The sequence below is a fragment of the Perca fluviatilis genome, chromosome 20 (genome assembly GCF_010015445.1).
Source record: "Perca fluviatilis chromosome 20, GENO_Pfluv_1.0, whole genome shotgun sequence".
Classification (NCBI taxonomy): Eukaryota; Metazoa; Chordata; class Actinopteri; order Perciformes; family Percidae; genus Perca; species Perca fluviatilis.
The window spans coordinates 682,818-754,906 of record NC_053131.1 but is presented as its reverse complement, the minus strand read 5'-3'; the positions used below and the strand labels follow the sequence as shown (position 1 = coordinate 754,906).

Genomic DNA, 72,089 nt, shown 5'->3' with positions numbered 1-72,089 from the left:
ATGAGGACCGAGAACAAAAGCACTCCTGGCCATGTCTAGGTACTGCCAGGAACAATGGGTGAGAAACATGGTAAAGCTGCACATGTCCAGAGCGAGTATGAAGGTGGCATTGCTGGCGGAGGCGCACGGCTGTGGCAAGTGCGTTATGCCATATCACTGCTCGTGAAGAAGCTCAGGAGCTTGAATATCAAGCGTGGCTGTGGCGCCATGACCAATAAGGCAGCAAGGCTCTGATAGAATCCGGGTCCTTGGACCGAGTCTACACGTTCCACAAGATGATGGGATTCAATAAGGAACTCTTGGACGACAAGCTTTCGCTCAAAGACTTTATGCAGAAGTACCACAAGGTTCACGGGAGAGTGGTGTATCGTTTCAATACACTGTACCGGTCCGAATTGCCACGGAAGCGGAACGATGCGATCCTCGGACACTCGTGTAGACACCTGAGGCCAGAGTCATGTGCCGTGTGCAGTAAAATGTTTGCGCAGCTGAGAGTGTCTGAGAACTTGGAGGACAGCGCTGCCATTCCTGAGGGTGAAGCGTGCTGATCCGTGGGCCGAGTACGGTCTGATGAGCGTGGAGCTGCTGGAAGGGATGTTGGGCTGCCTGGCTCTCTTCTATGGACCCGGCAAGGGTCCGCTAATGTCTTCGCGGGCAGCGTTTCACAATTGCAGCCCGTGGGTTCGACCACGCGCATCTGGGCCACCGATCGCTTCGAAGGGCTTCTCTCTTCTTCAACTCCGCTCTTGGTCAACAGGCGACAGTTCAAGGACCCGTGTTACGCGGAGGCTGTGACGTACCTTCAGTTCAACACGGTCACGGAAGAGTCTCGGCGCATTTTCGAGAGCCAGGTGTCAGTAAGTGAAGCGGCGTGATGGACCCAGGGTACAAACCTGAAGGGCTGCGGATCTTTCAACAGGGACGAGCAGCAAAGCAGATACACCACGGCCTACCTGAACACAGTGAGCTCAAAGGCGGGGAAAAGTTTCTGGCGTGGCTCGGGCCGTCGTCCTCAACCAAAGGACGGCGCCTGGTATGAGGTGCTGAAGCAGGCGGCTCAGGCGCTACCAAGCTGTTTTCAGTGCCCAAATACCGTGAAGGGATCCGCTCCACGGAGAGGGATTATCTGAAGGTGGACAAGCTCTGGGTAGGTTGCAAGGTGCACATGATCTGGCACATGGACTTGAACGGTATACAGGTTGCGAACAAGAAAGCATTGACTTCCTATGCCGGCTTGTTGGGTGGCCAAACCGCAACACAGAAGCAGCCCAAGTCCATGCTCGACTCGGAAGGTGTGGTGGAAAACATTCGCTTCAAGCGAGAGAAGTGCGTGAAAGCGGTTTTTCGTGAGGGGATACGCAGCGGGACCCTGTACAAAGGTTGCTCCTTCAGAATGGCAGTGCATGAACTGGACAGTAACCCGCACCCGCTGGCCTGCCTCTTGGCAATGAACACCTACGATTGTCAAAGGTTGCGGCCCGCTGCGGCAAAGTGCTCTACCACCCGCCCAGGTATTTCGCCATGTCACCGATAAAGCCCTCAGTGTACGTTGTGCGGACTAGGGTAGTTAAAAGAGGCAATCTCCAAATGACAAACTGTAACTTTGCGAGAATGTAGGCGTCGTGGCCTTTTACGACGACAGACTGGTGGCTTATCGCAAGAGGTTGGAGATGGGCTATTCGATCACGCGCAGCCTAGTATACACACCAACACCCGGAGTCATTGCCGTCGCGATCTGCCTCAGTGAACACCAGAACAAAAACACGAGGCGGTAAAGGCGAGGGAGATGAGCTGGGTCGCTACGTGGCACAAACTGGCCTCGAGGAGTTGCTATGTCTCACCTCGTCCAGGTCCCAAACAGAACTTCGCCAAAGTACGAGAATAAGCCCAACCGGGTGCAGCTGATGATCGGCAGCCAAAGGTCTAGCGAGCCAGATCTCAATCATGGCCACCCCAGGCCAGTGCACAAGACGATCTCAATTCGTACATCATGCTAAGGTGGTGCCCTTGGTTTTCGCGACCGTTCGATTGTGCTCTCCGAGGCAAATCTTAACATGCTCACACTGAGGTTGCTCAGGCTCAACAGCGAGGAAGCTCCCATCCTCCTGGAACTGGTGACAGCAGCGATGCTCCCCCGCAGCCCAACATACCACACTCTCCAATCTGTCAAAGAGCCCGCGTGGAGCAGAGAGGTTCCTGTTTTGCAGCTGACCAAGAATTTGCCATACTAGCGCGTCGTGCGAGACAATTAAGCAAACTTCAACTGCTGCATTGAGCATCAGCTATGTCGTCCACGAGACTATACCAACCGATCGAGCGTACACCCATACTCTGACCGAGCGTCGGACCAGGACTGTGGGCGTGCCTTACGAGTTTGCTACAAATACGAGTCGGGCAAGAACTACCTCCCCGCTGGCCTTTTCCACTTTGTCAAAGATGCGGATGTATGCGTGCCAACTCTACCGGGGCTGAGCACGGACCTGATCGGGGAACCTGAAAGAGGTTGCGGTCTGCGACAGGAGCAGCACTATTGCCCATAGACCTTTCCTGAACACCCGCACCTGTACGAAGTGGAGTTGATCAACACGGGGCCGTGACTCTTTGATGCGCGGAGATCGTTTCACAGTGCAGCTCCCCAACCAGCGATGTAAATGCTCAACTTCGAGGTGATCGGCGACAAAGGTTACAACATGTCTGTGAACAATGGCATCTGGGGAGGACTACTGGCTACTAGAAAAGTGGATTGTCGCGTATGGTGGCGACCCGTTGAAGAGGTGATACAGTCTATCAAGCACGAGGACGACTTTGACGTGTTTAACCTGATTTCACCTTACACACCCCAAAGTATACTGTCAATGATGGCCTTCGTAGCAGCGGTGCCGGTTATCACAAGCGTCAGTGATAATGTAAGACCGAGGCTGCTCGTGCTGTGAACGAGGACTTCAACCTAATGGCCATTGGCACCATAGTGGAGGAAGAGAGTGTCAAAAGCGTTTTTAAGGACCGTGGTCGGACATGCAATGAGTATTGTCGAAGTATTGTGCAAGCCGCCGCGGCAGGACAGGTGGTACGCAGCCTGCGAAGGTTATAATAACAGCACAATCAAGACCGGGGACAGATTCATGGCTCAGCTCAATATGAACAGATGGCTTTTGTGAACAGTTTGATCGGGGATCTGCGTTGGTTTGTGTACAACATGTGTGCTTTGTCATAAAATAAAAGGATATATAAATTCATCATGTGTCTTTGTACATTTTTTATTTCTGTAACAATGATATGGCTACACAAGCATTTCACACATATACACTCACACACATACATCAGGCTCAATGTAGTGACTGTAAGACATGCTCGGGTTGGTCAAAGGGGATCCTGGTAGTGTTTTTGGTCAATTTGATGTGGTCTTTGTCACTGTGGCCTGCGGACTTGACAGCAGACATCTTTACTTTGTAATGGATGTGGAACGGTGCTGCCTTGGTCTCAGTGTTTCTTGGTACGCTTACGCTTTGGCTGACCGTGCTTGAGGCGTTCACGCTTTGGCTGTTCACGTTTGGGTTATTATCCGGTGCCTTGCCAGTCACACTTTTCTCGTCTTGCCCTAAAGTCATCCACCATTTATCAAAATCCTGTTTGCTGATGATCTTTGGGCGATGAGCGTCTCCCATTTCGAGCCACCAGTCAGGTCGATGTCCGCACAGGCCTTGATGTTTTTGTTTATCTGCCTTCACGTTGAGAAGGTTCAACCACCAGTTATCTTCGAGATCATCCATCGCAGCCCAAATGTGCCGTAGCGTTTTCACACGTTCACTCAACTAAGGAGCTGGCATGGAAACACAGTCTAGCAAACCAGAGGCCGATGTTCAATAAGACCAGTATGCATAGGATCACAGTAATACCTTGCTCCAGACGGTTCGCCAGTGTAGTGAATTCACCTTGTCTTTGAGTCGGTTTTGGGCTGGCGTAGATGGATAGATTTCCTATGCCATGTAGCCGGCTTGCATCTTTCCTTAATACCATACAACGTAATACTTTTCATCGTAACATGATCCAGGTTGTTCTCATGGCTCCCCAGTACAGCACGTAAGCAGGTGTGCCGAGAATAATAGAGGGATGTGTAAGACAGGGGAACTAGAGCAAGATGTGCTGTGTTGTAGAGGACCATGACTGTCATGAGGCTGCACCAGAATACGGGGAGCTGGGTTGTACTGGTCATGAGGGTGAATTGCATCTGCTCATCATGTCCAAAAGCTGTCTTGCTATGGTGCTCCTCGACACTGTTAGAGGCAGACAGTTTTTCCTCCCTGTAAAGAGAGCACCTACGCCTTTGCGCGTAGTTGCCAAGGGGCCGAACACTGCAGCTGTCTGGTTCTTTCGACTAGTGTGTTCAGTTTCAGGCACACATATGACGTTAAGGATTTGACCGCGCAGCAAGAACATAACCTTATAGCCAGAGAGCCAGACAAAGTTTCCTTCTAGTACACCCCATAGTGCTAGCTTCGTAGGAGAGACGAGCGATGGAAAATAAGAGAAAGTGTAACCGAGCCCCTTGGCGTAGTGACATGCGTTCAATTGGCTCGAACCAGTGTGATGAAGCCGATGGTGTTAATCCAGACAAAGACAAACGTAGTCCATGTTAAAATTGGAAACAGACATGCACCTCGTCTGTCTGAACATTCAAGGCGTGAGACAACAAGCTCCATGCTGCCGCAGGATCTGTAGTATAGCCAGGTGTAAATATACGTGACTAAGAAGAAGATGAACATGATGAGTTTCTGGGATATGGACACGGTCGCCATGGGATCAGTTATCGCTCTGGTGTCACTGCGCGGCGCGTCTCACACGCACTCAGCATGCCCGCGATGGCACCTCCGATCAATGAGATGCACACCATAAGAGACCACAGGGCCCAGTAATCCCACCGCAAACAGGTTCCACAGTCTGAGTATGTGCACAAAGAGGGGTGACAGACACTAGTGCGATCGAGATAACCTTGACCAGGTTGAACAGTACACTCCTGACCGCCAGAACTTGCACATGGGTCCGATTGAGCCAACACACCACGGGTGGAAGGTACAGGGGTGAACGTTTGTGGTCATCATAGTCCTGTTCGGGAGGCTTGGTAGAGGATCAGGTCCCCATCGGGTTACACTTTCTGGGTAACATGTCCGTAACTGCTGGGTAACTGCGTACAGTGATATGTGGTATTTTATTTTTCTGGTGTATACAAAAGAACTCGGACCGCTAAGCTTGGTGTACCAGTCTAGCCGAGTCTCCCGTGTCACCGGCCAGACCCGAACTAGCATACTTTGACACGGTCTCATGTCCGATTCTAACCATCCTTTTGAACGCGGTGTGGTTGTAATAGCGCCACTCACAGAACCCGGCGCACCTGAAGGTGTTCCCGGACTCCGTGCCGATATGCACGTAGGAGCAGTTTTGGCTGTTTCTCAGGTGATCGAACAGTTCATCTTCGGTAGAAACCCATATCAGACCTAGTGTCACGCACCGTCTCCCAAGCACGGTGACATTGTTTCCCCTCGCGGGTACAGATTTTGCTATCAGGTACAATTTCACAGCGGCGTGTCAATGTTGCGTGGAATCCTCACGCTTTTCTACTTCACCTGTTGCGGTAGACCAGGCCCGGAAGTCGAGAGATATGCACCCACAAGTTGCAGGACCTGCTTGACCAGGCATGGCCGTGACACAATAGAGTGTAGCACAAACCACAAATGGTCACTGGCGATGGGCACTTTCTTGAGAGCGAGGCGCTTCTGTCACGCTTGGAAACCACGGTCAGAGCGCCGCCCGGCGGCTCCTGCGGTCATTCGGATTGTCCTACCCAATCATGTCGTGGAACTGTCGGGCGATTTGTTCCACTTCGTGGACAAACGTGTGGATAGGGATGCGGGTATGTACAGCTCCTTGGAGCCGGTGTAGCCGTCTATACACCTCCTGGCCATCTGCGGCGCTACCGGTGGCAATGTGCGTGTTGTACAAGTCCACTAGTGTTGAGTATTCTTCCGATTGAGTGAAGATGTCCATGAGTTTGACACACCGTCGCCAACTCGAGGACTGTGTTTGGTAGTCAAGGAGATCAGATCAGAGGATATGTAGCTGAAGTAAAGATTACCCAAGGCCAGGTTGTTCCATTGTCCCCTGTACCCGGTGGACCCGATGTTACTACGTCGTTATCGCGGTGCTCATCGGTCACCAGGTGTATCGCGGTAACAACATTCCCCTGTGATTGCACTCTCCGCGCATTCTGCATTGAGCATGAAGCAGATCGACTTGTGTGACATAGTGAGCGGCAGTGGAGTCTCGTCGGTCAGCGTAGTTTACATTGACATGTGTTTTCGTTAGTGGCTAAACGATATATACATAAACCTTTCGATAACGTGGTGCCTGCATAAGGATACCTTAAAGGAAACACGTTGACATTTAGGTGCATCTGTAAGACTTTATTTAATCCTGTACACACACATATATATATATATATATACACACATGTATATATCACCACATGCATTACACAAGGTCCACAACAATCACGCTCCTCACACCACCTTTGTGACAACCGCTGAGATGAACTCTTCCACAGCTGTAGAAGTTGTATGAGAGCTGCCTGTACCCGAGGGTACCAAGTATCCGGCCTGTTGTTTGTTCATCACGGCTGTGTTGGACTGCTGCTCGGTGGGCTGCTGGTTGTTGGAAGTTGACGGTGTGGGCCCCGGACTGTCTTCAGTGTCCATCGTGACCACTTCGCCACTATCCTCCTCGTCCGGGTGGCTGGTTCCGCGCTTTGAGATCTGCTTCGTGAGCTCACGTAGTTCGCTCATCAATTGCGAGATGCCCACGGGCTCCCGCTCGTCCTTGGCGCGCACACGCCTATATGGGGTGCCCTTGGCCAAACTCTGCAACGTGTCCATATTGGATAGATTAGACGAGGACTCTGTCAACAAGGACTCTGTCGACGTGGAGCTGCGCTGTTGTTCTAGTATCACGTCCCTTATGCTGGCCTTGATTGAATCGAGCATCCTCTCGTGCTCTTTCTGCTCTTTCTGCCTGTCGCTCAGATTCCTCCCTGTTATACTCCATGGCTATCGGGTGGAACGTGTGTACGTTCAGAAGTCACTGGTTAGTAAGATGGCGCCGCTGTGTGTGTCTCGCCGCTTACCTGTGCTGGAATTTTTATTGATTTGCCTGCTTTTACTAATTGTAACTGGAAATGTGTCACCGCTGCTGGTATATGACCGCCTGACTCTTTTAAGTATCCGCAATTCCGTGGAAAAAGTGCCGATCTACGGCTCAGATGGACAGTCAACCATGCCGCCGCCTTTCCTGGCGTCCATTCCGGCCTATCTATGGCGTCAGCCCGCGCCGGCTCCGCACAAAAAATCGCCGCAGGAGACGCGGAAAAAGCGAGTTGCGGAGTGTAAGGCTCAGAGCTTACCTGGCATCACCCTACACACGCGATCCGGGCCATCCGTGTCTCGGGTTCTCCGCGGAGTTCATAGCCTGCAATCGGCGGCGTTCTCTGGTACATAGTTACCGATGGCTCCAGTTGACGGTCCCGGATTCCGAATACAAATTTCCCCGCCGGTGGAGCAGGATGCGCTCCAGGCGAGGCTGCGTTCATGGGAATCTCCGCCCGCTCGATCGTGCTTCTCAACAGACTGAGCGGCGCTCAATTCGCATGGCGCTAATCAACACCAGATCACTCACAAACAAGACTTTTATCCTCAATGACTTTTTTAAGACCAATGCTCTGGACTTTCTTCTGTTGACGGAAACCTGGCTGAAACCAGGTGATGACAGCGCCTTCTCGGAGCTCCTCCCCCCCAGCTGTTCTTTCCTCAACTCTCCGCGAGCGTCAGGTCGAGGTGGGGGGCTGGCCACGCTCTTCAAGGATGAGTACAGATGCAGATTGTTACCTGCACTCTGTTACAATAGTTTCGAACTTCAGCTGTTTGTGGCTGACTTGGATTCTCCTGTGTTGTGTGCAGTTATTTATCGCCCACCAAAACACAACAAGGATTTTATATGTGAGTTTTCGGAGTTTTTAGCTGATGTTGTTCCAAAGTACGACAAGCTCCTGGTTTGTGGGGACTTCAATATTCATGTGTGTTGCCCCTCTAACCCACTTGCTAATGATTTTAAATCACTTTTAATCTCTTTTGGTCTTAATCAGTGTGTGAAAGGGCCGACACATCATCTTGGACACACCCTGGACCTCATTATTACTTATGGGCTTTCAGTTTCACTAAGTGAAATAAAAGAAACTGGCATCTCAGATCATTTCCCCATCAGGTTTGAGATCAGTATACCACCACCTGCTAGTAAGCCTGTCTCCTCAGCTTCTAGGCGCCGCTGCATCACCTCCTCTTCAGCTGGAGAGTTTGCTTTGGCATTCGGGGGCTCACAGTTCTGTGTTATGAATGGTCTGGTATCTCCCTCTTATCCAGATAACATTCTCTCTGTGTTCCACTCCACGTGCACTGAAATTTTAGACTCTATTGCCCCTGTCCGGACTAAATCTATTAAACCTAAGGCTGACCCTTGGCTAAGTAATGCCCACAAGGGCCCTGTAGGCACTACGCAGGCAAGCTGAACGAAGATGGAAGAAGGACAATTTGCAAGTATCACTGGGTTTATTAAGAGACAGTCTAGCCACATACCAGAAGGCTGTGAAGGTGGCAAAGATGCAACATCTCTCTTCCGTAATAGCTAGCAGTTGCCATGAACCCAGAGTGTTATTTAATACTATTAACTCTGTTGTAAATCCATGCACCTCTGATCCGACAGAGGTTTCAACTAGTACCTGTGAGAAGTTTCTCTTTTATTTTATTGACAAAGTTGCATCGGTCAGGCAAAATGCCAGTGTTAGTTTTAATGTGTTTGTACCTGCTGCTCCTATGCATTCTGCTGTGTTTGAGGAATTTCAGCCAGTTTCTCTGACATTGCTTTCTGAGATCGTGCAACACATGAAACCTACCCACTGTCCGTTAGACATTGTTCCCGCCAGGATAGTGAAGGAGGTTTTTAATGACACCATTGGGCCGAGTCTACTCACTTTTTTTAATTCTTGTCTTAGTTTAGGTTCTGTCCCGGCTGCCTTTAAACATGCTGTGGTCAGGCCCCTACTTAAGAAGCCGAATCTTGACCCTACAGTGTTGACCAATTTTAGACCAGTCTCCCATCTGCCTTTTATGTCAAAGGTTTTGGAAAAAGTTGTTTATATACAGTTACAAGCCTTTTTGCAACTGAACTGTGTGTTTGAAAAATTTCAATCTGGTTTTAGATCGACGTCACAGCACTGAGTCTGCACTGCTTAGAGTGCACAATGATATTGCCCTGTCTGTAGATGCTGGGAATCCGACTGTTTTAGTGCTATTGGACCTCAGCGAGCGTTTGTACGATGAGACCATGCAGTCCTCCTCTCTCGCCTTGATCAATGCGTTAGGCATCCGAGGCTCGGCACTTCAGTGGTTTAGCTCCTATTTGGCGAATAGGAGCTTTTCTGTTATGATTGGTGACTGTTCCTCGTCAACCACTCCTCTCTCTTGTGGGGTACCCCAGGGTTCAATTCTTGGCCCAATCCTGTTTTCTTTATATATATTGCCGTTAGGGGCTATAATAGGAAAGCACAACTTATCTTTTCACTGTTATGCAGATGATTTGCAAATTTATTTGCCTATCAAACCAAATGACCGTGTCGCATTAGACTCCCTGCTTAGTTGTATCAATGACATTAAGTTGTGGCTGTCACAAAACTTTCTAAACTTGAACGAAGATAAAACGGAGTGTATCATCTTCAGTACTTCAGGCACGACAAACCGTCCATCCTTGAGTTTTGGAGCACTGGCTTCATATTTTAAGCCAGCTGTCAGAAATTTGGGGGTGACTTTTGAATGCAACATGAAGTTTGACAAACAAATCAGCAATGTTGTTAGAATGAGCTTTTTCCAGCTCCGTCTCCTGGCTAAAGTTAAGCCATTCCTTAACAGGCATGATCTAGAAAAAGCAATCCATGCTTTTATTAGTTCAAGGTTGGATTACTGTAATGCTCTCTATGTTGGTTTGAATCAAACCTCCATCTCACGTCTTCAACTTGTGCAAAATGCTGCTGCTCGCTTTTTAACAAATACATCTAGACGTGCACACATCACTCCCGTTCTTTTCACCCTACATTGGCTCCCTGTGCGTTTTAGAATAGATTTTAAGATTTTATTTTTTGTTTTTAAGGCCCTTAATGGCCTAGCCCCGGAGTACCTATCCGAGATTTTAACCCTGCGTGAGCACAGCCGGTCTTTGCGGTCTTCTAACCAACTGGTTTTAGAAGTCCCAAGGTCAAGGTACAAACAATGGGGTGATCAGGCTTTTGCGGTTGCTGCCCCGAGACTCTGGAACAAGTTACCCCCTGATATTCGCACAATTACAGATGTTGCTCTTTTTAGGTCTAAACTCAAAACCTACCTGTTTAGAATGGCTTTTAATACGCAGTAGTGGTGTGACAATTTCCTCTTTCTGTTTCTATGTAACCTTTTTATGATTTTACTGTTTTCTACATTTCATTCTTCTAATTGCAACATATGTTGTCTATTCTTAGCTCAAGATGTGAAGCACTTTGGATACCTGTTGGTTGTTTTAAAGCGCTATACAAATAAATTTTGATTGATTGATTGATTATCATCCTTCTCTGTTCGTCGGTCAGAGTCCCGTGCTGAAACGGGTTCTCTGTGGGATTCTGGCGGCGGAATGTCTCCATTGCGATCTGCTGCTGCTGCTGCTGCTGCTGCTGACGATTCCACATGTTTTGGGCTTGCGGTTGGTTGAGCTGTTGGAGCAACGGGACCAAGTACATTAAACTCTGTAGGGGTTGTAGCTGTGTGTGCGACTCTTGATATGACTGAGGTTGCTGTTGGGGCTGCTGCTGTTGATGCTGCTGCTGTTGAGGCTGCTGCTGTTGAGGCTGCTGCAACAGCTTGATCAGCGTGTCAATTTGTGTCTGGGCAACTGCCATGGTCTCTTCCGTGTGTTCAGAGTTAGGTGCCAAAGTTTCTCCCGGTGGATTTGTCGCTCTAGTGTTAGTATCTTCGTCAGTAGGTCTAATACCAGCGCAGAGTTTAGTCTTCACCCCGGTACGTCTGGTGAAATCCTCTGCTCCTTGCACCGTGAACAGCGTGTCCGGATCATTGGGGAATTTCACTCTCTGAGTTAGTACGCTAGTCTGAACCTTCATTGCCTCTATCACATCCTTGAGCGCTCGCACCACCGCCGCCTGGTCTAGCACGGCTGTAGCCAGGGATTTGACAGTCTCCGTGAGCACATCGTCACTCTCCTTCGACCCATCGGAATTGGTTTCGGTCTGGGTGTCGACAACCCCTGCGCTGATTTCATCCACGTCAAGTCCTGCGTCGAGGACCGAGTCCTTGAGTGTGGAAAAGCCCATCCTGGTCATTAGCTGGGCTATGTCCTTGCCCGTCCCCGGTGTGCAATAGCAACCCGGTCTCATGGGCACCGTAACTAAACTGCACTCTTCGGTGATAGGGCCTCTCTTGTTGTCTCCCACTGTGCCTAGGCTGAAGCCCATGTTCATCTCTGACTCCAAGACGTTCTTGGTGTACTCGCTGCTATCGCACGCGACACAGCAGTACAGGAAGGTTTTCTCTGCCGACCTACTGTGAACGTGCCAGTAGCACTTGACTCGACCATGTTCCTCTTGACTTTGTGTAAGAATACAGCCTTGCCGGGCTGGGGGTGACACGCTCCGGAGAACGACATGTCGTTCCCCAAAATGAAATCCTTCCGTGACTCCGGATACACCTCTTGCCAGCACAGCCCAACCAGGAACATGGCACTGCCACACGAAACGATGTTGGCCAGGGCTTCTGCGTAGTCATCATCCCTGGTGCCGTAACACTCTTTGCAGAATGTCGGCACAAAGAGAGACTGATCCGAACGCAGAGGTCCTTCGGGGTAGTTGCACCTATCGGCATAGTCAACCAGAGTCATGCTGGTCGTGTTCACAACAGCTCTCTTGGCATCCTCCTTGGACACTTTCACAAATGCGCACTGCTGGTCATTTGTGCAGAACACGGGTCCCACTCTGGACGAGCAGCTCACCAATCGGGTTACACTGCTCGAAGTCATCGCAGCGGCAGCTGTGAGGAGCTAAGACTCTAATGACAACCGGCTTTGGAACGTGTGGTGTTGAACATGAGATTGTCACCCCAGACAAATTCCTTATAAAATTCGATCAGCTTCTGGAGCGCGAGGCCAGAGATGTGTGTCACGTTCTCCACTGTGCAATAGGGTGGGGTGGCGGTGAACGGTACGCGGTGGCTCGCACCTCTTCCTTGAGTGCGTGTGAGCTCGGCTATCAATTCGGTCAACTTGATAGTGTCCGAGGCGTTTACGCCGAATATCCCCTTTAAGTATGTTCTAGTCGTGAAGCCATCAAAGTCGCTCTCTTGCACACAGACAGAAGCGCATTTGCACCATTTACACTGTGCACTGTTTACTATGGCAACTAGATGCTCGGAACTCGTACGGAATACACAGTGGCGATCCCAATGTAAGCCGCGGCACCGAGGCCAGAAGTCCTCCGCTACGGCAAATTTACCACACTCGATAAACCCAGCCACAGTCTTGGAGAGGTCTTCACGTTGAGCCGCAGTAGCCGAGGATGACTGAACGCGGCTCGTGTTCCACGTCTTGTACTTTGTGTCCTTCTGGTTCGTCCTCACAGCAGCTCTCTTCATCATCACACGCAGCTGTTCGAGGGTAACCTCACAGAGAAACGACACGGGCACAAGAGGGTGAGAAGCGACCTGGATGACCGGAGTGATCAGCCTCCCAGTAAGACACCCACCGCTGTCAGTGGCGGTCGTGATGATCGGGTTTCACGCGGGAAATGTGCAACGAGCAGCCCTTTCTGTTAGTAATCCCAACAGGCCTGCGCAATGGGGCTCCCCGTCGTCGAACGATGGAACTGTGGCCTTGCGACGAGATGCGTCGCGAGAGGGCTATTGTCCGAACATGGCCTCAGACCCTATATTCCACATGTTCCCTGAGCCCGGGGAGCAACGGGACCAGGATGTGTACAAGATCGCGAAAGCACGATCGCTTCGCACAAAAACAGTACCCGATGCTGTACATGAACCTCAACGCGCCCACGAGCACCCCTCGATAGTCGACGTGCAGTACGAAGATGAGAGCACTGGCTGTCCCCTGTGTAAATTGGACAGGAACACCTTCGACTCCACGAAAGCGCTCGGCCCACGAGGTTAAAGCCTACCTCGAATCGACCACAGATTCACAGAGGAGCAAGTCAACGTACATCTGGCCAAACGCGTGAGGGATGAGAACGTTATTGGGGTGATACAAAACATGTCTGTGGACCTGATTAGCAAATCATACTTCGCTGGCGAACAAGGCTTCTCTTACATCATGAACCGCTTAACAACGCACATGGGTAGACCGCTTTTCGTACCGGACCAGGATGTGGCTAAGGTTCACAGCGATGCCGTTAAACAGTTCATAGGTCTCGCGTCAACATGTCAGACGTTGATGAAATACAAGCACAATGAGAACGAAAGGGTGCTTGCCACTAATCCTCTGTTGTAATTATGTCGGTGATAATGTTAGATCTAACACCCCTGCCATACTGGGTATCACGTCGGCCGTGCACAGGCTTAGAGACTGGAAGAAGCAACAGATAGCGGCAGGCATGTCCAGAGAGACACGCGGGGGTCAACGGAGAATGGTGGCGCCGTGCCGAACTGGACAACCCAGGTGTGGTAAAGCTTACTGACATTGTCACCCACGAAGCACAGTACAAAGACCCTGCCTCAGGATCCAAGACTTGTCTGGACCCACAGTACAACATAGGCGTGGGTTTCCGCGATCGTGTGTCCCAGGGCTCATAGCCACTCACGGGATTTCGGCGTGTTCAAGGAGCCCCATGTCGAGATGTACAGCACCAGCTACGACAAAATATACATAGTCAATTTACAGCCGCTCGAGTCGTGCCCCGGAGAACCTGGCAAGAGGGCCGAGATCATCCACGCGGCCGCCTCAGACCGCAGTCAACATCAACACCTTGAGCCCCACCACTGACCGCAACCACTACATGGTAGGCATCCCCGATTCCACGGCGCCAGTGGAGTACGGCATCTCCCATCAACAAAGTGTGTGCCGCACACAACACTGGGGAGACCTCACTCCACATGAGCGTGGTCCAGGTGGACAACAGTTATACGGTTGGACAAACCTGTGGTCGAGGCCGACCAGCGGGGTGATAGTGAAACCGGTCGAGCGCGCTGTATTTCGTGTCCAACTTCACCCGGGCATTGACTTCATCAACCTGAACGTGAGCTGCATCAATTACGGCGTGGCCTCCGTCCCTGTCTGATTGCAATATCGCGGAGGTGACAGTAGTTGCAGAAAGGACTACGGCAGGCTCTGCAATTCAGCATACGAGATCATCGACGGCGTATCGCCGGGCGGAGAGATGATGAAGGAAGGTCCGAGGACTTGGCTGTGCAGGAGACTAAGGCCATGATGTGAGAGCTGCCTGACGATGCGCCCTTCCCTGGCTGGACAAACCCAACGTGGCAACATCAGGCATAGCGGTTTCGGCGTGTTGACGAAGCGCGAAGCGGCCAGGGCTGGCGTGGCAGCGTATCCAGTAGGGTGGACAAGTTGGAGGCACAAACGGACTACGGCTTAAGAATACGCTTCGTCGATGTGTCGAGCCGACTGGTCGAAGTGAAGGCGGCAAACTCAACAAGAACATAGCCCTGGTCAGTGGCAGGATCGACGAGCAGGAGAAGAAGATTCAGAAGAATAACGAGATTGTCAACAGCAACTTTGTCATGATGAGGGGGCGCCATGATGAGGAACACCGGGGCGGCGTTACGCAACACCAGCGCGCAGTTCCGGTAATGGCAAGTTATCAAATGTGAGTACGGCTCAGATGCAGAGTGTCACCCATCAGATGGCGCGAGCTGCGATGTACACCAAGTTCATGGCCAGAGGGTGGAAAACTGTCTGAGGCAGATTGCGTCAAAGCGTTCGGGGAGCTGCCCCAGTGGCATGACTGTCATGCGGGGATCACCCGGGCTGTCGGTTTTCGACTGTGGGCACGGCCCTGTACAAAGACAGAAAGCTTTTCATAGTACACTCTATCCACGGGACCGTTGAGCAGAAAGTGGTCAGAGGGATCATACCCATGCCCAGGATGAGCACGGACGGAGTCGCGTGCTGGCCCGACTACAAGGTGTGGCTGATAGACGGTGAGTATTACGAACCGTCTGAATGTCACGGCAAGTATTGTCATAAGCCTGAGCGTCACCAAAGGTACCAGAGATGCGTGAAGAACCCCAGTGAGTGCAAGACAGTTTTGCGCACCTTGTCACCGCGGTATGTTTGCTACCAGGACAGGAAAGTCACTTGGATGGAGGGTTCTGCGCGGTTGAGTGCGTCTCCTCCGGCTCAAACCGTTCTCGAGACCACACATTTCGGACGGTCCGTGTCCTTCTCAGATCTACTGAAAAACAGCATCCCAGGAATACCAGAAATGGAGTTGCTCCAGGCCATAAACACAAGTGTAAAACTCATCAACGTGCAAGGAGACCTGGACAACGTTACAAGGACCATACAGGAGTTTGACAAGCGGTATGATGACATTACGGCAAGCAGAGTCACTTTTGGCGGATGGCTTTCGGGATTCGCCAGCGACATGGCCCTGTGGACCTCTGTGGCTATACTCATGGCTTGGTGCACCGCACTATCCGCTGGGATCGGCTACATGTATTTCTGTGGAGGTGGTGGTGGACTGGGAGGAGGGGGTTGTGTTCTCCAACTATAAGAAGCGGCCTAAGATGTTATAGACACTCCTGAAATGTACACACTGGTATAGTCCGGGCCTTTGGATGCTTGAATGTATTTGCTTTGTTATGCGTGTGTGTTGTGTTTGTAGTGATGTGGAGTCGTTGGGAGCCAAAGGGATTCCAATGTAAATTATACATGGACATTTATTGCACCCTAGCCCCGCTGAACCCAATGTACTCCTAGCCTAGGTAGCTGTAGTTGGGGATATGTGTAGTATGAATGAGAAGATTGCTGTTGCGCAGTTCATTGTGCCTTTCCAGTAGCTTGTAAAATAAATCCATACAAGAAAGTTTCTATTTGTCACTGTTTATTTCATTGTAACACACAGATGCACACATAAACATACAGACATGTCTCTCAGTAGAGGAACCATTACTATGCAAACACAAGCACGTCTTCCGTCGACATGTCAAGAATGCCGAACACATGCATGTTACACGATGCCGCTACCAATGAGATGAACCTCCGATTGCCTTCGGGGATGCTAGTCTGCCTGCACAGGTATTCCAGGTGCTTAATCATGACATTGCGATCATCACGGTTAATCATGAACTCCTCATGTTCTTCGGGGAAGCAGTTGCCCATGCGCGAATTTGTATCTAGTATGGGCCAGATGTTGGTGATATTCATGGTGTAACAAGGTAGTGTCATCATGTTCTGTAGGTCCTCGACCCTTTCACCCAGTGCGGCTTGGGCCTTGTTGGTGATTTCCACTGCCGGAGGCGCTGCCCTGACTGTGACACACACACACACAGACACACACACACACACACACACACACACAGACACACACACACACACACACACACAAAGGGAATATAGATCACGGTCCGTACCGAGTTCCAAGTCAAGGGTGCATTGTATTCATGTTTGTTTCCTTTTACTCACCGTACTTGCCCTGCGGTCCACACGTTGTCAGGTCAGCGTACAAAACAGGATTTGTCTCTCGCAAAACCTTGAGGAACCACTCTGCCTCTCGGCTATGTCGTGCTTGCACTTCTCGAGCTGCTGAACGTACATCTTCGAAACAGACGTCGTGAACCAGTGAACCCCGGCTGCTGTGAATGTATATCAACGAGTGCACACGTGACGCGTGTGGGTAGCTATTGAGCACCCGTAGGCTTAGCGTTTGTGTGAGTGCTATAGAGTGGTAGTAGAACCACAGGGTTATATGCATGTCAGATGCCGTTAGCATTAGCTGTTACTTCGGACAGCAGCCGCGAGGACACACAGCCGTGCAGGGATAAATAGCCTTTGCATCTTTGGGTAGGTACCCAATCAAGTTCTTATCAATCACGGAGCCTCTGCACACCAGAGAATCAACATACAAGATGGAATTGACGTTCAAGTACACATTGGCCAACTACCTGATGAAAAACTACCAGGTCTTTGACACTGTGGTCGCGGATATGCGAGTCAACAACACTCCGCCACTGGCCAAAGAAAGGTCGCCAGTTTGCTTAAGAGGTACAATCCAGACAACCTGCTGATACACCCTGAGACCCTGCTCGATGGGATGTATCGCCACCTGGGTGATGATGTCACATGGAAGATTCTGGCTGGCATACTCCAAACACACATGCCTGATTTCACTATCACCGATCTCCATGCGCAACGACCTGCAATATCTTGAGGCGTTATGACCGGTGTAGCAATGGCAAGATAAAAAGGTCATCCTGCATGCGATTTCGAGCATGGGGGACTGGAACTGGAACGGGTAAAAATATTGCTCCGTGGGAGATCATCCAGACGATACGGTCACATTCCCTTCAGGCGTTATCAAGAATTCTAGCACCTACCACCTAACCGAGCAGATAATCTCCGAGCACTCTGACCAGCGCAGTGTATGTAATGATTCTGATATTCCACTCAAATCCGGCGTCTGGATCTGGTGGATAGACTGACTGCCGTGGCCTACACAGAACCTCTGCAGACAGGAAAACATACATGCAAGATGGAACTGCGGCGGAAGTTCAACTTAGCCAACTACCTGATGAGACCGACAAGGTCTTTGCGACTGTGGCCGCGGATATGCGAAAGCGCCAACACGACTCCGCCACTGGCTCAAGAAGGAGTTCGCCAGTGTGCTTAGGAAGGTATGGTGCGGACAGCCTGCTGAAACACCCGAGACTCTGGTCGGTTGGCATGAGTTGGTATCTGGGTGGCGATGTAGCGTGGAAGATTTTGCTCAAAACACTCAAAAGCACGTGCCTCATTTCAAAAGCATTGACATCCGTGCGCCCCGATCTGGAAAAGCGCGAAGTATGACCGGTGTATCAACAGCAAGATAAAAACGGTCATCATGGCATTACTTTTGGTTTTGCGTGAAGCCCGAACTGCAACGTGTGAAACTGCTGCTCGTGGGAGATCGTCAAGGATCACGGTCACATTCCCGTCGAAGAGTGGTGCAAAACTCAAGCCCCTGGCACCTAACCGAGACAAATATTCTCCACGTATTTTCATCACGTGGTGTTTGTAATGAGTCTGATATTCACTCAAATCCGGCGTCTGGATCTGATAGATGATCTAACGCCGCTCGCGTGTGCAAGAGCCTGTGCAGATCAGAGGACAAACATACAAGATGGAATTGACCGGAAGTTCGAAATGGCCAACTACCTGATGAGATACAAGCCGCGCCTTTGCCCGCGGTTGCTCGCGGACGTACGAGCCAACAAGACTTTGAACGAGCCGCAGCAGATTGCTCTTATGCTTGGCGCGCGCCAGTCAGACAAGCTGCTGAAACTACCCTGAGACACTGGTCGATCGCGATGACTTGGTATCTCGCGTGAAGCCCCGCGCATGGACTATCCTGGTTGGGATACTCCAAAAGCACTGGATCTATTTCAACGTTGTGGATCTCCATGCGCGCGGTCTGGAAAAGCTCGACAAGTACGACCCGATGTAACAACAGCGACATAAAAAGGTAATCCTGGATGCAATTTCGAGCATGGGGACTTCGGAACTGGAGCAAGTGAAACTGTTGCTCTCATGGGAGATTGTCAAGGGTTACGGTCATATTCCCCTGGGATGTCTCGAGAATTCCACCCGCCGCCCGCCTAACCAAGCAAATAATCATCCAGTACTCTGACCATGCAGGCGTTTGTAATGAGCTTGATATTCACCCAAATCCAGCGTCTGGATCTGGTAGGTAGACTGGATGCGCCGCCCGAGTACAATGTGACACCAAAGCAATCCGGATCGGGCTCAGCGGAAACGCTCCACGTTAGACCGGGGATGTACTGTTTGTTTGTATGTTTTTGTCTACTGTTATTCTCTTTTTCAAAATTTTTGTCTAATAAAGACCCATCCCTGTGAATGAATATTGTTGTCCAGTGTTCATTGGCTAGGTACACCACATGTCTTGGTAAGATTGAACTGTTCAATGGTAACAGAGATGTGATCAAGTAGAAAGGAACCATGTTAGTCTAAACTCTCGCAAGCAGCCGCGCAGGACAACATCCGTGAAGCCGGACAACAGCCGTGGAGGAATAGACAGCCTTGTGTTTCGTTGGGTATATATTCAATCGAATTATTGTCAACCACACATAGCTTCTGCACACCAGAGAACAAACACACAAGATGGAACTGACATTGAAGTTCAAATTGGCCAACTACCTGATGATGAAAGAGGAAGCCTTTGCCACTGTGCTCGCTTCTATACGACACACTGAGATTCTGCCACTGGCTGAAGACAAGATTGCCGGTCTGCTTAAGTACGGTCCGGACAACTTGCTAAAACACCCTGAGACTCTGATCAATGGGATGTATTGCTATCTGGGTGAGGATGTCACATGGAAAATTCTGCGTGGTGTATTCAAACTCGCGCCAAGCCCAATTACCCTCTCATGGCCACTATCGATCTCTATTACCGCGGTCTGAAAAAGCTTGAGAAGTATGGCGGGGTTATGCAGTGGGGAGATCAAAAAGGTATCGGGGATGCACTTTCGAACCTAAGGGAAGCCGAACTGGAACGGGTGAAACTGTTGCTCGTGGGAGATTGTCAAGGTTACGCTCACATTCCCTTTGGACGTATCGAGGGTTCAAGCCCTTGCCACCTAACCGACCAGATATACACCAGTTACTATGACCATGCAGTGTATGTAATGGCTCTGATATTCACTCAAATCCAACGTCTGGATCTGGTAGAGGAACTGACTGCAGCCGCCCGAACCGGTGTGACACAGAAGCGATCCGGATGAAGCGGGCTAGGAAGCCTCCACCTTAGATCGAGAATGTTCTGTCTGTGGCCGAGCTATTGTAAAAATTATACCCCATGTGTCTGTTATTTTTATTGGTTTATTTTGCTTTACTGTACCTATGAATGAATAGTTGAGTATGTTCACAAGGGAACACTGGACAACCACACAGACCGTCTGCAGACTGGATAACAAACACACAAGATGGGACTGGCGAATGTTCAAATTGGCCAACTACCTAATGAGGAAAAGGCCGCCTTTGCCACTGTGGTTGCGAATATAAGAGACCACAAGACTCTGCCACCGGACGACATAGACCGGATTGCCCTCATGTTTGAGGAGTGCGGTACGGACACCCTGCTGATACACCCTGAGACTCTGGTCATTGGGATGAATTGCTATCTGGGTGGCGATGTCACATGGAAGATTCTGGCTGGCATACTCCAAACACATGTCCTGATTTTAACTATCACCGATCTCCATGCGTACGGTCTGAAAAGCTTGGAAAGTATGACCGGTGTAACAACGGCAAAATAAAGGGGTCATCCTGGATGAGCTTTCGAGCCTAAGGGAAGCGATCTGGAACGGGTGAAACTGTTGCTCTTGTGGGGGATAGTAACGGATTACAATCACATCCCCTACGGCCGTGTGGTGAATTGAATTCCACCGCCTAACCGAGCAGATATTCGCCAAGTTACTCTGACCAGCGCGGTGTGTTAGTAATGAGTCTGATATTCACTCAAATCCAGCGTCTGGATCTGGTAGAGGAACTGACCGTCGCGGCGTACATGGACCCTCTGCAGACTAGAGAACAAACACATGCATCGGGACTGTCGCGGATGTTCAAAATGGTCAACTACCTACTGAGAAAACAGGCAGCTTTTGCCACTGTGGTCGCAAAATATCTGGCGCCCACAAAGAATCTGCCACCGGATCACACAAGTCGGCTCGCCCTCATGTTTGAGGAGTGCGACGCAAGCACCCTCCTCGAACACCCAGAGACTCTGGTCAGTGTGACAAGTTGCTATCTGGGTCAGCGATGTCACATGGAACATTCTGCTTGGCATACTGCATATGCACATGCCGGACTTCAGCATCCCGATCTCTATGCGCCGGTCTGGAGGAGCCGAGAAGTACGACTGGTGTAACAACGCAAGATAAAAAGGCCATCCTGGATGCCCTTTCGAGCCTAAGGGAAGGCGATCTGGAACGGGTGAAACTGTTGCTGTCGTGGGAAGATTGTAAAGGATTACGGTCACATCACCCTCATACGTACTCGAGAACTTCGAGTCCCGGCCTAACCGACCAAATAGTCTCCCGGTACTCTGACCCGCGGCGTATGTGGTTGCGCTGATATTCACTCAAATCCAGCATCGGGATCTGGTGGAGGATCTGACCGCCACGGCCGAAGTCACGGTGCCAGATGAGGCGCTGCGAGGAAACACTCCACCTTAAATCAAGGATATTCTGTCTGTGGTTGAGCCATGAAGAAAAATTTAAAACTGTGTCCCCATGTGTCTACTGTTATTTGTTTGTAAACTTTTGAATAATAAACACCCATCCCTGTGAATGAATATTGTTGCCGAGTGTTCATTGTATGTATGTATGGTATACCTGAGAACAACCATATGTCTTTGTATGATTGAACTGTTAAATGTCAGCTGAGATAGGCGGCGTGTACTAAATTAGTCTAAACATTTTAGTGCTGCAAGTCTTCATCATGTCAGTTCGCAAAGAGACACTTACTACCACAGTAATTACTGGTGGATTAATGTAAGGGACAATTGGCTTGAGATCACCTTGATAGCCACTCTGTTGATGATCATGTTCGCTTTGGTGCTGATCACCCACAGGATCTGTGGCAAACGCTCGTCATATATTTACAAACCATGTTCGAGGCCGCATTCATCCTTGTACACGCATGTATTCGTCCACACAACTTGCTCTTTGGAAGGAACGAGGTGTGATGTGAACAACCAGGGTGGCGAACATGTCATCATGGCGACAGACGCGTCAGTGATCGGAGATGCGAAAAGGGGTAACTGTAACATACACAGATTCCCCCATACTACTAAGATGTCATACTGTGGTTTTTATTTGTGTAACTTCAGACATGTGTTTCAACAGAACCTGACATATTTATACAAACCGTTGGGTTTGTATAAATAAACCGTATGAGCAAGATGACCACATACCTGTAATTTGCCTACAAAGTCCTCTGACCTTGGCTCGGCTCCGCTCGGTGTCTGAGAATCACTTGTGGAGATCTCAGGGCTACGACGTGCACGGATATACTGCAGCAATTCACGCGTCTCATTGGTGATCGGGGCTCCAGGAAAAAGTACCTTCTGACATAGGATACAAAACATTCGATGTGTCAAGTATACCCATTGGGTTTATATAAAATAAACAGTATGCACAAGACAACCGCTTACCCTAAATGTGCCAAATTGTGCCATCCATGATTGTGCAGCCTTAGCTTTGGCTTCTTTCTTCGTCTTGCCAGTGCCCATAGCTACGGCCTGCTCTTCAGGTCGATCGTTACAGTTGAGCTTGACTTTGAAGTTGAACGTGAGATCATGCTGCGGTCCCATTTGACTCAGGTCGTGGTATTCCACGGTGCACTTCTTGAAATCAGCATGTCTCTGTAACATTCCACACCAGTTCACATCCATGACTCTGTCCAGGAGCCCCGGTTGTAGGCAGTCGTTATCGAGACACTCTGACTACAGCTGAACGGATGCAGGGTGAACAAAAACACACAGGGCTATCTCACAGCGGAACACACATCCGCATCCACATATATGCACCAGGTACAAGTGTTGATGCGTTGCTGATCAGGGTGAGGCTTCCAGCTCCTTATAACTCCGCTCAGACAGCTCCACATATGCTCGGAGAAACGAATCCTGTATAGGAGCCGGTATGTACGGATGGCCAGTCATGGTCGGACAATGAGCCGTACTCGGACAATGAGCACTAGTCGGACAATGAGCCGTACTCGGATAATGCGCACTAGTCGGACACAGAGCCTTGGTCGGACAATGAGCCGTACTCGGAGAATGAGCACTAGTCGGACAATGAGCCGTACCCGGACATGTAGCCTTAGTTGGACATGGAGCCTTAGTTGGACATGGAGCCTTAGTCCATGTCTGTGACTGTTGAATCACCGTGTGTGTATCTCAATAAATGGAAACCGTAGTGTATCCCAAGAGTATTTTATTTACACATCATCATTCAAGACAAGATCATTCGTTGTGACAGTTATCACATTATGTGTTGAACCCGGGCCTTGACATGTACCATCAGCTATATGAACAAACTTATTGCTTGGTACGTTATATTGTCCTTTGAATGGCACCTTTCCAAAGTTGTACATGTATAACGCCTCTCCTTTTGGTTTGACAACTAGCAAATAATATCTTCTCACGTCTTTTCGTTTGTGTACAATGATAGTATAGACTGCCCCTGTTCGGTCATCATCGCCGTACACTTCATGATCCCCACTCGGTGTCCAACAAATGAACAAGGTGCATTTTAGTCTGTTCGAGAACTGTTCCTTTTGGCTGGAATTTAGGCATTTGTTTTGTGTTCGATTTCAGCAAAAGCCTCAACCTCGCTGTGTAACACCTTCAATAGAGTGACCAGAGGCTCCAGATGTCCTAACTCGAGTATCTTGAGATCGCCGCGTGCACCGAGTGATTTTGCGATATAATTGGGAATTGGTGTCCTGACATGTGTGGCATTAGCACGAAGTTCTATGTCAAAGCTGTCCACGTTATTGTGGTCCATGTGACTTTTGATGTCAAGGGACCACATGTCCTGTTCACACTTTCCCTCTGTACTCTGTAGCTTAGTTTCGTCAGGTCCAACGTCCTCTGGACTCGCATATTCCCTCTTTATTGTCAATCCCTGGGACCCAAAACTCTGTCTTCGTTTCTGTGCCACTTTCTTTGGCCTAGGCTCCGCGTTGTCAAGAGATTGTATTATGCCAGTTATCACAACCTCGTAGGTTGTAAACATATCACCTGTGTGTGTCACAAAGTCCATCTTATCAGGATCATTGGTAGCTTGGATATCTTGGGTATCGCGCTTAACACGTTCGTTTAAGCACTTCCCCAATCCTGTCAACCGACGCATCCCTCTCAGCCAAGATTGTAGGTAACAAGGATTCCCACCTGTCAACCGTTTGAACACCCAAGAAGTCACACAGGGAAGACAGTACACGCTTACATGTCCCCAATCTGTGTATCTCATCGGTAAGTTTGTCAGTTTCCTCTTTATAGAATACCAACTCCACCTGGCCAGCTTTTGCATTTTCCTCGCCCTTGGTTATTCGACACTGAAGCTCGTCAATGATACCACGAAAGTCAGATAGCTGCACCTCTTGTTCACCCTGTTGACGTTGAGCAACTGTTTGCAATTTATTGTAGCTCTGCACTGCCTCTAGCCTAGCATGCTCTAGTGCTGCTATATCCATTGTCAGTTTCCCATTACGCTCTGTAAGACTAGCGATCTGTCGGTTGAGACCTTCTTGCTCCTTCACGTGGTCCTCTTTCACACGAGACAATGTTATGTCTCTTTCCCTAAGCTGACTGCGTACTTCGTGGAGTGTCCAGTTCAATTGGTCTTTCTCACGCTCGTGAGCTAATACAATCTCGTCAGTGTTAAGTTTCAGTTCGTAACACTTTTCCTGAGAATGGCGCGTCGCGCTCAGTCAAGCGGTCAATGTGTGCCTGGGCTTTTTGTAACTCGGTCATAACTGCTTCAAGGTGCATCACTGTCCCACTCGCGGTCTGACTTTCAATCGACCGATTAAGTTTGAGCTCAGTCAAGAGTTTCCTGCCTTTCCCAAGCTCATGGTGCAACCGAGATATTTCGTCCCTGGAGGACGTCAACTCGCTCTGATGCGCTGTGCACTCGTTTGCCGACTCCACAAGCAGTTTGTTACCGTTCTCGACCATGAAAATAAGAGCACTGATTAACTCGAGTACACGTCTCCAATGCACATCAAGACACTCACGTATCGCAAGTGCCGATAACAAGTCTGTGTTGTGGTGTGACAACAATCCACCCCCCACAGTCGCGGTAGTAGTTCCACTGAACCAGGTCCGGGCCTCACTATTCACTAGACGCGCTATGTCACGAGAAGAGTCAAGTTCGAGGGTGCCGTTAAAATAGACTCTAGCGCGCAAGCAACACTTGCTCAGCGTCTTGGAGCTCCCGTGCACTTTGTATAAATTTACACCTGCCGAATATGTCCCGTATGCCCTTCCCCAACCTCCTGAGGACGAGCTCGTAACATCCACACAATTCCATAGCCAGGTCAAACCCTATTACGTCCCGAGCTCTCGTGCCCTCAAACGACTCAAACCACTTAGCCAGGTCTCCGAAATTGTCCTCAAGCGCCTCGATCACCACCAAGGTGTCATCCAGAGAGTCTGGGTCGTTGGTGGCCCGTGCCGCGGACACCGACTCGGCCGTGCTACATGCCGAGGAGTCCACCTTGGTAGCCAAAGGGAAAAGTCTTGATATGATATGCGAGTGGCAGCGAAATTGCTTCCAGTATCCGATAGAAGTAGAGGCTCTACTTCGCTCATCTCCCCTGAGGCCTGAGCCCGAGTGGAACAGCTCCCAGAATCTGTGTTTGCAGACCGTTGGGTTGTGCGTGGTGTACCCGAGTCTGAACCGACACTCTTTCTGCCATGACCACAAGCCGGGCTCGTGATCGGCCTGAGTCCCGCTGATCTTTTGCTTCTTGATCGAGCGCTCTTTTGCTCGCATACGTGATAAGCAGGCTTCAAAATTAACATTTTCGTCTACCAGCCAAATGGCTAATGAATGTTCAAATATTACCAGCCATTCAATAGATTACCATTGATTTTTTGGCTGGTGAGTGAAGCAAATCTACCAGCCACTTGCATATTTCACCAGCATTTGGCTGGTAAACGGTGCTAATTTAGAACCCTGGTGATAAGGCTTGGTCCCTTGTGCACCTTTGTCGTTCGTCTTCTTCCCCGTGGTCTTCACCCCAGTAGCATGGTGATCCGTGCTCCCACCACGAGGCGATCCGGTTCGTTCTCGCACTGTTGCGCTCTTGGACATTGTGTTCTGTGTCTTCGTCTTCTTCTTCTCCTCCTTCTCCTTCTCCTCCTCCTCCTTGGCCTCGTCCACTCGGTGTTCCCTTGTTGAGTTCGACGGTCTCCTCAAGACTGGCGCTGTAGTCTCTGCGGTGGTTGAGACAGTATTTGTGTGGTTGAGCGCGGTCTCCCTTTGGGTCGCTCTCGGCTCCATTGCCGATATCTCGGGAGACCGTAGCGCAAAGTGTGGTGCAGATGCTGCCCAGAAGCAATTTGTCTATCTGCAACACAGCTGACACCCTCTTGGGTTCGGGCTCGCACACCACGGGTGATACCCGATACGCGTACCCGCAGCGTTGACACAACTCATCCCTCTTCGGATCACTTGTTGAGTGTAGATGCGCGTCTATTCTCAACAAGGCAGAGAGCTCGTCTAGCTCGCGAGACCAATGGTCCAGTGCTCCGCAACACAGAGCAGTGAGTATAACTGCCCAGTATGGAGCCTTGATAATCTCTTTGGTGCACCTCCCTGGTGAGCTCCCGGTCAACTCCAAACCCATGTACGATAACCTCACGCCCAACCACTGAACTGTGCCCGAGACCGGCGATGTGTCCGTTTCTTGGTTAACAGTTGCACGTGAGAGACTTAGGTCAGAGTCCAGTTTCCACAATACACGCGGTCCCCAGAGAGCGTCTCGCGGATCAGGTATCGTGCAGATCTCCGGTCCTCGCTGCACCGCGACCTCTCCAGGGTTAGCCTGCTCTGCTCGTGTAACACCTTGAACGCAAAGCGGTGCCCGAGTATGGCTAAAGTCTTGCTTACTAGTTTGGTGGCCAAAGCTTCCCTCGCCCGGCTCGTAGGAGGGGAACACCAAGCCGCTGTACAACGAAAAGTCGCACTCTGGTGTATATATTTGAGACAATGGCCTCCGGTTGGTACCCGGAAACCGTGTCGCCGGTGTAAAGTTCGTTCCTATCAGCAGTTGTATTCATCTTCACCCAGGCCAAGGGCCCTCTGGCTACATAACTGATATGTTTCACCTGGTGACCCCTGTTGTCTGTGTACATGTCGGAAAAGTGTTTGGCTGTAATTAGACCGTAGCTCTCTCCGGAGTGCATGTATACGGCCCGTAGAACAAGATAATGTGTACCGGGACTCATGTCAGACTCCACAGGTATGCGAAAGACCCCGTCTAACCCGGGCTCCGTGAGGGTTACAGACATCGGTATCCGTTTCTCTATGTCAAACATTTGCACCCAAGTGTACGCTAGACGAGTTAGAGCACCCACGTCTTCAAACCGCACAGCCATGTGACGAGTAGAGCTCCAGTCGCCTTTCTGACAATGTTCCATGTTCAGCTCCGCTGAACTAGAAGGAACTCTGTGCAGGGAAATTTACACGCTCCTCAGTGAAAAAAAAAGAAACACAGAGACAGACTTGCGTTATGAAAAACATTTAGTTTTTATTTCCACTGACTTACAAGACAGAAAAGGAATAACAACGAGGCAACTCTGTCTATAGTACATACAAATCACAAACTGTACACAAAGAAATCAACAACACTCGTCGTAAAGTCTAACTCTACGCGGGCGAGCACAGACTCCTCTTCCGATATATCCTGAAACACTGGCTTATCTCCGTGTTGCATCGCGTCACCACCAACCGCAGTGGACACGGTGAACCGATCGTCCTGGTCCGAACACCACTCGTCTTTCTCACAGTCCTCGTCAGAATAATATCCGATGCCATACTCCCTGAATTCTTGGCAGCAGCTGCGAGTGGTATTGCAATTGAAAGCCTCCAGATAATCGCTCATAGACTGTGGAGCATTCCCAACCACGCTCTCCGCGGCCTCGATCACAGCGTTGCAGCTTGCAGTGGGATCACCTTGCTCCACAAGTGGTTGCGGTGTTATCGAGTCCAAGGTCTCAACTCTGCCTTTGTTCTCGGATTCCACAATTATGCTCTCAGAGTCCGTGACGCCTCGGTGGCCTCCCAATCACGTTGCGGTGCGTCCGGGCCCCCCCGGGCGGGCGTCACATCGGCTCCCCCAGTGGTGACTGTGTCGTTGAGGCCAAGGTCTCAACTCTGCCTTTGCTCCGCGTTCAGTTCCGAAAAAGCTCTCCACACACTCTCATAATGTGCGCGATAGCCTCAGTTCTTTGGCCGAACCTGTTCATGAGGGCCAAGTAGACGATGTAGTTCTTCTTACCACTGGCGGAGCATACATGTCGAGCTCTCTGCAATGCAGCGTCAAAGTGTCTAGCTCCGTAATGTGTACATAAGATATCTTTTAACCTGGACAGGGGCAAAAAGTTTATGGCTCTATTCAGCGCCAAGAACGCCTGGTACTGACCGTCTGTGAGAGGTTTGGACATCGTTTGTTTTCTGGTGATACAGAGAGTGGTGTCACGTGGACCTTATCGGAGACCGTTGGACGTGCACACTACACAGCGCCGGTAGAGCGTTTCCACATCAACTAGTACTTCGGAAAATATGGGCTGCTTGCATGTCATACAAGAGGTGTACATCTGTTTCATTTCAGTAAATGTGCACGTGTTGACAGCACTTGTGCTTAGGGGTACATTTATCACGGGCGCAGCACAGCATGAAGACCCGAATTCTCCCGTCTCCCGTGGTGCTGCATCTCCATTGTCCAGATCTCTTCCCCAACGAGGTGCTGAAAGTGCACGCGGAACACCTGGGGCACTTCTTGGCTTTGCAGAGCGTGCCTCGCATAAACCAAGAGGTCGAGCAGACGCTTTTCCTGGGCCTGTGCAAACTGTTCACTAGGGACAAGGTCCTCTCACTGTACAAGGAGACCCTGACCGACGAGGCTCTGCATCAACATGTCCTCGACACCTCCGACGATCAGGGTGGGAGTGACTCCTACACAAGTGTTTTTGTCACCTTCCACAAAGCCAAAGCAGGTCCGATCGTGTCTCTGCTGCGAAAGCTACTTGGGCTGTTTGACGTTGCCGACCTGGTCAACAACGATGTGATGTACAAACACGGAGAGGAGCCAGCACACATGCTGTTTCTGTACCTGATTCAGCTGCTGGCAATATTTGTGAGCAGCTGCATTGACGAGAAGGACCTTGCCACCATCATGAGTGTTGCCTAGGCCCCCTTCCTTGAGGCTAATTTCTGCGACCCCTTGTGTGCCGCAACTCTGCTGAAGCCCATGTTCATTCCCTTCTTCAATTGGCAAGGGGGTAGTAACCCCCGAAGGGGTGAGACCGGAGCGGCCGAGTGTCAGGACCCTGACGCGTTCTTGATCCACTATAGGCTGTTCACGGGATACGAACTGGACAAAGACGGGTCTGATGTGTCCTATGGGATGACTCTCGGCTGGACAGACACTCGCATACTGGAACGTATCCAGGCGTGTAGGATCGTGGAGGGAAAGCATAAAATGCTGTGGTTTGTTGCTCCCCAGATGGGTGACAGAATGGTCATGGTAAAGGAGGCTGGTCTGAGAATGATGGGTGGTCAGACGGACCACAAGGCCCTCAAGATCTGCTCCTACCTGATGTCCGACAACGTAATGGCTTACATGCTGCCCTGTGCTGCAAACAGCGACTTCACCGAGACCGTAATGACTGTCATTGAGAGGTCGATGGCCAGGTTTTCAGACGCCGTTCGTCACCAGAGCGCAAACCTAAGGGCAGCGGGGAGATAGTGAGCACTTGGCTTGACACAATAAAGGACTTGGAAAGGGATACTTTCATCCTCGGACCCGAGATGCATCAGGAGATATACAATCCTGCATTGACAGCCTTCATTAAACGTGTCAACCCAAACAGCTGGTGCAATTATACACCCAAACACATTGCTAGCACAGTTGGGGATCCTGTCGCAATCGAAGTTTTGGATTTGGCCATTAAATTCATGGACAGCAAGATCCCCAATGCGTTCGCAGTAGCGGGGCTGTTACATTGTCCCATGAAGAAAGTGCATGAATATCAGAGGTTTTGGAACTCTGACACACGTGTCAACACTGCTGTACAGAAGACGCACCACGATATGATTTTGGCACAGATGGCACTGGACTGGACCAAGTTGGGACACATTGCCTCGAGTTACGGTCAAGTGAGATACCAGGGCGATGACAAGATGGTGCTAGCATGCAAAGCGTTGTACAAAGCGTTGTACAAAGATTTTTCCGTGGACAACGCAGCCAAACTCCGCACCAAGTACAAAAAAGTGAAGAAAGGGCTCAAGTCAAGAGGAGAGCCCGCCGAAGAAGCAGATGGCACCGATAGGCCTTCTAAACCTGCAGTCGAGGGAAAGGATCGCAACAAGTTCAAGACCGGAGTCCAGAGCGCTCTGTACTCTATAGCCATACCAGAAGCTGTTCCCATTTGTACGTGGCTAAAGAACATGTCAACTCTGCTCATGAGTGAACCATGGCTGTCTGGTGAACATCTGAGGAGAGAAGCTGTTTGCCGCGCTCCTTGCATTAGACAACACTCTCCTGGACAGTAGACACAGCGTCATCCTTAAAGAGTGGGTCATTAACAATCGCCCGTGGTCAATGTGCTCGAGCCATAGCTTACAGGATAGACTCAGTAAAGCTCTTGTGGATTGCTTAGCGTCTACGTCCACAGAGCACTGGAAACGCAAGATACTGATGTCCTTCCAGGGGGCCCCAAGTCAATCCATGGGGTTTTCGACCCAGACTATGCGTGACATTGAAAGGAACACTAGAGGTTTCCTTGGCAAAAGACGTGGACATGGGAAACAACTACAACACACAAGAATACAAGAATATGCCTTCAAGAAAATGCCTTCAACCTCAAAGTCATTCGGGGCCAAGTTAGACATGAAAGCTCAGACTCCCAGGTCGCACATCTACAACCAGATCACCAGGTACAACAAGCATATACCGTGCGTGGCCATGGAAGCGAGCGGCGATGAGGGAGAGTGCCATGAAGCGGCTGAATATGAGGGCCTCGGCGAGGACTTGGCAGCAACGATGGATAAGGACAAGATCAAGGGTCCTAATGAATACGATTACAGTGACAAATTCCTAGATGACGGTCCTACAGCGGAGGACAGTGGCAGTTCTGAGGAGGAGGCCGAAGAGGCATTCAGTGCGCAGCATCAAAGGAGGAGGAGGGCTGTTCGAAGGCGTAGGCGTGTGTCTCATTCAGAGTCCGAAGAAGAAGACTACCCTCGCAAACCCGGCTCTGGTGGTGACACCAAAGGGGATACTGTTGTGTTTAAGCGAGTACTGTCATCCTCCTCAGATGAGGAGTTGAGCAAACCCACTGTAAAGCGCCACAAACAAGAGAAGGAGAGACTTGTGAAGGAGAAACTGATTAGGGCTGAAAAAGAAACGTCTGACCCGCACCTTAAAAGAGAAGAGGAGACTAGAAAGAGACAGGATGGGTCCAAGAGGTGTAAAACAGTAAAGCCTAATAAGAACATACATGCCCCCCGGAAACAAGATTCCCCAACTTACAAAAATGAGCTTTCAGCCCCAGAGACGGATGACTCAGAGGTACCTTGTGGTGGGGTCAAGGCCAATATAAAATGCCCTACTTCCCCAGTCACCCAGGCCAGACAAGAAAAGAGAAGATCGCACAGTAAGACCCAAAAGGCCAGGCCTGACAATACGCCCAGCCAGAAACGTGAAACAGTACAGCAAGGGAAGACGCAGGGGTCATTCAGTAACTACCCCGTGCCTAAAGCTTCACGGTGGAGCCCTGGTGCTACACAGTCACAGGTGCCACGGTTACATGGAGAGGCTGCCAACTTTGATAATTTGACCAAGCAAGTTGTGTGGCCTAGTGACACTAGTGAATCTGATAACGACGACCGGAGGGATCCCTCAAGCCATCCGGACGAGAGTCCATCAGAGGACGAGGATCGCTCAAGCCATCCGGACGAGAGTACATCAGAGGACGAGGATCATTCAAGCCATCCGGACGAGAGTCCATCAGAGGATTCGGATCTGGAGGCCGAGGGTCACAACTGTGACAGAGTCCATATCTAGAGATATTTTCAATCATGTCTTCCAATGTGGTGAAAAAGCCAAGAGCTCCACCGGGGCCCAGCAGTGCTTCTATGATACGATATTTGGAGCGTCTGGCAAATGCTGTGTGCGCGTCTCAGTTGGAGGAACCTTGTTCGACTGTAGTACTGTCATCTAAATATTCGAGTCCGGGACCCAAGGTCGGTGCCTAATACTCTGGATAGATATTTAGTCAGGAAATGATTGTTTGGAAGGCCTAGAAACCTTTATTCTACTCTGTATTTTTGTCTTCTGTTTGACCCCGCAATCTTACCGCCAACGTCAACTTGCCCTTTTAACACCTTTTTGTTTGTTTTTGCTTTTAAATTGTAAAAAGTTATCCTTTTCAGTTTCAGCGCTTATTTCTACATCCCACATTTTCTGATATAAAACAAATATTAAAACAGGTCAATTTGACCCTAATTGTGTCAGAGTCAATTTGTAGAGATATGATTGTAGGAAATGATTTGTAGGATATGATTGTTTGGAAGGCTTAGGAACCTTTATTCTACTCTGTATTTGTGTCTTATGTTTAAGTCTACTTTGCTGCATGATATTCATGTTTTGTATAACGATTGAAATGGGTTAACTTCTTGTCATTGTTGTGTTCTGTGAGTATTGACCACGCTGTATGCAAACACATTAAAGTAAGTCACAGCCTTTGAGTGTCTGAGTGTCGTTATTGCACGTGTGCACACATCCTTCCTATACCAATAAAGTTGACTCATAATCACAAGTTGAATTACTGTCACATTTATTATACGGTGAAAAGACAACAATGAAACACATGTACAGCAAAGCTTTCCCACCAGAGGTTCAAATGGCAGCAGATTTCCTTGAATGTAAGCTACCCCACTGTTTCATGATGCTACACTATGCTCCGTGATAAATCAAGACATGCATACGCGACTGTGGACAGTGAGTGAGAGACATAGATGAGAGAAGGGCAGTCAGCCTGCTGGCTCTGCGAGTTTGTGAGGACTCTTGGGGAGTTCACACACCAGCATGTGATTTGAAAATACACACGGGGTTCGCTTCTTTAGTAGTGTGTCACGGCTAAAACTCGACATGCTCTGGAACAGATCTGTACGAATTCCACAGTGCCCTCCGGGTCCCAGTAGAACCATCAGGATCTTAACGCTGTAATATGCAAAAGTGCACCCTGGAGTAGGTCCAGATTGGTTACACTTTGTGAACATTATGACTGGGGCCCACTTGGACATGGGCAAAATAGCGTCATGTGCGAAAACAGTTTTGTCGTCGTTGCGAAGTAACCTCGACCAGTGTAGTTGGTCTACACTGGGAATCTTACAGAGTGCTGAATTCTTGAGAGTCACCTTAGCGAAACCCCGCGCGGCAATCCAGTGTCGTCACTTCAAGCCTCCACAGTCTGAACATCTTGGCTTTCATCCTCAGTACAATGTCCCTAACCAGTGTCTTCAGCTTGACAGCGTAAACCCTCTACCGTCAAGTCTCGTTTGCAAGGCTTCGGTCGGCCGTACACCAGCACTTTAGAGCTACTTCTATCGTGAGCATCTTCCTCCTCACCCATGGCTGTCAGCCAGTTGGGTATATCGGATGCGTAATCCTTGAACGTGAAAAAGTTACCATCTAGGGTCGATATGCTTGGCGTGGTCCTTTCACTGGGACCGAAGCCTCTCAAGCGTTCAATTGCCGTGGCCAGTATGCACGATGCGGGTGTCTCGGGGTTCATCGCTCGGAGCTGTTTGCACAGTTTCGAATCGGGTAAGTATTTTGTCACCATAACAACACAGAGCCTGAGCAAGCCCTCGCAATGTTCGCCGAACATGGAGGACTGGGGCTTGTTGAAGTTCCTGCTGAGGTACGAACGATGTCGATCATCACGGCTCCTCTACTGATAAGGATGTCCACACTCTTGGTCATGTGCGTGGGCAGAAGCTTCCACTCTAAAGCAGCTTTGAGCGTACAAAAAAACCTGCAGCAGTAATCCGTGAGCCGAAGTTAGATGCTCCGAAGCGGCGGCAACGCGCCAACACGCGCGTACATCCCTCGAAGAACTGTGCGTATTCGGGAAGATGAACACACCGTTGCACCTACAGCACTTAGAAAAGCCGTCTCGGGGACCGGCAAACATGAGAGGGAACGTTTGGGTCATGCTTTGTGACAGCAGGACTACGTTGTCCTTGAAACGTTTTATCTCTTTCCCGTTGTGACTCTTGAGAATGACCATGTGCGTATCAATCTCCCCGGGAATCTGCTTGATTTGTAGAATCACCTCACCCCTAGACTCTAAAGCCCGATTGTCGAGGCTCATCGACCCCGCGGACACATTGCCACCGTTGAGCGCGTCGGCACCCAGAACGCCAGAGCTCAGCATGTGCACAGGCTCGTTGCTCCAATCGCAGTTATGTGACGAATCGCCCGACGTGTCTCCAAGCGGGCGTTCCCTTGCTCTAGTGGGTAGCAGTTCCTCTGCCCGCTCTCGATGAACGGGCCCAGCGGTTGAAGTGCCCTCTCCCGGATCTACACAGTTCACTTTCAAGCGCCTGGCCTCGATCGGAATCTCCGTGTCCGCAACTTTGCGTTTGTTATTGATCTGGTACACATCAGCGAGTTCTTTGACCTTGTTCGAGTACCACTGGTAAGGCTGTATTCGACCAGGGGCCAGCCTCAAAATATCTATTCCGTAGTACTCTTTGACATTGGACGTGATTCTAGTCGGCGGACGTGCTGCATTGGTCATCGGTTTAGCGAGTCCCTCTCTGGATAAACGCCTTGTCATTATTGTTCGGGGCCATGTGCGTGAGGTTTGCCCGTATCTGCTCGGCGCTAGGTCTCGAATCTTTGTATTTCGCGTGAAGAGCATTACGTAAATTGGTACTGGCGTTTAAGGCGACAGATTGTTCTCGGCAATGTACACCCCAACCAATTTGGATAGGTTCTCCGCCGACGTCTTTTACAAAACCCTGTCTCATTCCCACTCTTGTGCGGTATCAAATGTTGCGATTGTACAACTCCCACATAACGCAGTACCAGCTGAACACATCGCTCCTGTGGCGGCATTCAAGCACCACATGACCTCCGCGCGCCATGTTACAGCAGTTGCCTCGCTGTCTGATCTGGGGTAGAGAAGTTGCACGCCGTTAAATCAAGCGCTGATCTTGAACGTGAACGGCGGGCGTTTCTATCTTTCTGGTGACAGACCAAGATGTTTCTGTGCGTGATGTCCCTGTTGCTGGATGGCTCTCGATCGCAAGTAATCCAGTGCTCGTAGGGTGTCCAGTTCGACCATGGGCACAATAGTCGAGACGTTGCGAATGTTCAACATGAACTCCAGCAGTGAACATAGAGCTCTTTCCATGATGAGCACGGCTCTACCGCCCAACTGGTACCCGGGGATGTCACACCAAAGGCCGCCTAATGTGCGCAAGATGTTGCCGTGTTTCATCGAAACACCCATCATGACCTCTTCCACTTGTGAGGCAATGTGTGCATAGCGATTAAAGTCCGAGTCTATCTCAGGCCTGCTCCAGTTCACCATGTCTGGAAACAGGTTGGTTTTTGCAATGAGGTCCTTGTCGAGCCGAACGGTCACCCCAAAGCCTCCTCGCCCCAGAACTGTGTCCTTTGTGGTTATCAGTGTTTCTATGTCGGTGGCACATTCGAGGTCCTGGGGTATATCTGTGTAGAGACTCCATGGACTGGCTTCTTTGGTAGACCTTAGAGGCTTGTATATTCGCCCAAATCTGTCTACGGGTACGTTGGGTGTCTTGGGCCTAGTCGTATCGTAGCTAAGGGCTAGGAAGCCGTCTAGTATGGGATACTGCTCCTGACGGACTGCCACAGTTGACGGATTATGATGTTGACACTTGGCGAACTCTGGGAATAGGGGGGTCTTGCGGTCGGTGAGCAATGCCCGCGCGTGTTTGAAGATGATGTTGGCATCCTGATTGTATGGAGTGCCATTGAAGTTGACTACTAGGAACAATACTATAGAGTCATACCGCGCTAGCGCTTGCCCATGATCCCCTTTTATGTATACAATTACGCGTGTCTTTCCCTCGATTTCTGGTTCCGTGTCTATACTCACCACCGCCACGTCACGGCGCGATGGGAGAAGCCTATTGAGCATTGTAACCGTGTCTTCGTGTTGGCTGAATGCTAAATCGCCACACTGTACTCCGAGCCAGTCCAGCACGCCGCGCAAGTCATTGTAACGCAAGGTCTTAACGTAAAACAGATTGTACCGCCCCACCAGATGCATCAGTTTGTCCAGGTTGTCTGGAACCTGTATCTGGGCCATTTTGGCGAGATCATCAACACCCGCGCGCCCCGTGTTCATATCTGGGTTAGTAAATAATACGAGATGAGCGGTGGTTCGGTGGATATAATTCCACACTTGACAGTGAAGAGGAATATTGAGGGTACAGTGTCTAGCTCGTGTTGAACATTTCGGATTTGTCTGTGGCTGAACACACTCTCAGGGGCTGTGCATCCGACGAGAGGGGCTGCGCATCCGACGACAGAGGCTTTTCATCTGGAACGAGAGTAGACAGGGGGCAGGGTTTAATGTTGGGATCATATTAAGCTGCCTCTGTAAGGCTACTAACAGTTGTACACATCACATCAAGCTGAGTACAAAATCAAGGACAATGGATGGGCCTACCCGGGGACAGGATATCCGCGATCAGCGTGAGCTACTCCGGAATGTGGAGAGAGAGCAGCCGGAACACTACGCTGCTGCGATCCCGGGACAAGATATCCGTGATCAGCGTGAGCTCCTCCTGAATGTGGAGACACAGAATACAGAATGTAACACGGCGCATCGCAGAGTTGAACATGCAATCACAACTGACGCACAGCACAGTAGCAACATGGTGTGTGGTGTGTGCCTGGACGTGGTGTCAGCCAAGGAAAACCCCGCGGAGCGATGTTTCACGATTCTGCCAAACTGTAGTCACTGCTACTGCCTGAAGTGCATCCAATCGTGGAAGCAGGTCTCATACAGAAACAAGCAAACCGGTATGTCGTGTCCAGAGTGTCGAACTGTATCACGTTATTATCTCAAGAGTCGTCAGTGGGCGGTAGACGAACCCAAGAAGCAGATGTTGATTCAAAGATATAAGAATCAGATGGCAGCCATACCGTGTCGATACTTTCGTCGGGGAATGTGCAGTTTGGGACCTCAATGCTTTTACAAACACGAGCCCGAACAAGAGCACCAAACGGGGGCTAGTATGCAGTTTCCGCAACACCTGAGAGTCCAGCGCTGGTGTCCACAACCCTTGAGAGCTCACGAGCAGTTTCCACATACAATGGGAGTTAATCAGCCTTTTTCCCAGGCCTTGGGAGGCCATCATCCGGTTCCACAGTCCGTGGCAGCTCACCAGCTGTTCAGCCCATGGGAGCTCATCAGCCTTATCAATAGTCCACGAGGCCCCAGCCGCAGTGTCAACAGACCATCGAATCTCGATTTTAGCCCACGAGAGCCCAGCAGCCATGTCAACAGTACAATGGGATCTCCGTTTTAGCCCACGAGAGCCCAGCAGCCATGTCAACAGTACAATGGGATCTCCGTTTTAGCCCACGAGAGCTCATTTACGTATTCACATGTATATGCCGTAGAGGACGTGGATCAAAATATCCTGAGTATCAGATTGCTCATAGACCAGTTGTTGCCTTGGTGTCATCAAGAGCCCACTGTTATTGCTGGCCATAACATAGCCAAGGATTATAGTTTTTTCCTGTATGTCAGTATCCCGTGCTTGTGTCATACTTGCCTATGTACCTTGTTTTTAACATTTCTCTTGATGTGACCCTGTGTTTGTTTCTGCCATAATGTGTTGTGTATTTGAATGCTGATGATTAAAGGTGTTGTCATTGACATGTCTAATTTATTGTACAACCTGTGTTTACTATGGAGGTGATTGACCAGTGACATTGATCAGTGGTCAGGGACAACGCTCCATAAAACATACAATGATAGGATACATTTCTTACACTCGGATTGGGTAGCTAGTTGTTCATAACATAAATGTAGTCTTGAGCTTTTTGCAAGGATATGTGTACCCTAGCACTGTCACCTAAAGAGTAACGGTTACTAATACAGATCTTGGGTTATCTCACCCTGGGGAGAGGTCTAGAGTACGTAAACACCACACTGATTACTGTGTGCTGTGCTCTATTGGTGCCGTGGCTAACCCTGTAGTGTCGTGAGATAGGATAACTCTCTCACGGTTGCAGCCTCGGCGCCTCGCTTGTAACATTTCAAAGAAGAGTCTCTCCAGTTTTTTGACATGTGTCTTTGTACACAGTTCAATAGGCGCCTTCTACTTCAGTTGGGTTGCGCACCCAAAGCTCACGTGAGGCTTTTCAACCAAGGATCCGTTCGTTGTGCTGTGATATGCAAGGCCCCAGCAGACATGATCCACACATGTTAAGTTCCTCTCTGTGGCTGTTTGTCCGGGGGCACATTGACACAATGATGCAAACGAGCACAGCTGCAGCAGCGCACAGCAGCACTATCACCTAAAGAGACAGTCAGTTCACAGAGTGAAGTGTCTTTATTGTCAGTGTCAACAAAGGTTCTTGGTGTATATTGTACAGACATTCAGCAGCACAGACCGAGTCCTCAGCAGAGTTGATACGGTCTCCGGGCATGTAGAGCCAAGACTTTGTCTTAGACTGTCTTGTCTCTGCAACTAACCCTTGTCCTATACACAATAGGGTACACTCCAGGTCAAAGCTGGGCGCTATGGTCTTTGCTACACACACTAAGCCGAAATATTTTGTACCCTGACCTGTTGTGTTAAATACAACAGGCCTACTGTCCTCTCCTCACACACAAGGCAAACAGGCACACATGCATCCTCTCCTCTTCTCACACACATGCACACAGGCCTCCTGTCCACTCCTCACACGCAGGCAAACAAAGGACCCTGTCTTTCTCACACACAGGCCAACGGACACCTCCTCTCCTCACACACAGGCCCACAGGCCTTCTGTCTGCTCCTCACACAACAGGCCAACATACACCCTGTTCCTCCTCACACAACAGGCCAGCAGGCTCCTCTCTCCTCTCCTCTTTCACACACATGCCAACATGCACCCTGTCCTCTCTCTCCCACACAGGCACAGCAGGCCTCCTCTGTCCTCTCCTCACACACAGGCCACACAGGCACCCTGTCCTCTCCTCACACACAGGCACACAGGCACCCTGTCCACTCCTCACACACAGGCAAACAGGCCTCCTGTCCTCTCCTCACACACAGGCACACAGGCCTCCTCTCCTCACACACAGGCACACAGGCCTCCTGTCCTCTCCTCACACACAGGCACAGAGGCCTCCTGTCCACTCCTCACACGCAGGCACACAAGGACTCTGTCCTCTCCTCACACACAGGCCAACAGGTCTCCTGTCCACTCCTCACACACAGGCCAACAGGCCTCCTCTCCTCTCCTCACACAAAGGCACACAGGCCTCCTGTCCTCTCTCACACACACACAGTTAAACAGTCCTCCACTCCTCTCCTCACACACATGCACACAGGCCTCCTGTCCACTCCTCACACACAGGCACAGAGGCCTCCTGTCCTTTGCTAACACACAGGCCAACGGGCACCCTGTCCACTCCTCACACACAGTTTAACAGGCAACCTGTCCTCTCCTCACACACAGGCGAAAAGGCCTCCTGTCCTTTGCTAACACACAGGCCAACGGGCACCCTGTCCACTCATCACACACAGGCCAGCAGGCCTCCTCTCCTCACACAAAGGCACAGAGGCCTCCATTCCACTCCTCACATGCAGGCATACAGGGACCCTGTCCACTCCTCACACACAGGCGAACAGGACTCCTCTCCTCTCCTCAAACACAGGCACAGAGGCCTCCTGTCCACTCCTCACACACAGGCCAACATGCACCCTGTCCTTTCCTCACACGCAGGCCAGCAGGCCTCCTCTCCTCACTTCACTCACAGGCCAACATGCACCCTGTCCTCCTCTCCTCACACAAAGGCACACAGGCCTCCTGTCCACCTCTACACCCACACAGGCACCACAGCCGCCTCTGTCCACTCCTCACACACAGGCACACGGCACCCTGTCCACTCCCACACACAGGCAAACAGGCCTCCTCTCCTCCCTCACACACAGGCACACAGGCCCCTCTCCTCACACACACACAGGCACACAGTCCTCCTGTCCCTTCCACACACACAGGCACAGAGGGCCTCCTGTCCACTGCTCACACGCTAAGCACATAGGGACCCTGTCCCTCTCCTCACACACAGCTCAACATGACACCTCCCTTGTCCCTCTCCTCACACACACAGTCACACAGGCCTCCTCTCTCCTCCTCACACACAGGCTTAACAGGCCTCCTTCTTCTCCTCACACACAGGCCACAGGCCTCCCTCCTCACCAACACAGGCACACAGGCTCCTCCTAGTCCTTGCTAACACACAGGCCAACGGCACCCTGTCCACTCCTCACACACAGTTTAACAGGCAACCTGTCCTCTCCTCACACACAGGCGAAAAGGCCTCCTGTCCTTTGCTAACACACAGGCCAACGGGCACCCTGTCCACTCATCACGCACAGGCCAACGGGCACCCTGCCCTCTCCTCACACACAGGCCAGCAGGCCTCCTCTCCTCACACAAAGGCACAGAGGCCTCCATTCCACTCCTCACATGCAGGCATACAGGGACCCTGTCCACTCCTCACACACAGGCGAACAGGACTCCTCTCCTGACACACAGGCACACAGACCTACTGTCCTCTCCTCACACACAGGCACAAAGGCCTCCTGTCCTCCTCACACACAGGCCCACAGGCCTCCTGTCCTCTCCTCACCACGACCCCCCCACTTCCCCTCATGCGCACGGGCAGCGGGCCCCTGCCCTCCTCCTTTGCGGGCCAGCGGGCTCCATGGGCTGGGGCCCTCTTTGGCTGGCCTCCTGTCCTCCCCCTGTCCATTCAAGACCTCCCACTCCACTCTCCTTTCACTGGCTCCTATCTTCATTATATGGTTTCTCTTCCACCTTCCATTCCACAAGGCCTACCCTTCCCCTTCCCAGGCTCCTCCATTTTATCCCTTCCTTTCCTGACCTCCCTACACTCTAGGTTTCCTTCCTTCCTCCCTGTCCTCCATTCCTCGTCAGTGCCTCCTCTTTCTGCGTGTCCTTCTTCACTGTGTTTTGGGACTCCACACCATTCTTTCATTCCCTATTCCCTCTCTCCTTCTTTCCTTTCTCTCCTCCACCACTGTGTGCCCTCCTCACTCTTCCGTATGTGCTTCCACTCCATGGTTTTCCTCCTTCTCTACAGTCTCTTCCTTCCTCCCTCCTGTCCATGCCCTGTCCTTGCTGGCACCTGGGCCCGGTCTTCACTCACTGGTGTGGTTCTTTGGTTTCCTGTGCCTCCACTGGGTCCCTCCACTGTGGCCTCCTGTCCTTTCTTTGGCCATTCCTGTGCTGTGTGGGGCTCCTCTCCACATTTCTATTTGTCCTTTGCCTCCTTTCCTCTCCTTCTGGGCCATGGGCCTCCTTTCCTCGATTCTTCCTGGCCTCCTTTCCTCTGGGACTCCTCCTGGGCTGTCCTCCACTCCATGCCGGCCTCCTTTCTGTGTCCTCTTCCTCCATGGTGTCCTGTCCACTGGGCCTGGGACCTCCTGTGCTTCTTCACTGGGTGTGGTGCCTCCTGGCCACATAGACCATCCTACCATTCCTCACAAAGCCTGGGCCCACGGTCCTCCTGGGTGCTGGGCCTCCTGTCCATGCCTGGGCCTCCACTTGCTGGGGACCCTGTCTTCCTCCACACGGGTGTGGGACGGCCTGTGCCTCCTCAGACCTGGTGGCAAGACCTGGGCTGTGGTTCACACACGGGCCAGCTGGGTCCTGGGCTGTCCTGGTCGGCTGGGTCCTCCACTCCTCCATGCACAGGCCTCCTGTCCTTCTTCTTCCTGTGCCGTTTGTCCAATCCTCCTGGGTTCTTCTGGGATCCTGTGGCCACTGTGGTCCTTCTTCTGGGGCTGTCCACTGGTGTGCCGGCACAGGGCCTCCGGTCCATCCGGGGATCCTCCACTGGGTCCTGTCCTGTCCACGGTTGGTCCACTGGGCCATGGGCCTCCCTCCACTGGATTCGGTCCTCCATGCACGGGCCTCCTGTCCTTTCCTGGGGCCACCATGGGACCCTGTCCTGGGGCCAAGACCTCCTGTCCTCAGGGGCTGGGGCTCTTTCCTCCATGGGGCTACTGGGTGTCTGTCCTCCACTGGGCCTGGGCCTCCTGTCCATTTTGGGCCCTGGGGCCCTGTCTTCCTCCTGGGGTGTGGGTCTCCTCATGGGCTGGGGCCCTTTCCACCATGCGGGCCTGGGGACCCTCGGCTGTGGTCCTCCTGTCCTGGGCCTGCCTGGGCACGGGGCCTCCTGTCCACTGGGCCCTGTCTGGGGTTGTCGGGCCTCCCCTGTGGCTCCTGGGTTTTTCCTGTCCTCTCTCCACACACAGCCACGGGCCTCCCGGTCCTCTCCTCCCACACCCTCACTGTCCACCGGTTTCCTCCTCACAGGAGCTCCTCTCCCTCCCACACCCTCTTGTGCTCCTCCTCCCTCCCCTCTCCTCACACACCCACTCCACTGCTGCCCTTCTGCGGCTCCCAGCTCCTCTCCTTACTCACGGGTCCCCTCCAGTCCTGTCCACTCCTCCCACCTTGGAGGTCTCTTTCCTCTTCCTCCAGGTTCCGTTCATTTCCTCCTCTGTTCCTCTCTACAGGTCCTGTTCCTCACCCAGGCAGTGCCTCTCCTCCATTCCCAGCTGGTTCCCTCACAGAGCCAGCCCTCCACTCCTCCTCCATTCTTCACTGCCCTTCTCCAGTCACCCTTCCTCCTCACCAGGCCACCTCCTATCCATCTCTACCTTGCCACCTTCCCTCCTCACACCTGAGCTGTAGGATTCACTCTCCCCTCCACACATAGGCTTAGGCCTCCTGTCACTCTCCTCACATACAGGTGGGGAGCTCCCTTTCTCTCTTCACTCACAGGCCATGCACCCTGTCCTCTCCTCACACACAGGCAAACAGGCCTCCTGTCCTCTCCTCCACACACAGGCACACACACACTTTTTCTTTTTGTGCTTGGGGCCCCTGTCCCTCCTCACATACAGTGACAGGCCCTCCTCCTCCTCTCCCCACACGGAGAACAGCCTGCCTCTCTCCTAGGTAGCGGGCCTCCTCTCCTCCCCACACCAGGCACGGGGGCCTCCTGTCACTCCCTCCTGCCTTGGGCACACAGGGGACCCTGTTCCTCTCCTCACACACACACCAGCAGGGTCTCCCTGTCCACTCTCCTCACCTACAAAGTCACAGGCCCCTGTCCTCTTACACACACTGCAGGCCAGCAGGCCTCCTGTCCTTTCCTTAACATGGGCCAGCAGGCACCCTGTCCACTCCTCCACACAGGCACACAGGCACCCCTCTCACCCACCAGGCCACATGCCTCCTTCACTCCTACACACAGGCCTACAGTCCTCTCTCCTCCTACACACACACAGACCAGCGACTCCCTGTGCTCACTGGGGCCAGCAGGCCTGCATCTGCTTCTCCCCTGCAGCCATCGTGCCTTGTTCTTCACCTCACACACAGGCCCACAGGCCTTCCGTCTCCCCTCCTCACTGAGCCAGTGGGACTCTGTCCTCTCCTCAAACACATTTTGTCAACGGCCCACCCTGTCCTCTCCTCAAACATGAGCAGCAGGCCTCCTCTCTCCCTCCTCACACACACAGGCCAACATGCCTCTGTCCTCTCCTCACACACAGTGCACAGAGGCCTCCTGTCCACTCCTCATACACTTAGGCACGGGGCCTCCTCTCACTTCTCACACACATGAGCCAACGGAGCCTCCTGTCCTTTCCTCACCACATGAGACCAACAGGCCTCTTCTCACTCCTCACACACACAGTTAAAACACTTGGGGCCTCTTGTTCCTCCTCCTCACACACAGTGCCAACAGGCACCCTGTCCCTCTCCTCCTCCTAGGCACTTTGGCACTCCTCCTGCCCTCCTCACACACAGCAAACAGACCTCCCCTGCCCTCTAAAGTCAAGCGGCAAACGTGGGCCTCTTCTCCTCTCTTCCTCCATTGACTGCCAGCTATACACCTGTCCTCCTCTCCTCCTACAATGCACAAGGCCTCCTTCCACTCCTACCTGATCCAACAGGCACCCTGTTACTCCCACAGAGTGGGGCCAACAGCCATTTTGGTTTTAGCCGTGAGATTGAGGCAGTTTGGGGTAACCGCTCATATATGTTCAACCATTTTAATAACCTGAAGTGCACCAACGGTGCTTTTATACCTCTCTATGCTGAGAGTTAGTCAGGCCATGGATTGGAGATGGCATCTCTGCGCGCCTACTCAAAACTTGGCTGAAAAGCAATTGAGTGTTCCTTTCCTGACGTTTTGTACAAGTCTTTAGAGCCATAGTTAGTACCTGAGGTCTGGAAGAATGCGTGGTTATCCTGTTCTTAGAGGTGGGCATCAGCTAAATACCATAATGATTTGCTAGAATAGGTGGCTCTACATCAGTAGTGATGAGGGTTAGGTGAAGATTGGTGAGGGTCTGAAATATTAAAGAAAAAAAGAGCATTTACGTGGCCCTCTGCAATTTAGCCGCATAGCTCCGTGGGCAGCAGATACCACCCAGTCACATGCCATAATTTACTCTTTAAGCATTTAGATAGCAATAGGCTCATTTGCCATATTTTTATGTTATTGACACAGGTGTTTTACTCGAATTTTTATGTGGATCTATGTATTGTCTTATTTTGGACTCGGTAAGAACTTCCTGATGATGTGTGTGATAGTGTGAGGTATGGTGGGATTAGGTGTTGATGTGTGTGACTCTACTGCACCAAAATCTACCTTTGGGTATAAATAAAGTGGCAGACAGCGCACCTGAAGGCGGCTTATTTGGCACTGCTTGCAATGTGAAATAAAGAATGGGTGCAACTGTTTAGAAATTCTCTTTATTTTTACTCACACTTTGTAACCGCCAGCTTAGCCGCGCATTTCAATGTGAAATAAAGAATGGTACAATTGCTTCTTGAAAATCTCTTTATTTCTCTCTTCTCTCTATGCCTTTGCATTACACACAGAAATCAGGTTTGTGGCTCATTACTCTTCTCCAGTATTCATTTAGGTTGAAATTGGTACTTTGGAGTGCTCTTCAGCTCGTCGCTACGTTAATTTGCGGAGCTGTCGGCTATGAGTGGCCGTACAGCGTATCCCTCTTCAGGCTGTCCCAGGGCTGCATTCGCTTCGCAACATGCTGTGTTCGGCCGGGAATGTTAGTTTTTGGGTGCTTTTCAGCGGCGTAGGTGGATTGACTTGCCGTCGGCTCGCGGGTGTCGTCACAGCTGTCCTCTTCAGCCTGTCCCAGGCTTCGCTCGGCGTGCCGCGCTTACCGCGCCTAGCTGCGGCGCTGTGGTTCGTAGCGAATGTTAGTTTTGGGTGCTTTTCGGCGTAGGTGCGTTGACTGGCGGCTACGGGGTGTCAGTCTGTCCTCTTCAGCCCTGTCTCAGGGGCGCATCCGCGCCCCCACTGCGCTTCCACTTCTTGCGGCTGTGGTTGGCCGAATGTGGTTATTTGGGTACTTTTCGTTCGCGTGTCGTTGCTTTACCAGCGGCTCACGGTGTCGTCACAGCTGTCCTCTTCAGGCTGTCCCGGGGCTGCGGCTCGGCGCCTGCAGCGCTGCGCCTCCTGCGCTGTGGTTTGCCACCATGTTAACTTTGGGTGCTTTTTCGGCGTAGGTGGAAAGACCAAGCGTGGCGCTAGGGAGTGTCAGGTCACCGCTATCGCCATATTCAAGCTGTGCGGGGCTTACTTCATACACCAGCGCTTACAGCTAATGGTTAAAGTTCGGCCCAGCGAATGTTAGTTTTGGGTGCTTTTCAGCCCGTGGGTGCGTTGACTTGCAAAGCGGCGCGGGTGTGTCAGTCACGCTAGTCCTCTTCAGCCTGTCCCAGGGGCGCACCGCGCGGCCGCATAACCTACGCTGTGGTTCGACGCGAATGTTAGTTTTTTGGGTGCTTTTCAGCCGCGTAGGTCGTTGACTTGCAAACGCGCTCGCAGGTGTCAGTCACAGCTGTCCTCTTCAGCCTGTCCCAGGGCTCGCTCACGCGCCCGCAACACACGCTGTGGTTCGACGCGAATGTTAGTTTTTTGGGTGCTTTTCAGCCGCGTAGGTCGTTGACTTGCAAACGCGCTCGCAGGTGTCAGTCACAGCTGTCCTCTTCAGCCGCCCAGGGCTGCTTTCGGCGCACCCGCAACCCACACTCACTTAATACCGCCGCCAACCTACGCTGTGGTTCGACGAATGTTAGTTTTTGGGTGCTTTTCAGCCGGCGTAGTCGTTGACTTGCAAAACGGCTCGCAGAGTGTCAGTCACAGCTGTCCTCTTCAGCCTGTCCGGCTCGCTTCAGCAGCGCTGCCTTCCGCCAACATACCGCCTAACACGCTGTGGTTCGACACGAATGTTAGTTATTTGGGTACTTTTCAGCCGCGTATGTCGTTGACTTGCAAACGCGCTCGCAGGTGTCAGTCACAGCTGTCCTCTTCAGGCTGTCCCAGGGCTCACTTAACCTGCAGCGCTGGTTCGACCCAGCGAATGTTAGTTTTTTGGGTACTTTTCAGCCGCGTATGTCGTTGACTTGCAAACGCGCTCGCAGGTGTCAGTCACAGCTGTCCTCTTCAGCCTGTCCCAGGGCTCGCTCGCGGCAACACACGCCCGCAACACACGCCCGCAACACACGCTGTGGTTTGACACGAATGTTAGTTTTGGGTGCTTTTCAGCCGCGTATGTCGTTGACTTGCAAACGCGCTCGCAGGTGTCAGTCACAGCTGTCCTCTTCAGGCTGTCCCAGGGCTTGCATTCCCGCAATACACGCTCTGGTTCGCGACAGTTGGCCTCGCGTAAGCTTAGCGGGACAGGCACTTTGGAGTCCTCTTTCCGGCCTACGTCACCCACACACCCACCCACCCACACAGGATCGTCTCCGTCTCGCCTGGCCACCGTTGAACACCTCAGACCTTCATCTTTCTCTTTGTCCTGTCAGGTGAGACACAAAAACACAGCAGACCTGGAATGTAACGGAGTATTCAAACACAGATTTAAGGTACTTGTTGTTGTTACAAATACTTAACCATAATATAATCCATACCTGAAAGGGATTTATATGCTTTTGATACTTAAAAGAAATTTATTAATGATTGTACAACTGAATACAGATTTAGATATTTCAATATTGGTTAACTGAAATATTACCTCAGTGTAGCCTGAGGTAATTTGAGCCCAGTTGACTTTATTACTGAATAGAAATAGAGAGTAATTATTTTGCCTGATCTACAGGTGGAGGAGGTGGAGATTTCAGAAACGCTACACAGGGGAAGTCCAGTCCAGAGAGGGATATTGGATCACAGTGAGTGAGATGTTGACGGCAAAGTCTTTATTAATTGAACAAATGAAATCGGAATAAACTGTAAAATGTTCTATTGTATGAAAATCTGTCTTCAACTCTACTTGTAGTACATGCTAATGTCCACCGGAGGGCGCAAATACACCGGACTCCAGCATTTGAAAGCTGGAACTCTGAATAATTAATAGCAAATGATTAAATACAGGAATAGATTATGTACAAAATAAAGTCTTGAAATGTATATTAATTAAACAAATGAGGTGAGTTAGTCTATAAGATAAATACATTCAAATTCAAACAATAAAATTAAAAGGAATAAACATGTTTTATTGTGTGTATTTGTGTCTGCAGCTCTGCTTGTAGATCCCACAGTTCACCACCAGAGAGCGCCATTACACCAGACTCCAGAAGCTGACATCTGGAAGTCACTCCAGAATAGCAAGGTGCGCTCTTCTACACTCCTCCTCTCTCCTGACAGACAAAGCTGCACACAGCTACACACAGGCGCACTCTCAGAGTGTGGGCTGACTATCCGACCGCTGGCTGACTGTCCGAGAACTGGCTGGCTGTCCGATACTGGCTCGGCCGTGATGGAGGCTACAAAGGTCACCTCTTTATCATTTACAAAATTTCATTTTTTTCCCTAAAATATGTGTGCTTTGCAGTAAAATAAAATGATGTACAAATTCAACATGTGTCTTTGTAAATGTTGTATTTCTGTAACAATGATATGGACACTCACACATACATACACACACATACATCTTTGCAGCTGAAAACTAAAGCTAGCACGGCTCTCATCCTGTGAAGGCTGTAAACAAACAGACTGTGCAGACTGTAGTCAGACTTTGGTCCACATTAACTGCTACTATGCACACTGTAACACGGCTAAATGAATAGTCACGGTGAATCTGAGCCACAAAGAGGCAACAAAGCAGCCACACTCTTCTGCTCTCCTCTTCAAGAACATCGCATCACAAGGGGACGTGTGGTAGAGGGACGCCATTTTCCTCTAGAGGAGTGGCTACCCAGTGACCAAATGGCCGCCACCCACACTACAAGTCCCAGAATGCACTGCACAGGGAGGTGCAAATGCCTCAGCCTGTTGATTACTGCAGGTGCTCATGCACTGGAAGAAGACAAAGAGAGCAGAGGCAGAGAGAAGAATGGCAGAGGTCATGGGGAAAGAACCTCTGTTTGCCTGCAACAACATTTTGGCTTGTCTCTGCCCTACACCCCACCTGCTACAAAGAAAAGCCTCTCACGATATCACAAGACACACACAGGCACAGTCATTTCAACAGGGCAATACTGCAAATTCAGCAAAGGACCATTTACACTTCTTTACAACCTATAAGATGCTTTGAAACCCTGTTGTACATACTAATTTGGAACAGTGCCTTTTCAGTTTTTTATTTTTTAAATAAATACCGTTTCCATTGGGTGCTTTGTTCAATGAAATGTGTCTACAGATGAAGACAAACACATAGATCTTTGCGGCTGAAAACTAAAGTTAGCACGGCTCTCATCCCCTGAAGGCTGTAAACAAACAGCCTAGACTGCAAGACGAATACTCATGGTGAGCTTGAGCCAGAAAGAGGACATGTTGTGAATTAGACATTCAAGTTGTAGTGTCTCGCGTTTGACGCAACAAAGGTCTGGCTCGGCCGTGCTGGAGGCTACAAAGGTCACCTCTTTATCATTCACACAACTTTATTTTTTTTCCCTAAAATATGTGTGCTTTGCAGTAAAATAAAAGGATGTACAAATTCAACATGTGTCTTTGTAAATGTTGTATTTCTGTAACAATGATATGGACACTCACACATACATACACATACATCTTTGCAGCTGAAAACTAAAGCTAGCACGGCTCTCATCCTGTGAAGGCTGTAAACAAATAGACTGTGCAGACTGTAGTCAGACTTTGGTCCACATTAACTGCTACTATGCACACTGTAACACGGCTAAATGAATAGTCACGGTGAATTTGAGCCACAAAGAGGCAACAAAGCAGCCACACTCTTCTGCTCTCCTCTTCTCACAGACACACACTGTGGCATCACAAGGGGACGTGTGGTAGAGGGACGCCATTTTCCTCTACAGGAGTGGCTACCCAGTGACCAAATGGCCGCCACCCACACTACAAGTCCCAGAATGCACTGCACAGGGAGGTGCAAATGCCTCAGCCTGTTGATTACTGCAGGTGCTCATGCACTGGAAGAAGACAAAGAGAGCAAAGGCAGAGAGAAGAATGGCAGAGGTCATGGGGAAAGAACCTAAGCTACCAGGACTTTGCTAAACGTAGTCGTTTTACTCCCAGTACGTTTTTGAGTTTGAGTTACTGTTTTTCGTTGGACTATTTTCTGAAAAGACTGCTTAAAATAAAACCTCTGTTTGCCTGCAACCACTTTTTGGCTTGTCTCTGCCCTACACCCCACCTGCTACAAAGAAAAGCCTCTCACGATATCACAAGACACACAAAGGCACAGTCATTTCAACAGGGCAATACTGCAAATTCAGCAAAGGACCATTTACACTTCTTTACAACCTATAAGATGCTTTGAAACCCTGTTGTACATACTAATTTGGAACAGTGCCTTTTCAGTTTTTTATTTTTTAAATAAATACCGTTTCCATTGGGTGCTTTGTTCAATGAAATGTGTCTACAGATGAAGACAAAAAAGGTGAAACCCACCCCATTGCATTTTCAGAAATGGAATAAAGATTTCACAAATATGAAACTGTGTTTTTAAGAAGAATGTAAATCCTACCTGAAGTGAAGTGTGACGGTGTCAATGATAAAGAGGTGACCATCGTAGCCTCCAGCACGGGTGAGCCAGGATGCTTGTTTAAAGCCTTCACCGAATGAGAGCCGTGCTACCTTTAGGTTTCAGCCTGTCCCCAGATTGTGTGCTCCGCTCTGCTGGGCTGCTCTGCTCCTGCTGTACTCTGTGGCAGTGCTTCATGCACCCGAGGACAGCAGATGTCTGTTCATTCTCTGAACCGGGGGTTGACAGAAATTCCTCTCTCCCCCAAGGGCTTAAATCCCAGGGGTCAGGGGGGTCACGACCCCCCATCTAAGGGTTGTCCCCCCCTAGCAATATCATTAAAACAATGCTGAGTATTGTAAATAACATAATGATTTACACTTAAATATCTGTGTAAGCAGTAAAACAATACAAACCCCAAAAAGTGCTTTTTAAGTTTAGAAACATTTTGAGTCCCCCCTCCCTTGCCTCAGAGTGGTTTGGTCCACTGCATGCTTTAGGATCTGCGCTACACTCAGGGTGAGAGTCACATCGGTAGTGACAGGAATGTAGTAAGTAGACGGTTCAAAGCTGTCTTATTCACATTAAACATCAGATTAAGTTTTTCTTTTCTCATATAGAAATGATGCTGAGTAATTAATGAATTAGTCATGACTAAAAAGTTCACTATGTTAGTGTAATATAGTGTAACGTTACCTAGCTTGTTGGATAGAAATGCACCCACTACAACTAACGTTACCACGGCGATAAGCCTTACGTTATGTGTTTGAACTTATATTAGGCTTAATTTTGGAGATCTACAGTTGTTTTTTGCTCAATATGAAATTAAGTGGCTGATCAGTTAAGTATATATCCTCTGTCCCAGACATAACCTAATATTTATGTGGAGGACGCAAGATCATTTTTATTGAATCAAGAGAAACACTAAAAAGAAGGATAATGGTAGTCTCCATGCTACACTAATGATACTATTAAGGCTTTTTTCATTAGTTTGCATGTTTCTTTTTTACGAGTATAATTGTGGCTGTATTATTTGTGTCCCCTTCAAAAATTGCTCTTCAGAAATTTTATGTTTATTGTCCCCCCTACTGTTAGATCAGATTTACGCCCTTGCTCTCCCCCCACAGTCTTCCTGACCTGTCGTAAACACATACACATTGCTGTGGGCTAGTTCCTTTAGCAAAACCTCTCACATAGAAACACACAATCTTCATGGTAAACTTTAACATCCCATATGGCAGTTTTGTCCACAATAACTGCTACTTATGTGCAGACTGTAACACGGCTAAATGAATAGTCACGTTGAATTTGAGCAACAAAGCAGCCACACTCTTCTGCTCTCCTCTTCTCACAGACACACAGGTACCAAGACGCTCAGGTGCACATGCAAAAAGACAGGCATGCTCTTCTCCTATCCTCTCCTATCACCCTTCAACATCTTTTCTGGGTAAAAACCTTCAACTATAATGTCTCATAGAAAATGTAAATTACTTTTCTTTAAAAAGGTAGCTCACTTTAAATTAAAAATCAGTCATTACCTAATCCTCATTCTGAAAGAAGGTCAGGTTATTTTTTTCAGTTCACAAAACACTCCTGGAGTTTCACATGAAAACAGCTTGCCGCATCCTCCCAAACAACCGTAGTCAACAGCGGCTTTGTTTCAAACGGCTTTTGTTAAAAAACAACTTTACAAAAACATAAAAAGTCCTTCATACTGCTTGTCTATCGTAATCCAAGTTTTTAAATGTCCAGACAAGCCACATTGACCTGAAAAGTTGTCATTTACACCATGTGTTTAGTGCATCCATGACTACACTGACATTGGTTGATTTTGAAACACACTTATGCAAACAATCCACTGAACATCATCTTTTTGTGAACTGTAAACACAACTCACTGCTTTACACTCATTTTCCAAATGATCAACACACTCCTAGAAAAACTATACACACGTATGGCTATTATTTACACTATTTTGCGTATGTGCAGACTTCGAATGAACAGACTTCTGCTGTCCTTGGTTGCATGAAGCACAGCCGCAGAGTACAGCAGGAGCACAGCACCCCAGCAGAGTGGGGCACACTTACGGAGGACACTCGCACATACATACACATAGATCTTTGCGGCTGAAAACTAAAGTTAGCACGGCTCTCATCCCCTGAAGGCTGTAAACAAACAGCCTAGACTGCAAGACGAATACTCATGGTGAGCTTGAGCCAGAAAGAGGACATGTTGTGAATTAGACATTCAAGTTGTAGTGTCTCGCGTTTGACGCAACAAAGGTCTGGCTCGGCCGTGCTGGAGGCTACAAAGGTCACCTCTTTATCATTCACACAACTTTATTTTTTTTCCCTAAAATATGTGCTTTGCAGTAAAATAAAAGGATGTACAAATTCAACATGTGTCTTTGTAAATGTTGTATTTCTGTAACAATGATATGGACACTCACACATACATACACATACATCTTTGCAGCTGAAAACTAAAGCTAGCACGGATCTCATCCTGTGAAGGCTGTAAACAAATAGACTGTGCAGACTGTAGTCAGACTTTGGTCCACATTAACTGCTACTATGCACACTGTAACACGGCTAAATGAATAGTCACGGTGAATCTGAGCCACAAAGAGGCAACAAAGCAGCCACACTCTTCTGCTCTCCTCTTCTCACAGACACACACTGTGGCATCACAAGGGGACGTGTGGTAGAGGGACGCCATTTTCCTCTACAGGAGTGGCTACCCAGTGACCAAATGGCCGCCACCCACACTACAAGTCCCAGAATGCACTGCACAGGGAGGTGCAAATGCCTCAGCCTGTTGATTACTGCAGGTGCTCATGCACTGGAAGAAGACAAAGAGAGCAAAGGCAGAGAGAAGAATGGCAGAGGTCATGGGGAAAGAACCTAAGCTACCAGGACTTTGCTAAACCTAGTCGTTTTACTCCCAGTACGTTTTTGAGTTTGAGTTACTGTTTTTCGTTGGACTATTTTCTGAAAAGACTGCTTAAAATAAAACCTCTGTTTGCCTGCAACCACTTTTTGGCTTGTCTCTGCCCTACACCCCACCTGCTACAAAGAAAAGCCTCTCACGATATCACAAGACACACAAAGGCACAGTCATTTCAACAGGGCAATACTGCAAATTCAGCAAAGGACCATTTACACTTCTTTACAACCTATAAGATGCTTTGAAACCCTGTTGTACATACTAATTTGGAACAGTGCCTTTTCAGTTTTTTATTTTTTAAATAAATACTGTTTCCATTGGGTGCTTTGTTCAATGAAATGTGTCTACAGATGAAGACAAAAAAGGTGAAACCCACCCCATTGCATTTTCACAAAAAGAATAAAGATTTCACAAATATGAAACTGTTTTTATAAGAATGTAAATCCTACCTGAAGTGAAACACATACACATTGCTGTGGGCTTGTTCCTACAACACACCCTCCCACATAGAAACACACAATCTTCATGGTAAACTTTAACTTTAACATCCCATATGGCAGTTTTGTCCACAATAACTGCTACTTATGTGCAGACTGTAACACGGCTAAATGAATAGTCACGTTGAATTTGAGCAACAAAGCAGCCACACTCTTCTGCTCTCCTCTTCTCAGAGACACAGGTACCAAGACGCTCAGGTGCACATGCAAAAAAACAGGCATGCTCTTCTCCTATCCTCTCCTATCACCCTTCAACATCTTTTCTGGGTAAAAACCTTCAACTATAATGTCTCATAGAAAATGTAAATTACTTTTCTTTAAAAAGGTAGCTCACTTTAAATTAAAAATCAGTCATTACCTAACCCTCATTCTGAAAGAAGGTCAGGTTATTTTTTTCAGTTCACAAAACACTCCTGGAGTTTCACATGAAAACAGCTTGCCGCATCCTCCCAAACAACCGTAGTCAACAGCGGCTTTGTTTCAAACGTCTTTTGTTAAAAAACAACTTTACAAAAACATAAAAAGGCCTTCATACTGCTTGTCTATCGTAATCCAAGTTTTTAAATGTCCAGACAAGCCACATTGACCTGAAAAGTTGTCATTTACACCATGTGTTTAGCAGAAATCTTCACTGTAGCTTTGTAGCTGGGAGCTGTGTCACTATTTTCTGCAGTTGTTTGGGAAAATGCTACAACACTGATTTCCTGTGAAAGTCCAGCAGTGTTCATTTAAAATGAAGTATAAATAAAATCCTACTTTTTACAGTAAAGACCTTTCAGTAATATTTTCTCTCTGTGTGTGTCCCCTGCAGGAGCAGATCCAGACGATTACTGGCCATTTGGAGGAAGTCTGATCTTTCTGCTGTGTTGCACCTCTGTTACAGATTCATTGACTTTTTGTGGTAGGTTTTAATTTGACTTAATAATACACTGTATAGTTAGGATTCTTACAGTTTTTTTCTGAATGCTTAAACCCTAACCGTGATTGTCATAGCACAACTTCTAAAACTATTAATACTTATAGCAAAACCACTCACTGAGATTGCAAAACTTAAAGCACAAACCGTGCTTTGCACTCAGTTTGCAATTTTGTAACACACACTTTGCAAAACTGTAGGTACAATCCACTGCACAGCACTCTTTGCGGAACTGTCAACACAGCTCACTACTTTACACTCATTTTCCAAATGATCAACACACTCCTAGCAAAACTATACACACGTATGGCTATTATTTACACTATTTTGCGTATGTGCAGACTTCGAATGAACAGACTTCTGCTGTCCCTGGTTGCATGAAGCACAGCCACAGAGTACAGCAGGAGCAGAGCACCCCAGCAGAGTGGGGCACACTTACGGAGGACACTCACACATACATACACATAGATCTTTGCGGCTGAAAATTAAAGCTATCACGGCTCTCATCAACAGCCTAGACTGCAAGACGAATACTATAAATGAATAGTCACGGTGAATTTGAGCCACAAAGAGGCAACAAAGCAGCCACACTCTTCTGCTCTCCTCTTCTCACAGACACACACTGTGGCATCACAAGGGGACGTGTGGTAGAGGGACGCCATTTTCCTCTAGAGGAGTGGCTACCCAGTGACCAAATGGCCGCCACCCACACTACAAGTCCCAGAATGCACTGCACAGGGAGGTGCAAATGCCTCAGCCTGTTGATTACTGCAGGTGCTCATGCACTGGAAGAAGACAAAGAGAGCAGAGGCAGAGAGAAGAATGGCAGAGGTCATGGGGAAAGAACCTAAGCTACCAGGACTTTGCTAAACCTAGTCGTTTTACTCCCAGTACGTTTTTGAGTTTGAGTTACTGTTTTTCGTTGGACTATTTTCTGAAAAGACTGCTTAAAATAAAACCTCTGTTTGCCTGCAACCACTTTTTGGCTTGTCTCTGCCCTACACCCCACCTGCTACAAAGAAAAGCCTCTCACGATATCACAAGACACACACAGGCACAGTCATTTCAACAGGGCAATACTGCAAATTCAGCAAAGGACCATTTACACTTCTTTACAACCTATAAGATGCTTTGAAACCCTGTTGTACATACTAATTTGGAACAGTGCCTTTTCAGTTTTTTATTTTTTAAATAAATACTGTTTCCATTGGGTGCTTTGTTCAATGAAATTTGTCTACAGATGAAGACAAAAAAGGTGAAACCCACCCCATTGCATTTTCAGAAATAGAATAAAGATTTCACACATATGAAACTGTGTTTTTAAGAAGAATTTAAATCCTGCCTGATGTGAAGTGTGACTGTGTGAATGATAAAGAGGTGACCATCGTAGCCTCCTGCACGGGTGAGCCAGGCACAGCCATAAAGCGCCTCAGGCACGCATGGAAAATAGCAGTGTACACTCTTCCCCTCTTCTCTCCTGTCCTCACAGACACAGCTACACACAGGCATAAAGCCTCTCAGGCATGCAGCCAAAATAGCAGGGTGCGCTCTTCTACACTCCTCCTCTCTCGTGACAGACAGAGCTGCACACAGCTACACACAGGCGCACTCTCCGAGTGTGGGCTGACTATCCGACCGCTGGCTGGCTGACTATCCGACCGCTGGCTGACTATCCGACCGCTGGCTGACTATCCGACCGCTGGCTGACTATCCGACTGCTGGCTGGCTGTCCGAGAGCTGGCTGACTATCCGACCGCTGGCTGACTGTCCGACCGCTGGCTGGCTGTCCCAGAGCTGGCTGACTATCCGACCGCTGGCTGACTGTCCGACTGCTGGCTGGCTGTCCGGCTGTCCGAGAGCTGGCTGACTATCCGACCGCTGGCTGACTGTCCCAGCTACTCACAGGCAAGCAAGAAAATAGCAGGCAAGCTCTTCTACACTCCTCTGCTCTCATGAAAGACGCAGCTAAACACAGGCACACAGGCATAAAGCCAAAGACAAAAAAGGTGAAACCCACCCCATTGCATTTTCACAGAAAGAATAAAGATTTCACAAATATGAAACGGTTTTTAAGAAGAATGTAAATCCTACCTGAAGTGAAACACATACACATTGCTGTGGGCTAGTTCCTACAACACACCCTCCCACATAGAAACACACAATCTTCATGGTAAACTTTAACTTTAACATCCCATATGGCAGTTTTGTCCACATTAACTGCTACTTATGTGCAGACTGTAACACGGCTAAATGAATAGTCACGTTGAATTTGAGCAACAAAGCAGCCACACTCTTCTGCTCTCCTCTTCTCACAGACACAGGTACCAAGACGCTCAGGTGCACATGCAAAAAAACAGGCATGCTCTTCTCCTATCCTCTCCTATCACCCTTCAACATCTTTTCTGGGTAAAAACCTTCAACTATAATGTCTCATAGAAAATGTAAATTACTTTTCTTTAAAAAGGTAGCTCACTTTAAATTAAAAATCAGTCATTACCTAATCCTCATTCTGAAAGAAGGTCAGGTTATTTTTTTCAGTTCACAAAACACTCCTGGAGTTTCACATGAAAACAGCTTGCCGCATCCTCCCAAACAACCGTAGTCAACAGCGTTGTTTTGTTTTGTTTCAAACGCTCTTTTGTTAAAAAACAACTTTACAAAAACATAAAAAGTCCTTCATACTGCTTGTCTATCGTAATCCAAGTTTTTAAATGTCCAGACAAGCCACAATGACCTGAAAAGTTGTCATTTACACCATGTGTTTAGCAGAAATCTTCACTGTAGCTTTGTAGCTGGGAGCTGTGTCAGTATTTTCTGCAGTTGTTTGGGAAAATGCTACAACACTGATTTCCTGTGAAAGTCCAGCAGTGTTCATTTAAAATGAACTATAAATAAAATCCTACTTTTTACAGTAAAGACCTTTCAGTAATATTTTCTCTCTGTGTGTGTCCCCTGCAGGAGCAGATCCAGATGACATGATTACTGGCCATTTGGAGGAAGTCTGATCTTTCTGCTGTGTTGCACCTCTGTTACAGATTCATTGACTTTTTGTGGTATGTTTTAATTTGACTTAATAATACACTGTATAGTTAGGATTCTTACAGTTTTTTCTTAATGCTTAAACCCTAACCGTGATTGTCATAGCACCACCACTTCTAAAACTATTAATACTTATAGCAAAACCACTCACTGAGATTGCAAAACTTAAAGCACAAACCGTGCTTTGCACTCAGTTTGCAATTTTGTAACACACACTTTGCAAAACTGTAGGTACAATCCACTGCATAGCACTCTTTGCGGAACTGTCAACACAGCTCACTACTTTACACTCATTTTCCAAATGATCAACACACTCCTAGCAAAACTATACACACGTATGGCTATTATTTACACTATTTTGCGTATGTGCAGACTTCGAATGAACAGACTTCTGCTGTCCCTGGTTGCATGAAGCACAGCCACAGAGTACAGCAGGAGCAGAGCACCCCAGCAGAGTGGGGCACACTTACGGAGGACACTCGCACATACATACACATAGATCTTTGCGGCTGAAAACTAAAGTTAGCACGGCTCTCGACCCTGAAGGCTGTAAACAAACAGCCTAGACTGCAAGACAATACTTATGAAAAATTTTTTTTATTTTTTAAAAATTTTATTTTTATTAATTTTTTAAATGAATAGTCACGGTGAATTTGAGCCACAAAGAGGCAACAAAGCAGCCACACTCTTCTGCTCTCCTCTTCTCACAGACACACACTGTGGCATCACAAGGGGACGTGTGGTAGAGGGACGCCATTTTCCTCTACAGGAGTGGCTACCCAGTGACCAAATGGCCGCCACCCACACTACAAGTCCCAGAATGCACTGCACAGGGAGGTGCAAATGCCTCAGCCTGTTGATTACTGCAGGTGCTCATGCACTGGAAGAAGACAAAGAGAGCAAAGGCAGAGAGAAGAATGGCAGAGGTCATGGGGAAAGAACCTAAGCTACCAGGACTTTGCTAAACCTAGTCGTTTTACTCCCAGTACGTTTTTGAGTTTGAGTTACTGTTTTTCGTTGGACTATTTTCTGAAAAGACTGCTTAAAATAAAACCTCTGTTTGCCTGCAACCACTTTTTGGCTTGTCTCTGCCCTACACCCCACCTGCTACAAAGAAAAGCCTCTCACGATATCACAAGACACACACAGGCACAGTCATTTCAACAGGGCAATACTGCAAATTCAGCAAAGGACCATTTACACTTCTTTACAACCTATAAGATGCTTTGAAACCCTGTTGTACATACTAATTTGGAACAGTGCCTTTTCAGTTTTTTATTTTTTAAATAAATACTGTTTCCATTGGGTGCTTTGTTCAATGAAATTTGTCTACAGATGAAGACAAAAAAGGTGAAACCCACCCCATTGCATTTTCAGAAATAGAATAAAGATTTCACACATATGAAACTGTGTTTTTAAGAAGAATTAATCCTGCCTGATGTTGCAGTGTACATTACTTCTGTTTGCTCCTGTTCCTCACAGACACAGCTACACACAGGCATAAAGCCTCTCAGGCATGCAGCCAAAATAGCAGGGTGCGCTCTTCTACACTCCTCCTCTCTCGTGACAGACAGAGCTGCACACAGCTACACACAGGTGCACTCTCAGAGTGTGGGCTGACTATCCGACCGCTGGCTGGCTGTCTGAGAGCTGGCTGACTATCCGACCGCTAGCTGGATATCCGACCGCTGGCTGACTATCCGACCGCTGGCTGGCTGTCCGAGCTGGCTGACTATCCGACCGCTGGCTGGCTGTCCGAGAGCTGGCTGACTATCCGACCGCTAGCTGGCTGTCCGAGAGCTGGCTGACTATCCGACCGCTAGCTGACTATCCGACCGCTGGCTGACTATCCGACCGCTGACTGGCTGTCCGAGAACTGGCTGACTGTCCCAGCGCTGGCTGACTGTCCCAGCTACTCACAGGCAAGCAAGAAATAGCAGGCAAGCTCTTCTACACTCCTCTGCTCTCATGAAAGACGCAGCTAAACACAGGCACACAGGCATAAAGCCAAAGACAAAAAAGGTGAAACCCACCCCATTGCATTTTCACAAAAAGAATAAAGATTTCACAAATATGAAACTGTTTTTAAGAAGAATGTAAATCCTACCTGAAGTGAAACACATACACATTGCTGTGGGCTAGTTCCTACAACACACCCTCCCACATAGAAACACACAATCTTCATGGTAAACTTTAACATCCCATATGGCAGTTTTGTCCACATTAACTGCTACTTATGTGCAGACTGTAACATGGCTAAATGAATAGTCACGTTGAATTTGAGCAACAAAGCAGCCACACTCTTCTGCTCTCCTCTTCTCACAGACACACAGGCACACAGGCACCAAGACGCTCAGGTGCACATGCAAAAAAACAGGCATGCTCTTCTCCTATCCTCTCCTATCACCCTTCAACATCTTTTCTGGGTAAAAACCTTCAACTATAATGTCTCATAGAAAATGTAAATTACTTTTCTTTAAAAAGGTAGCTCACTTTAAATTAAAAATCAGTCATTACCTAACCCTCATTCTGAAAGAAGGTCAGGTTATTTTTTTCAGTTCACAAAACACTCCTGGAGTTTCACATGAAAACAGCTTGCCGCATCCTCCCAAACAACCGTAGTCAACAGCGGCTTTGTTTCAAACGGCTTTTGTTAAAAAACAACTTTACAAAAACATAAAAAGGCCTTCATACTGCTTGTCTATCGTAATCCAAGTTTTTAAATGTCCAGACAAGCCACATTGACCACTAAAACCCTAACCGTGATTGTCAGGTACAATCCACTGCACAGCACTCTTTGCGGAACTGTAAACACAACTCACTGCTTTACACTCATTTTCCAAATGATCAACACACTCCTAGCAAAACTATACACACGTATGGCTATTATTTACACTATTTTGCGTATGTGCAGACTTCGAATGAACAGACTTCTGCTGTCCCTGGTTGCATGAAGCACAGCCACAGAGTACAGCAGGAGCAGAGCACCCCAGCAGAGTGGGGCACACTTACAGAGGACACTCGCACAAACATACACATAGATCTTTGCGGCTGAAAACTAAAGTTAGCACGGCTCTCATCCCCTGAAGGCTGTAAACAAACAGCCTAGACTGCAAGACGAATACTCATGGTGAGCTTGAGCCAGAAAGAGGACATGTTGTGAATTAGACATTCAAGTTGTAGTGTCTTGCGTTTGACGCAAGAAAGGTCTGGCTCGGCCATGCTGGAGGCTTCAAAGGTCACCTCTTTATCATTCACACAACTTTATTTTTTTTCCCTAAAATATGTGTGCTTTGCAGTAAAATAAAAGGATGTACAAATTCAACATGTGTCTTTGTAAATGTTGTATTTCTGTAACAATGATATGGACACTCACACATACAAACACACACATCTTTGCAGCTGAAAACTAAAGCTAGCACTCATCCTGTGAAGGCTGTAAACAAACAGCCTAGACTGCAAGACGAATACTCATGGTGAGCTTGAGCCAGAAAGAGGAAAGAGAAGTTGTGAATTAGACATAGGCTAGAAACATGAGCATGGTGAGTCCATGGAGTCTGACATGAGTCCCGGCACGTAGCTGCAGCCCAGCGTCAGTCTTCAGCAGTCATAGCAGTTGGTCTGTGTTGCCATGTTGCTGACAAGACAGACTGAGAGAAAGTCTTGCCTCCAGGCGCCCGGTGCCAGTATAAACTCCGCTGAGAAGTCGGTCTGTGTTGCCGTGTTGCTGACAAGACAGGCCAAGACCTTGTCACTGTGTGTGAGTCAGAGTCAGCCTTCAGCAGTCATTTGTGTCCACTGACACTGACAATAAAGACACACACTCTGGGCTTGTTTGTATGTGTGTGTTTTTCGTTTTTATTATTCAGCAAAACAAGGCTCAGGGCACAAAACATTTCAAGCCCCAGTTAGTGCCTCTATGGCTGTGTGTTGACCTCTAGGGGCCCCCAGCCTCACATCCAGGCCCCAGTAAGTGGCTCTAAGCCTGGATTAACATGCTCTCCCTACCGCCCTACTACCACAGAATCAGCGGGTCCCCCCTTAGGATAACAGCGAGTGAGCAGCTGGGACATTCAGCCAGCTCTTGGACAGTCAGTCATCGCGGTGAAATCTACATTTATTTTCTTCTCATAAAGACGATAAAGCTTTCACGAATCTAAAAGTGTGTTTTAGACATAATTAATAATTTACCTTAATGAGAGAGAGAGAGAGAGAGAGAGAAAGAGAGACTCTTTGACATGTATGAATTTAAGACATACAATCAATTACACAGCTCTTCTTTTCCTCCCTTCACATATTCTCTCTCTTACACACACACACACACACACAGAGAAGTTATTGAAATGGGGGTATCTGTCATTTCTAGAAAAATTTAGAAAGGTAAATAATACATATTTCTGCTTTATCATTTTGACTTTGATGTTTGATCATATACACCAACCCACTTTATTTGTTTAATTAAAATTTCAAGAATTACTTTAGTAACATGATCTATGCCTCTATATTATAATATTTCAATTAATAATTCTATGCAATTTCTTGTGCTTTTAATCAATTAATTTGAAGATATTGGATCTATATATTTTCCTCTAATTTTCTTATTTACTTTGCCTACGATCGATCAATTCAAAGATATTAAATCTAATATAAGAGAGAATGTGTAATATTCTCTCTGAGAGTTTGTGAAGGACAAAATATTTAAATAATTCACAAAATAAAACCTTAGAACCTTGAGTTCAGTGAGTGACTTCTGGAGTCTGGTTTAATTTCGCCCTCTGGTGGTGAACAGCAGGAACTAAAAGCAGAGCTGCAGACACAAATACACATATTAAAACATGTTTATTCCTTTAATTTCATTGTTTGAATTTGAATGTATTCATCTTATATACTAACCCACCTCATTTGTTTAATTAATATACATTTCATATACATACAATACTTTATTTTGTACACGATCTATCCCTGTATTTAATCATTTGCTATTAATTATTCCGAATTCCAGCTGTCAGATGCTGGAGTCCGGTGTATTTGCGTCCTCCGGTGGACATCAGCATGAACTACAAGTAAAGTTGAAGCCACAAATACATACATTAGAACATTTTTACAGTTTATTCCGATTTCATTTGTTTAAGGCGAGACACTACAGGTTAATAGGGATTTCTTTTTTAACTAGCAGATATCACCATGAAACTCTGCCAGTTGATTACTTACATTACGATGATAAAAAAATTTATTACAAGTCTTCTGTAATTTAATGTTTAAATATGCAAATTAGGCATTATCTAATGTGCATATATTTAAAAAAACGAAATCTGAGTATTGGATAAAGCCACGTTCAAAATTATCTTTTCATTGTGTTCACATATTAGATGGGGAAAAAATTACAGAGGGATTTATGGATATCTACTTTTGTTATCCTGTAAATCAGAATATACTGTCAATAGCCTTAAAAAAATTATTTTCGCCATGTTTTTTGGAATAAAATGTTATATAAATCAGGGTAAGAATAATATATTTACAAATCCCTCTGTAATTGTCTTCATAATATAACTAGGTACAAGACTGGAGGGCCTGATTTACTAACACTAGCGCAGTTTGCGCTGCGTCTGTTTATGCGAGTTCGGTAATAGCGCACGCTATGCTTCCACATTTTGCGTAGTATTTATCAACCCTGACACCCATCAGCCAATCAGCGTCTTTCTCCGCCCACTAGACCGTAAATTGCGCTGTAGCAAAGCGGTACTTGTGCTATGATATGGCTGATTGCAGACTGCCATATTCCCACTGCTGATGCTATGACTGTTTGAAATGATCCTGATGCCAATATTTGTAATGTAGCAACGAGTTTAACAACTGCTGGAATGGGATGCGAACGCTGAGTGGGAGATTCAATGTCATCTTTGATTTCTTCTAGTAACTCTAATATTGCATGGCTGCTTGATCTGTAACGCTAAATGATGTTGTGTTCACTGACAAAGTGTGATTCTTGTGTTTAAAAATATTTTCAGCCCTCCGTGCCTTCGTCTTGCTCTTACTGTTACCATTGCTGCATTTCACCAGCGGCATAAAGGTCTACGAGGAAACTCGATTGCAGCTGGTTTATACCTGCCTTTAAGAGGCGGAGAATTTCCCCCGCAGAATAGAGGCGCTCTTACTGACAGTCTTTGTAAATACCACGGAATATATAATTAGGCGCACTTTGCGCTTATCCTCCCAACGTTTTGGGTGGAACTCCCACTTTCCCCACGACCCTCCCAAGAACGCATATTGAAAGCGCAACTTGTCTCTTCTTGCTCATGTGGCAGACAATCTGCCATTTTACCCAAGTGCGCCCTGTTTGTAAATAGCCCGCATCGGTTACGTCCGTCTTTGCGACCAATTAGCGCCTGGAAACAGGCGCAAACGGCTTGATAAATCTAGCCCTGGAAAGTGTGGTGTATAAAGGTGCTACTGAAGTAGAGATTTCGTTCTTGGAGTATGAGAGAAAGTCATTTTGAGAAAACGGGCTTTAAAGATTTTTATAGCAAAATTCCACTAATTTCTAATGAAAGCCATGAATTACAGACACATATCCCTTTAGGTCCAAGTAAGATCCATGTATCTCACTGTTTAACATCCACAACTCATTATTGCTTCATCCATCACTGATCATAACATCCAAAACAACACATCAACATGGCAATTTAACTGAAGACCATTACATCACAAACTTCAAACTGACAGAACACAACCATTACACAGCCTAGTTCCCCCAAGTTAGTTTACGGTCTACATATCCATGCCAGTACCATATGTAGGGCCCTCCTCCATCTCCTGCTGGTGTCTTTTCACTATTTTGGCTGTGCTTACACTCTTAAGGCTCCACTTTGCACTGGAGGAATGGACACTATTGGCATTTGAGATCCTAACCATGTCGTCATCCTTCATTGCATTAACAGTCTGTGCTCTGAAGCCACAATTTCTTCATCACAGCCAGCATGGCAGAGGCACCCTCATTAAATATAGAAATAGCCTTCATGGCCGCAGTTTTTGGACACTGGGCCCATATAACCAAGTTGAGGCATGCGTTGGCATTCTGAGTGCCTCCATGCTGCACTGTCACTGGACATCCGGTGATACACAGAGATGAGCTTCTTATGAATCATTCAATAGACCAATATTTAGAACATTGGCAATCAAAGTAGACTAAATTGTTATTAAACATTATTTTCACACTGTCAGAGATACGAAGAAGAGACAGATCCTGACTAAATACAGGCTCAGTGACCGCCAACTGGTTCAGACAGAGGTGCACTTCCTCCTCCACTGTGAAAAACGATCTTCACTAAGAAATTTACACCTTGGAAAAATAGCCAAAAAAAGTTAACACCAGAAAAGAAGCTGGTAGTTCTCCTAGGAGAGGGGACAGCAGCTCTACTGACAGCTAAATATGGATCTGCCTGCCACAGCCTGAGGGACTCACAACCACTTAGGATCCCAAAAATACAGATTTGTTTAGTATTTTATAGTAATTATAGTAGAATGGTATATATGTGACACCTACATATTTAATATATGACATGTAGGCTATGAATTTATGTAAACTGCTTGGAGAGGGAGAGAGAGAGCGTCAGACTGATTACCTCCGCTGTAAAGATTTCACAAATATGAAACTGTTTTTAAGAAGAATGAAAATCCTGTGCAGATTGTAGTCAGACTTTGGTCCACATGAACTGCGGCTGTGTAGATTGTATAACGGCTAAATGAATATTCACGTTGAATTAGAGCCACAATGAGGCAAAAAGCAGCCACACTTTTCTGCTCTCCTCTTCTCACAGACACAGACACACAGGCACACAGGCACAAAGGCACCAAGACGCTGAGGTGCCCCCAAAAAGCACATGCAAAAAACAGGCATGCTCTTCTCCTATCCTCTCCTCTCCTCACACCCTTCAACATCTTTTCTGGGAAAAAACCTTCAACTATAATGTCTCATAGAAAATGTAAATTACTTTTCTTTAAAAAGGTAGCTCACTTTAAATTAAAAATCAGTCATTACCTAACCCTCATTCTGAAAGAAGGTCAGGTTATTTTTTTCAGTTCACAAAACACTTTCACATGAAAACAGCTTGCCGCATCCTCCCAAACAACGGTCACGCCCGCCGATAGGGGGGGACAAACGGGTCTGTTGTCCCGGGCCCACAGTAGGGGGGGGGCCCAGAACTGGGCCCTCATTAAATTATGGAAGAATTAAAAATATTTTTTTTAAATAGGCCTATTTGTGGAAAAAAATATGTAGCATAATATTTGAATTACATAAAAGCGTTTTATTTGTTTTCTTCCTAATTGTCCTGGAAATGGTGGTCAAGAACCCCCCCACCCCCAACATAAAAATGGTTTGGCCACTGATCAAAATTTGATATTGTCACTTGATTTGAAGTTCAGTACGCTCAAAATGTCCGGTCAGCACAAGTCCGGAGCTCGGAAAAGGAAGGAAAAGAGAAGAAGAAAATAGAGGCCTTAGAGATTTTCTAAACAAATATTTAAAAAAAGGTGGTGACGGTGAAGCTGGAACTGTCAACGTAGAGCAAGGTAAGAAACAGCGCAGCCAACGTTCTGAGCGCCTTGTAACGTAAGCTAACAGGCCAGCTCTCATGTTAACGTCCATTAGCTTGTATAAAAGCCTGACACAACACGTTAACTTTGACAGAAACAGTTGAGTTTGGTAGCTCCATTAGTAAGGATGAGACAGAGAGAGATCCAGCTGCAGTCAGGTGACAGAGAGAGTGATGCGGGAGGGGCCCGCTGCCCCAGCAACGGAGGGACAGAGTCAGGCTACCGGTGAGAGAGAGAGAGAGAGAGAGAAAAGAGAGAGAGAGAAAAATTGCGGGGGCCCGCTGCTCTGTCGGAGAGTCTGAGCAGGATGGATCAGAGACTGATTACACACTTAATTTCAGTGAGAGATGTGAGGAGAGGAAGAGCAAGGGAAAAGGAGAGATCTGGCCGCGAGGGGCCCATCTAAGATCTCGTCCCGGGCCCAGGCAAGACTGTCAGCTGGCCTGCAACGGTAGTCAACAGCGGCTTTGTTTCAAACGGCTTTTGTTGAAATACAACTTTACAAAAACATAAAAAGGCCTTCATACTGCTTGTCTATCGTAATCCAAGTTTTTAAAATTCCAGACAAGCCACATTGACCTGAAAAGTTGTCATTTACACCATGTGTACAGTGAAATCTTCACTGTAGCTTCTTAGCTGGGAGCTGTGTCACTATTTTCTGCAGTTGTTTGGGAAAATGCTACAACACTGATTTCCTGTGAAAGTCCAGCAGTGTTCATTTAAAATGAACTATAAATAAAATCCTACTTTTTACAGTAAAGACCTTTCAGTAATATTTTCTCTCTGTGTGTGTCCCCTCCAGGAGCAGATCCAGACAATTACTGGCCATTTGGAGGAAGTCTGATCTTTCTGCTGTGTTGCACCTCTGTTACAGATTCATTGACCTTTTGTGGTATGTTTTAATTTCACTTAATAATACACTGTATAGTTAAGATTCTTACAGTTTTTTCTGAATGCTTAAACCCTAACCGTGATTGTCATAGCACAACTTCTAAAACTATTAATACTTATAGCAAAACCACTCACTGAGATTGCAAAACTTAAAATAAAAACCATGCTTTGCACTCAGTTTGCAATTTTGTAACACACACTTTGCAAAACTGTAGGTACAATCCACTGCACAGCACTCTTTGCGGAACTGTCAACACAACTCACTGCTTTACACTCATTTTCCAAATGATCAACACACTCCTAGCAAAACTATACACACGTATGGCTATTATTTACACTATTTTGTGTATGTGCAGACTTCGAATGAACAGACTTCTGCTGTCCTTGGTTGCATGAAGCACAGCCGCAGAGTAAAGCAGGAGCACAGCACCCCAGCAGAGTGGGGCACACTTACGGAGGACACTGGCACATACATACACATAGATCTTTGTGAAAACTAAAGTTATCGCTCATCCCCTGAAGGCTGTAAAAAACAAACGCCTAGACTGCAAGACGAATACTCATGGTGAGCTTGAGCCAGAAAGAGGACATGTTGTGAATTAGACATTCAAGCTGTAGTGTCTCGCGTTTGACGCAAGAAAGGTCTGGCTCGGCCATGCTGGAGGCTACAAAGGTCACCTCTTTATCATTCACACAGTGAAACTTTATTTTTTCCCCCTAAAATATGTGTGCTTTGCAGTAAAATAAAAGGATGTACAAATTCAACATGTGTCTTTGTAAATATTGTATTTCTGTAACAATGATATGGACACTCACACATACATACACATACATCTTTGCAGCTGAAAACTAAAGCTAGCACGGTTCTCATCCTGTGAAGGCTGTAAACAAACAGCCTAGACTGCAAGACGAATACTCATGGTGAGCTTGAGCCAGAAAGAGGAAAGAGAAGTTGTGAATTAGACATAGGCTTGAAACATGAGCATGGTGAGTCCATGGAGTCTGACATGAGTCCCGGCACGCAGCTGCAGCCCAGCGTCAGCCTTCAGCAGTGGTAGATGCTGCAGCCCAGCATCAGCCTTCAGCAGTCATAGCAGTTGGTCTGTGTTGCCATGTTGCTGACAAGACAGACTGAGAAGTCTTGCCTCCAGGTGCCCAGAGCCCGTATCAACTGCGCTGAGCTCTCGGTCTGTGTTGCCATTTTGCTGAATGTCTGTACAATCTACACCAAGAACCTTTGTTGACTTTGACAATAAAGACACTCACTTGGTTCTTCTTTGTATGTGTGTGTTTTTTGTTTTTATTAACACACTAGGTAAGGTCACAAAACATTTTGGCTTAGTGTGTGTGTCTAGCAAAGACCACAGTGCCCGGAGCTCTTATCAACTCAGCCGAGAACTCGGTCTGTGTTGCTGACAAGACAGACTGAGAGAAAGTCTTGCCTCCAGGCGCCCGGTGCCAGTATAAACTCTGCTGAGAAGTCGCTCTGTGTTGCCATGTTGCTGACAAGACAGGCCAAGACCTTGTCACTGTGTGTGAGTCAGAGTCAGCCTTCAGCAGTCATTTGTGTCCACTGACACTGACAATAAAGACACACACTCTGGGCTTGTTTGTATGTGTGTGTTTTTCGTTTTTATTATTCAGCAAAACAAGGCTCAAAGGCACAAAACATTTCAAGCCCCAGTTAGTGCCTCTATGGCTGTGTGTTGACCTCTAGGGCCCCCCAGCCTCACATCCAGGCCTCAGTAAGTGGCTCTAAGCCTGGATTAACATGCTCTCCCTACCACCCTACTACCACAGAATCAACGAGTCCCCGATAGGATCACATCACACTGGTAACTTGTTGTTAAGGTAAGACGGTAATCTTCCCTGTGTTGTCTCTGTGTAAGACCTTTAACATTTCTCTCCAATTGTAATAATATGTGGGTTTATAGCTACCCACTGAACCTTGAAAGTCAACAACATTGCCTTGGTAATCAGCCATGCACACCTCGGGCACGCCAAGATCAGGAGATAGTTTAACATTGAAATAATAGACGGGTCCCGTAGGATGTGGCTCCAGTCGTAGGCTATGAGAGTTGTACATCTGTGCGATGGCAGCCGACTGGTTGAAGAGGAGACAGAGGATTTTTTTTTCCGGTTTTGGTTCTGCTCGACACGAAGCACTCGTAAGACTGCGGTGAAATCAGCGCTGTGAGCGGCTTGGGATTGTCCAGAGGGTTCAAAAGCATGCCCTTGCAACCCTCCCTGTTGGCACATGAGGGTAGATCTTGATCGTTAAGCATGATACACAGCAGTGATCTATTGTACACGTTGCGAGCAAGAGCCCTGCCTGATATTGAGCGTTCTGCAAACGAAGCTAGCAGAGGACGCGGGTTCTTGGCCAGTAGTTGCAACACGGTCAGCACGGGGGTGCAGCTGGCACACATAGGGTTCCTGGCGCAACTGGACATACACGTGCACACTTGCGGCGCGAAGCACTCAGGGAAAAGGGCTCTGATGTCTGATGGAGACAGGTGTCTACTCTGTGACACCTTGTCGAAGACCCGTGCTCTCATGACATCCCTATAAGTGGCAGTCGTTTCCGCTGCATACATGAGGGAGGTATTGGTCACCGTGTCCCCACACGGCTCTTTGTGCTTGTCCAACCTATACACGGCAAGGGTCTCACGTCTAGACCTTTGATTCAAGGCCCTTGAGCATTTCAAACATCGAGAGCCCTGGTTTTGTAGCCGTTCAGAGGAACAACGAGTACACATCCAGTCACAGCATACTTTCTCCTTGGTGCTTTCGAAGCATGCACACACGGTGCAGATGAACCCCGACAGCGTTGGGCAGTTTGTGAAGTGAGGCTCGCTCAAGTGCCAGTCCGGATTGTTTTTGAAGCATGTAGAACACACTCTGACGTTACATTGACAACGGAGTTTAATCCCCGCCCTGTTCTTGTCTTTGCTGCTTTTAACCAAGGTCACCAGGCACACGAAACACTTTGCACTGGACGAGTTGAGACGTTTGTTCTTGGTCGCGGCCCCGATGTTTCTGTAAGTGACTGTGGCCACTCTCCGGTAAAGATTTGTCGCTTTCCGCACCGCTCCCACCATTGTTTCTGTACGTTTCCTGTCGCAGTCTCTCAGCAGGCCCTCAGGAACTAGGCCAGTGAACGCAGGGTTGTCGTCGATGGATCCTGTCGTTTTGTGCTGCTCGCTGTTCAAGGCGCTAACTCTGGACCCTGTCCCTGTGATCGGGGACATGGTGTACATTCCCGCAGCGGAGGGTTTCAAGTTGAGGGATCTTAAGGAAGAGCTAGTGAATACAGCTTGCCCAGCTCACAGATACAGCTTTGGACACGCAGTGAGGACACTGCGTCAGCACGCGTTTAAGGAAACTCGGTGCTCGTGTGAGTCTGTGTCTTGTTCGAAGCCGCGGAAGGACTGCTTGGAGGAACAGCACGTCGCCCCTTTTGTACCTGATGCCACAGGGAACGCCTGCATGTTGCGGGGTGGGGCGAGGCGAGGGACGAATGCAGGGTCCGGATCTAGCGGGATGCTTTGGGCGTATGAACTGGACACTGTGGTTATGGCACACAGTTGGCTGATGCGGAATCGAAGCCTCAAATACCCCAAGTGCTGTGGGGCCGTGCTTGTTTATCAGCTCAAAAAGTCACCAAGTCTGCCTCCGGGTTTGTACGTCTACAGAACACACCCGCGTCACTTTGGCTGTGACGGTGGAGCGACCTTTGACGGTCGTGGAACAGTTCAACTTTGATGGTCACCAGAAGCGGTTTAGCAGCAGAGGGGAAGAGCTACCCGGCGACATTACCATAGATATGTTCCCCGGCCATGAGAATTTAAGCGCCCTGTACGTGATCAACCGGAATCTCGCCGTGTCCCCACGGGAGTACGGGAACAGAATGTACGGAGAGGCAAGAGCCTTGGATCTCATCACACGCTGCTCGACGCCACCCGAGATTGCGTGTGAGTATCACGAGGTAGCTGTGCGGACAGAGCGGATGTGTGTCATAGATCTAAGGTGGAGGGCATTCGACACTAAGACTGCTTGCATCAACGCGATCCCCAAACTGCGGGGACTGCAAGCTGTCGTGTGGTCAAACCACAGCAACAACGTTCAGGACATCGAGTGTAAAGTTTTAGCGTGGCTCTTCAGCCAAGCAAACGAACTACCAAATGAGGTGCAGATGGTAGACCACAGAAACGAACTACACGGAATTAGGTACATACTCATGGACATGGACACGTTTCACGTGCATCTACCCGAGCCTCCTAGTCGGAACGAATCGTTCTTCATGCACACGTCCTTTACGGGAGATGTGGATCTGGCCACTAGCACGATCGGCCGGGTGTCAGGAAATAGGAGTAGAATGGGCTCCCCGTGTCCGAACTCATTGGCGTTTAGTTTCTGGTATTCCTTACCTGGTTTGAGATGCTTCCAACCTACACCGTTTAGCTGCGGGATCAAGCCACGGCGGTATACACCGATAGGCCTCAAGGCGTCCCTGGTAGAATGGACGCTCAAGCAGGATGGAAGTAGTTGCATGGCAATTGCCGTGCAACATACTCTGTACTATCATGCCAGGGACATGAAATACCAGATGATGGTATGTCATACGGTCAGGGACACTGACACATCACTGCAAATATTCAGACTTTGACGGTACGGCGATGACTCGGCACCCTTGGCACTTCACATGATGTTTACAGGTCTATGGTCCAGGCATATGTATAACTGGGGACTCGTCAGACTTATGGTTGCAACAATAATTGTTTTGATCACTAAAGGTAC

General features: G+C 48.4%; 1 protein-coding gene and 1 long non-coding RNA gene across 2 annotated transcripts; one reads left to right on the top strand and one right to left on the bottom strand.

Moving 5' to 3' along the window:
- Positions 1-36,583: 36,583 nt before the first annotated feature.
- On the bottom strand, positions 36,584-50,687 carry LOC120549209. Its single transcript, XR_005637350.1, has 3 exons — positions 50,409-50,687; positions 36,836-36,953; positions 36,584-36,706 (listed from the first exon to the last, which is right to left on the bottom strand). It is a non-coding gene; the product is annotated as an uncharacterized LOC120549209 (long non-coding RNA).
- A 2,313-nt stretch (positions 50,688-53,000) lies between these two features.
- LOC120548861 lies at positions 53,001-55,986 on the top strand. The gene is made up of 4 exons (XM_039785379.1): positions 53,001-53,292; positions 54,023-54,115; positions 54,660-54,749; positions 55,380-55,986. The coding sequence occupies exons 1-4, from the start codon at positions 53,001-53,003 to the stop codon at positions 55,613-55,615; spliced, it is 711 nt and encodes a 236-aa protein (XP_039641313.1). The 3' UTR covers positions 55,616-55,986.
- Positions 55,987-72,089: the final 16,103 nt, after the last annotated feature.

What these genes read in the sequence shown, in the direction of transcription:
- LOC120548861 (XM_039785379.1), top strand. Translation starts at nt 53,001, where the DNA reads ATGAATAGTCACGGTGAATCTGAGCCACAAAGAGGCAACAAAGCAGCC. An exon ending in CAGAGAGAAGAATGGCAGAG is followed by an intron (nt 53,293 to 54,022) that starts GTCATGGGGAAA and finishes TCCTCTTCTCAG; the next exon opens with AGACACAGGTACCAAGACGC. An exon ending in CCCTTCAACATCTTTTCTGG is followed by an intron (nt 54,116 to 54,659) that starts GTAAAAACCTTC and finishes TGTCCCCTGCAG; the next exon opens with GAGCAGATCCAGACGATTAC.